This window comes from Ranitomeya variabilis, chromosome 4 (assembly GCF_051348905.1).
Source record: "Ranitomeya variabilis isolate aRanVar5 chromosome 4, aRanVar5.hap1, whole genome shotgun sequence".
NCBI classification, from domain to species: domain Eukaryota; kingdom Metazoa; phylum Chordata; class Amphibia; order Anura; family Dendrobatidae; genus Ranitomeya; species Ranitomeya variabilis.
In genome coordinates this window covers 49855827-49913317 of record NC_135235.1, presented here as the reverse complement: position 1 = coordinate 49913317, position 57491 = coordinate 49855827, and the positions used below count along the sequence as shown (strand labels likewise).

The 57491-nt window shown below is 44.6% G+C and overlaps 1 protein-coding gene across 1 annotated transcript; it reads left to right on the top strand.

Annotated features, from left to right (window-relative positions):
• The first annotated feature begins 34942 nt into the window (after positions 1-34942).
• LOC143769706 (murinoglobulin-2-like) lies at positions 34943-57250 on the top strand. The gene is made up of 6 exons (XM_077258492.1): positions 34943-35086; positions 35321-35411; positions 51484-51552; positions 51997-52099; positions 52825-52866; positions 56998-57250. The coding sequence occupies exons 2-6, from the start codon at positions 35349-35351 to the stop codon at positions 57018-57020; spliced, it is 300 nt and encodes a 99-aa protein (XP_077114607.1). The 5' UTR covers positions 34943-35086; positions 35321-35348; the 3' UTR covers positions 57021-57250.
• Positions 57251-57491: the final 241 nt, after the last annotated feature.

The window sequence follows — 57491 nt, the reverse complement described above, 5'->3', positions numbered from 1 at the left end:
TTTATAATGCAGAACCGTAAAAACAAAAAATCATATTTTTTCACAAAAATTATTTTTCGCCCCCAATTTTTTATTTTCCCAAGGGTAAGAGAAGAAATTGGACCCCAAAAGTTGTTGTACAATTTGTCCTGAGTACGCTGATACCCCATATGTGGGGATAAACCACTGTTTGGGCGCATTGGAGACCTCGGAAGGGAAGGAGCGCCGTTTGACTTTTCAATGCAAAATTGACAGGAATTGAGATGGGACGTCATGTTGCGTTTGGAGAGCCCTTGATGTGCGTAAACATTGAAACCCCCCACAAGTGACACCATTTTGGAAAGTAGACCCCCTAAGGAACTTATCTAGAGGTGTGGTGAGCACTTTGACCCACCAAGTGCTTCACAGAAGTTTATAATGCAGAACCGTAAAAATAAAAAATCATATTTTTTCACAAAAATTATCTTTTCACCCCCAATTTTATATTTTCCCAAGGGTAAGAGGAGAAATTGGACCCCAAAAGTTGTTGTACAATTTGTCCTGAGTACGCTGATACCCCATATGTGGGGGTAAACCACTGTTTGGGCGCATGGGAGAGCTCGGAAGGGAAGTAGCACCGATTGACTTTTCAATGCAAAATTGACAGGAATTGAGATGGGACGCCATGTTGCGTTTGGAGAGCCACTGATGTGCCTAAACATTGAAACCCCCCACAAGTGACACCATTTTGGAAAGTAGACCCCCTAAGGAACTTATCTAGATGTGTTTTGAGCGCTTTGACCCACCAAGGGCTTCACAGAAGTTAATAATGCAGAGCCGTAAAAATAAAACAAAAATTTTTTCCCACAAAAATTATTTTTTTAGCCCCCAGTTTTGTATTTTCCCGAGGGTAGCAGGAGAAATTGGACCCCAAAATTTGTTGTCCAATTTGTCCTGAGTGCGCTGATACCCCATATGTGGGGGGGAACCACCGTTTGGACGCATGGAAGGGCTCGGAAGTGAAGGAGCGCCATTTGGAATGCAGACTTAGATGAATGGTCTGCAGGCGTCACATTGCGTTTGCAGAGCCCCTAATGTACCTAAACAGTAGAAACCCCCCACAAGTGACACCATGTTGGAAAGTAGACCCCCTAAGGAACTTATCTAGATGTGTGGTGAGTGCTTTGACCCACCAAGGGCTTCACAGAAGTTTATAATGCAGAGCCGTAAAAATAAAACAAAAATTTTTCCCCACAAAAATTATTTTTCAGCCCCCAGTTTTGTATTTTCCCGAGGGTAACAGGAGAAATTGGACCCCAAAAGTTGTTGTCCAATTTGTCCTGAGTGCGCTGATACCCCATGTGTGGGGGGAACCACCGTTTGGAAGCATGGAAGGGCTCGGAAGTGAAGGAGCGCCATTTGAAATGCAGACTTAGATGGAATGGTCTGCAGGCGTCACATTGCGTTTGCAGAGCCCCTAATGTACCTAAACAGTAGAAGCCCCGCACAAGTGACCCCATTTTGAAAACTAGACCCCCCAAGGAACTTATCTAGATGTGTTGTAAGAACTTTGAACCCCCAAGTGTTTCACTACAGTTTATAACGCAGAGCCGTGAAAATAAAAAATCTTTTGTTTTCCCCACAAAAATTATTTTTTAGCCCCCAGTTTTGTATTTTCCCAGGGGTAACAGGAGAAATTGGACCCCAAAGGTTGTTGTCCTATTTGCCCTGAGTACGCTGATACCCCATATGTTGGGGTAAACCCCTGTTTGGGCATACGGGAGAGCTCGGAAGGGAAGGAGCACTGTTTTACTTTTTCAACGCAGAATTGGCTGGAATTGAGATCGGACGCCATGTCGCGTTTGGAGAGCCCCTGATGTGCCGAAACAGTGGAAAATTATAACTGAAACCCTAATTCAAACACACCCCTAACCCTAATCCCAACAGTAACCCTAACCACACCTCTAACCCTGACACACCCCTAACCCTAATCCCAACCCTATTCCCAACTGGAAATGTAATCTAAACCCTAACCGTAACTTTAGCCCCAACCCTAACCCTAACTTTAGCCCCAACCCTAACTGTAGCCTTAACCCTAGCCCCAACCCTAGCCCTAACCCTAACCCTAATGGGAAAATGGAAATAAATAAATTTTTTTTATTTTTCCCTAACTAAGGGGGTGATGAAGGGGGGTTTGATTTACTTTTATAGCGAGTTTTTTAGCGGATTTTTATGATCGGCAGCCGTCACACACTGAAAGACGCTTTTTATTGCAAAAAATATTTTTTGCATTACCACATTTTGAGAGCTATAAATTTTCCATATTTTGGTCTACAGAGTCATGTGAGGTCTTGTTTTTTGCGGGACGAGTTGATGTTTTTATTGGTAACTTTTTGGGCACGTCACATTTTTTGATCGCTTTTTATTCCGATTTTTGTGAGGCAGAATGACCAAAAACCAGCTATTCATGAATTTCTTTTGGGAGAGGCGTTTATACTGTTCCGCGTTTGGTAAAATTGATAAAGCAGTTTTATTCTTCGGGTCAGTACGATTACAGCGATACCTCATTTATATTATTTTTTTATGTTTTGGCGCTTTTATACGATAAAAACTATTTTATGGAAAAAATAATTATTTTTGCATCGCTTTATTCTCAGGACTATAACTTTTTTATTTTTTTGCTGATCATGCTGTATGGCGGCTCGTTATTTGCGGGACAAGATGACGCTTTCAGCGGTACCATGGTTATTTATATCTGTCTTTTTGATCGCGTGTTATTCCACTTTTTGTTCGGCGGTATGATAATAAAGCGTTGTTTTTTGCCTCGTTTTTTTTTTTTTTTTTCTTACGGTGTTTACTGAAGGGGTTAACTAGTGGGCCAGTTTTATAGGTCGGGTCGTTACGGACGCGGCGATACTAAATATGTGTACTCTTATTGTTTTTTTTTTTTTTATTTAGATAAAGAAATGTATTTATGGGAATAATATTTTTTTTTTTTTTCATTATTTTGGAATATTTTTTTTTATTTTTTTTTACACATTTGGAAAAAAATTTTTTTTACTTTTTTACTTTGCCCCAGGGGGGGACAATACAGATCGGTGATCTGCCAGTTTGCATAGCACTCTGACAGATCACCGATCTGAGAGAAGTGCAGGCTGCTTCACAGTGCCTGCTCTGAGCAGGCTTCTGTGAAGCCACCTCCCTCCCTGCAGGACCCGGATCCGCGGCCATCTTGGATCCGGGTCTGGAGCAGGCAGGGAGGGAGGTAAGACCCTCGCAGCAACGCGATCACATCGCGTTGCTGCGGGGGGCTCAGGGAAGCCCGCAGGGAGCCCCCTCCCTGCGCGATGCTTCCCTGCGCGATGCTTCCCTGCACCGCCAGCACATCGCGATCATGTTTGATCGCGGTGTGCTGGGGGTTAATGTGCCGGGAGCGGTCCGTGACCGCTCCTGGCACATAGTGCCGGATGTCAGCTGCGATAGGCAGCTGACACCCGGCCGCGATCGGCCGCGCTCCCCCCGTGAGCGCCGCCGATCGCGCTGGACATACTATCCCGTCGGTGGTCATACGGGCCCACCCCACCTCAACGGGATAGTACGTCCGATGTCAGAAAGGGGTTAAATGTTCCAAAATTCAAAAGACTGTGTGGTATAAACCAATGAGACAAGGCCAAAGAGATACATTAGATATAAAATACTTTCTTTCTGTTAGAGTTTATAATCTCTAAATTACACCTCTAGAAAGGTCATATAGAATTAGAAATATTGGTAGACTGGGTTTTAGGGTGCATTTGAAAATTTTGATAGCTCCCAGATGAGAAAGGAAGCAGGAGAGAAGTGTTATATACAGGTGCATCTGACAAAATTAGAATATCATCAAAATCATTTTTTCAAGCTGGTGTTATAAAGTATTCTAATTTTCTGAGATAATGACTTTTGGGTTTCAATTGGCTGTAAGCCATAATCATCAACATTAACAGAAATAAACACTTAAAATAGATCACTCTGTGTGTAATGACTCTATATAATATATGAACTTCACTATTTGTATTGAAGAACTGAAATAAATTAACTTTTTGATGATATTCTAAATTTGTCAGCTGCCCCTGTACATGATTGTGGGAAGGTGATTATAGGCATTCTGCTCTGCCGACATTACTACATAAAGATCCTCTTTATAAAGCAGAGTTTAATTTTCTTTATGTACAATAGACTTAGTGGCTACAGTTCATTGTACACCGCACATTAAGCTTGGCGGTTACTAAACATTCCTAATGGCATGGAGTATTTGAAATTCTCTAACACAACTTTAAAAGTTCTTTTATTTTGATACGTAGAGTCTTTTTCCGAATAAGCGAATGTTAACTTCACAATCACCCCAGGTCAATGTTGCCTTCACACAGACATACAGTACAGTGGGTACAGAAAGTGAAAAGTCTTAGAAGAAAAAAAGTGTAGCAGCACTGCCTCATGAGCGAGATCAAACGTGGAATTCAGAGGTCACCATAAGAGCCCAGTATTCTCAGGAGGTGCTCGCATCCAGAAAAAAGACGAGAGTATACAGCAAAAAATAGGAAAGAATGCGGCAACACTCACCGGACCTGTGATTCAGACTTGTCCTTTTATTGAAGAAACTGTGAACACATCTTCATGGCACGGGGGAGACAACAAACGAGTGAGGTGAGCGGGGAGAGGACGACGGCCGTTTCACGCCAACACCGGCGCTTCCACGGGTCCACACTGAGGGGAAGTGACAGCCGGGGAGGTAAGTGTGAAACATCGCCCCCCAATCATCACCAGTCCCAATCAGCGTGAGCAACATCAGGTGCAAATTAAAATACTAATTAAAAACATACAGATAAATATAAAACAGGGGTAGATGCATAAAACACAGTATATCTTCACCCCTGAAGTAGCGAAGTAGCGAAGTCCACGGGAATATAGATCTTGCAAACGAATAATAATTTCTATTGACACTGAGATTGTTCAATATACATATTTGTGACAAAAAATTTGTGGAAAACTACACAAAAGTAACTAGGCCCTATGGCTGGCATAGGTTACATACTGTGGGTACGGAAATGGACAGCATGTGACTTAAATATGAGTGTCTGAGCAAAGTGTCTGAATACTTATGACCATGTGATATTTCAGTTTATCTTTTTTAATAAATGTTGCCAAAATTTCTACATTTCTGTTTTTTTACAGTCTGTTAGGGGTCGAGTTCTGCCTCTGCCCAGGGGCAATCTCGAGCCATCTCTGCTGCGGTCTCCGATTCTTCTCCTGCCGCAGTGGAGGCTGCTCAGCGGAGGCGTCGGTCCCAGCGTCTTGCTCAGTCTGACACTGTGCAAAGGGTTACTGCTGCCTTTCCAGCTTCTGCCATTGTAGCCAGTACTGGTCAGAGGCGAGCAGATGTCTTTGGGACTAAAAGTAAATAAGGCAGCACACTGCAGTGCTGAAACATGAAAACTGAACTTCATTACTGCACTAGAAATATGAAAAATGAGAGCGTTTAGCGCATAAAAATGGCCAATTTTATGTGTACCTGGTAGCCACTTTAGGGCATCTCTCGTATACCAGGTCCTACGCTTTCCTTTACTCGCTGAGAATAAACGTCTCCATCTGAATGGGTGCCTGTGAAATGTCTTTGGGACTAAGTCCTACTTTTCCCCTTCTGAGCATGCTCGGGGTAAGATCTCTCATTGGAGATCAAGGGTCACATGCTCAGGTACTGCAGCAACTCCCACTGGTCCTCTAGGAAGGTCCTGAAGTTGCTCAAGTTCTGTGGCAGCCACCCATTGGTCCTTCTGGGAAGGTCCTGTAGTTGCTGCAGCTATAAAAGGTTTGCATGACCGCACGGCCATGCGCTAGTATCAATCTAAGTTATGTGCTTTGCGCCAGTGTGGTCATGTGTGATTGTATTCAGGGACCCGGCTGAAATAAGCCCCTAGAATACCGTCACCTCCGGTGAGGAGATTGTGTGTTTGCATGACCACAGTCTGCTATCAGCTCGGCAGTTAGCTTGTGCGCCTGTGAGTCTAACAGGGCGCAGTGCTTTACTTTCACGGTGACTCTGTAAAGTAACAGAGCAGCTTATACCGACAAATAGTGCCACCATTCACTAGCAGCAGGTTCCTCCTGCACGGTGGACCCCGGGCTGCGAATGCACCAATAATAAACATCTATATTTACTCGGTGCGTTCCTCTAGCCCTAACACAGTCACGTTAGGGTGCAGAATGTACATTAATGAGAATTTTTTTTTACTTTTTTGAATTTACCAAATGGCTGCAATGAAACAAAGAGTGAAACATTTAAAGGGGTCTGAATACTTTCTGTACCCAGCAAAAAATAGGAAAGAATGCGGCAACACTCACCGGACCTGTGATTCAGACTTGTCCTTTTATTGAAGAAACTGTGAACACATCTTCACGGCACGGGGGAGACAACAAACGAGTGAGGTGAGCGGGGAGAGGACGACGGCCGTTTCACGCCAACACCGGCGCTTCCACGGGTCCACACTGAGGGGAAGTGACGGCCGGGGAGGTAAGTGTGAAACACCGCCCCCCAATCATCACCAGTCCCAATCAGCGTGAGCAACATCAGGTGCAAATTAAAATACTAATTAAAAACATACAGATAAATATAAAACAGGGGTAGATGCATAAAACACAGTATATCTTCACCCCTGAAGTAGCGAAGTCCACGGGAATATAGATCTTGCAAACGAATAATCATTGCTATTGACACTGAGATTGTTCAATATACATATTTGTGACAAAAAAATATTTTTTCTAACGACATTTATAGATGTTCGGACAAATTTCAGTACGAAAATACCAAATAACTATGATTCAACACCATACATCTATCAATTTATCCATATCTACGGCCAGCTGACAAAAGAATATATATAATGGGGCCGGACTATTGTGTTATATATAGACTTGTTCTCCATTAATCACAGATCGCAATTATGATAATTGCTCTACCCATATATTTCACAAGAACACTGACATGTCAGTTTTCTCATTTAAACCAGCTGAACCTGTAGCTTTAGTCCTCATAATCCATTTGGCTTCCCGCTGTAGCAATAATTTTTGTAAGTCCCCTCCCTGTTTAGGCAGGAAGACTTTCTCAATACCTGCAAAAGTTAATATATTGGGATTACCTCCATGACATTCTTGGATATGTTGGATCAACCTAGGAACGCCTTTTCCAGAGTGAATGGACTTATAATGTTCCCTGAAACGAACATAGAGTTTTCTTATCGTTTTCCCAATGTAAAACCTCTTGCAGGGACAAAAAACCACATATACTACATAGTCTGTTTTGCATGTAATCAATTGTTTGACACTATGTCTACAGAGGCCAATATTCAAAACAACATCCTGAATATGGAAGTCACAAAACCGACATTGTCCACATCGATAGTTCCCTTTCGGAGTCATCCGTTCCAGCCAAGTGGTTTTATTGTCAACTATACGATTTCTGACAAGCACATCCCTTACTCTTTTACTCCGTCTGTTGGAAATAAGGGGTCCGCCGGCAGCTATATCGGCCAGATCCCTATCCCTTTCCAAGATATGCCAATGTTTCCTTATTACGGACCTGATTTCTCTGTCCATAGAGCTATATTGGAAACAAAAATTAAAACGTCGAGGCGGGCTATGACTGGCATATGTAGTATTAGAGTGAGTATTGACCTGTTCAACCGCATTCATTAGGATGTGCTCTGGATATCCTCTGTCACGAAATCGTTGACACAGTTCTTTTGACTGTTCATGAAAACCTTTTGAGGTGTTATTTACTCTCTTAGTTCTCAATAACTGACTGTAAGGCAATGACCTTTTCACATGGGGGGGATGGAAGCTGTCAAAGTGTAAAAGTGAATTGATAGCCGTTGGTTTCCGGAAAACGGACGTACATAACTTGTTATCCTGAATATTAATGGCTACATCCAAAAATTCTAGTTTTTCACCGCCAAAATTGGAGGTGAAAGACATACCCATAGTATTTTTTGTATTCAGAAAATCAACAAATTGGACAAATTCGGCCTCAGTTCCGTCCCAAATCAGGAACACATCGTCGACATATCTTAAATATATTCTGATGTTTTCAAGATAGGTATTAAGACTGGAATACACATAATCCTCCTCAAAGACTGCCATAAAAAGATTGGCGAAAGTACATGCAGCCGGGGTCCCCATGGCGGTCCCAGTGGTCTGTCTGTACCAGGTGTCAAGGAAACTGAAGACGTTGTGGGTGAGGACAAAACGGAGACCCTCACACACAAAGTCCACATATCCTGAGCTTTTATTAGTGGTGTTTAGAATACGTCTAATGGAACAAATGCCCAAATCTTGTGGAATGTTAGTGTACAGACTGACCACATCTATGGATGCCAAGGAGAACCCCGGCTGCCAATTAACATCCTGTATGTGTCTCAAGAAAGAATCTGTGTCTTTAATATATGAGGGGATATCTTTTAAGAGGGGACGTAAAAGCCAATCAATGTATTGAGACAGAGGCTCAGTTAGTGATCCGATCCCCGACACAATCGGTCTCCCAGGGGGGGATGTGACAGATTTGTGGATTTTCGGGAGATAGTACCAGTGAGGTTTTGTGGGGAATTGAGGAAGTAATTTTTCTGCTTTATTTTGTGTAATTATTTTGTTCTCAACTGCTTTTCTCAAAAACGAGCAGAGTTCCCCTTTATATTTTTGTGTACAATCTCCCTTTAATTGAACATAAATAGTAGTATCCGATAACTGTCAATGAGCTTCTGCTATATAGACCTCCCTGGGTATCAATACCACTTTACCTCCTTTATCGGCTGGGCGTATTATCACGTCTGTCCACCCAGCCATATCCCTTAAAACTTTTCTTTCGGCCACAGTCAAGTTGGGGGGTGACTTCTTATACATTAAAGCTTCCATGTCTTTTAATACCAGTGTTTCGAATAGGTCCACCATGTTGCCAGGAGAGGTGGGGGGCATGTATGTTGATGGAATTCCACCAAGGAAAGGACCATTGGTGACAGATATGGAATCCCCACTTTCATTTATATCGTCGGCAATACTCAAGAGGAGCATGGCATCCTCTCGTATATCAGCCAAAGCTCCCTCTTTATCTCCGGCCATGAAACCGAGGGCTCCCACATGACAAGGTTGTTCACCTTCTCGGACCACAGGATTAACAGTATTTGCGGAGGACTTATGTAAATGAATTTTCCTGGTAGCTTTAAACAAATCAGTCTGGAAAGTAGGAAAATCAAAAGTAACGGGTATACAAAAATTTAAGCCTTTTGAAAGTAATGATAAATGGACGGGATCTAATTCGCATTGAGTTAAATTTACAACGCAGTCATTAAGATCTGTATTAAGCGCTGCATCTATCTCCAAGAGACGAATTTCCTCTTGTTCCGTCCTCTTGGAGCGGTGTTTGCGTTGGCTCCTCCGGGTTTTCCAATATAGTTCTATGGACAGAGAAATCAGGTCCGTAATAAGGAAACATTGGCATATCTTGGAAAGGGATAGGGATCTGGCCGATATAGCTGCCGGCGGACCCCTTATTTCCAACAGACGGAGTAAAAGAGTAAGGGATGTGCTTGTCAGAAATCGTATAGTTGACAATAAAACCACTTGGCTGGAACGGATGACTCCGAAAGGGAACTATCGATGTGGACAATGTCGGTTTTGTGACTTCCATATTCAGGATGTTGTTTTGAATATTGTCCCCTGTAGACATAGTGTCAAACAATTGATTACATGCAAAACAGACTATGTAGTATATGTGGTTTTTTGTCCCTGCAAGAGGTTTTACATTGGGAAAACGATAAGAAAACTCTATGTTCGTTTCAGGGAACATTATAAGTCCATTCACTCTGGAAAAGGCGTTCCTAGGTTGATCCAACATATCCAAGAATGTCATGGAGGTAACCCCAATGTATTAACTTTTGCAGGTATTGAGAAAGTCTTCCTGCCTAAACAGTGAGGGGACTTACAAAAATTATTGCTACAGCGGGAAGCCAAATGGATTATGAGGACTAAAGCTACAGGTTCAGCTGGTTTAAATGAGAAAACTGACATGTCAGTGTTCTTGTGAAATATATGGGTAGAGCAATTATCATAATTGCGATCTGTGATTAATGGAGAACAAGTCTATATATAACACAATAGTCCGGCCCCATTATATATATTCTTTTGTCAGCTGGCCGTAGATATGGATAAATTGATAGATGTATGGTGTTGAATCATAGTTATTTGGTATTTTCATACTGAAATTTGTCCGGACATCTATAAATGTCGTTAGAAAAAATATTTTTTGTCACAAATATGTATATTGAACAATCTCAGTGTCAATAGAAATTATTATTCGTTTGCAAGATCTATATTCCCGTGGACTTCGCTACTTCAGGGGTGAAGATATACTGTGTTTTATGCATCTACCCCTGTTTTATATTTATCTGTATGTTTTTAATTAGTATTTTAATTTGCACCTGATGTTGCTCACGCTGATTGGGACTGGTGATGATTGGGGGGCGGTGTTTCACACTTACCTCCCCGGCCGTCACTTCCCCTCAGTGTGGACCCGTGGAAGCGCCGGTGTTGGCGTGAAACGGCCGTCGTCCTCTCCCCGCTCACCTCACTCGTTTGTTGTCTCCCCCGTGCCGTGAAGATGTGTTCACAGTTTCTTCAATAAAAGGACAAGTCTGAATCACAGGTCCGGTGAGTGTTGCCGCATTCTTTCCTATTTTTTGCTGGGTACCGAAAGTATTCAGACCCCTTTAAATGTTTCACTCTTTGTTTCATTGCAGCCATTTGGTAAATTCAAAAAAGTAAAAAAAAATTCTCATTAATGTACATTCTGCACCCTAACGTGACTGTGTTAGGGCTAGAGGAACGCACCGAGTAAATATAGATGTTTATTATTGGTGCATTCGCAGCCCGGGGTCCACCGTGCAGGAGGAACCTGCTGCTAGTGAATGGTGGCACTATTTGTCGGTATAAGCTGCTCTGTTACTTTACAGAGTCACCGTGAAAGTAAAGCACTGCGCCCTGTTAGACTCACAGGCGCACAAGCTAACTGCCGAGCTGATAGCAGTCTGTGCATGTGACCCTTGATCTCCAATGAGAGATCTTACCCCGAGCATGCTCAGAAGGGGAAAAGTAGGACTTAGTCCCAAAGACATTTCACAGGCACCCATTCAGATGGAGACGTTTATTCTCAGCGAGTAAAGGAAAGCGTAGGACCTGGTATACGAGAGATGCCCTAAAGTGGCTACCAGGTACACATAAAATTGGCCATTTTTATGCGCTAAACGCTCTCATTTTTCATATTTCTAGTGCAGTAATGAAGTTCAGTTTTCATGTTTGCATGTTTCAGCGCTGCAGTGTGCTGCCTTATTTACTTTTAGTCCCAAAGACGTCTGCTCGCCTCTGACCAGTACTGGCTACAATGGCAGAAGCTGGAAAGGCAGCAGTAACCCTTTGCACAGTGTCAGACTGAGCAAGACGCTGGGACCGACGCCTCCGCTGAGCAGCCTCCACTGCGGCAGGAGAAGAATCGGAGACCGCAGCAGAGATGGCTCGAGATTGCCCCTGGGCAGAGGCAGAACTTGACCCCTAACAGACTGTAAAAAAACAGAAATGTAGAAATTTTGGCAACATTTATTAAAAAAGATAAACTGAAATATCACATGGTCATAAGTATTCGGACACTTTGCTCAGACACTCATATTTAAGTCACATGCTGTCCATTTCCGTACCCACAGTATGTAACCTATGCCAGCCATAGGGCCTAGTTACTTTTGTGTAGTTTTCCCCAAATTACCAGCAATTCCAATACAATTAGGACAAGCGCCACTCCATACGATGTAAAAATAATTCATCTTATTCAGATAAAGCCATAATGGAAAAACAGGCAGGTGACCTCACTACTTTGTGACATTGCAACAAGTGTTCATTTTGTGAATATAATAAAAGCTTTCTTGTATAGTATAACTCCATGGAGTTTCACTATTGGGGGGACATGTCCCCCCTTTTAACTTATTTCCCAATAGGTAAACAGCAGATGCCAAACTTTATGATGTGGATGACTAAGAGACTTGAGACTTGTTTGTGTCATGTATCCACTGTTTATAAGTCGCCTTGCAGCTCCAAAATGGCTACCACAAACATACTTGACACAAGATACTTCATTTCCCAGAACCCAGTGGCTGCCAAAGCCTTCCCCCTTTAAGCCATGTACAGATATCTGGACTTACATAGGAGTCCCTGGGCTAGTCCCACAGAGTCAGCTTCTGTTCAATGGCACAAGCTGGCAAGGATTGTCAGGTAGCTGGGTCAGATCCAGAAGGTCACGTCAGGGACAGAATCATGAAACAAGTGTTTAGTTAAATGTCAAACCAAGGTCAAAGAACTTAAATAAACAGGAAAAAACACAGAAGTACAGCACAAACTTATATAGCAGAACTATTGGCTGGCAGTAGTCAGAGCTTCTGGGGTTTAAATAGCTGACTGCCTTGCCCAGCTCTCTCGTAAAGAACAGGTCGAAACCTAGACCAAAATTAACCCCATAGCTCCTAAGACACAGTGAGGGGTAAGGTGCTGGATGGGAGATATATTCCTTACAGAGAATGCCTTTCGCATTGGTGAACAGCAGGAAAGGAGGTCAAGCAACACTGGTGCTGTCACGAGTCACAAGCAACAAAGGTGTACTACTGCCCAGTGGCCAACGCAGAAACAGAGACTGCCCAGACCATAAGCACCACCTCCCCCGCTTTCCCCCGACACAAAGAAAGAAACATTCTATTATTTAACATATAACTATATTGGAGAATACATGGCAAAACAATTCTCATCTTTTATAACAAAAACCCTTTTTTGTTGGAGGGGTAAGGTCGCAGCTCTCTTTCAGATAACCACTGGTAGTTGTGGGGATATGCCGCCGGACTCCCGGCACATGTTACCCATCTTGTTCTTCCACCATCTCTGCGACTTTCATCAAACTTTACGACAAAATAAACAAAAGTCACAATCAATTAACCACTTTCAGTAAAATGAAAGCAAAAACAAGGGGAAGAAGGGTGGGCAACTCGATGACACCATGTTCAAAGAGGGAAAAAACGCCTCAGGCACTGCTTTATATACCCCGCCAAAGGGAAGTCATAAATCCCCAAACCGGAAGTGATGCTGCCCAAATGCTAACCTGCCTATTAGAAAAAGGAGAAAAATGCCAACATTAACCCCTTCCCTGTGCACCGGAAAAAAGCAGGGGGTGGGAATTTTAACATAACCAGGCCGGCCAGTCAGGGGGTCCACTTCAAATAAAGCTGTGCCCCGCAGGAGGCACAAATCGGCACAGATGTTACAGTTTGGCTAACACTCGGGTAAAAATATGGCCAAACATCAAAACTGATCCGTTTGCTTAGAAGAGAGCACTTTGGAATTAAAGATATGTCCTGTATTTGCACACATTATAGTGATATATTGTACCTAACATTATACTTTCCAAATCTCATAACACAAAATAGTCCAAAACTTTAAATATACATTCACGTTTCCATAAACCAGGTTTTCAAAAATTTCTTTTTCGCTCAGTAAGAAGAAATAAAACACAAATGTTGGTATAAAAAATGTAATCTCTTATTAGATGTATTTTAAAAAAATATATTAAAATCAGAAAGGTGCTTACACAAGAGGGACATGAACACCATTATTCAAATACATGCCTTACACGTTAAAGAATTATCATAGCAGGTTAAATAAATACCACTTTCAAAGTAGATCTTATCCAATTTACAGAATGTGAAAACTAAAAGTGACATGCACCATGAATATATTATACTAGATGGTAGCCCGATTCCAACGCATCGGGTATTCTAGAATATGTATGTAGTTTATTTATGAAGATTTTAGAATAATACATTGAATACACAGGATTCGGCCGGCCGGGACCAATTAGCGAAGCGTGGTTCAAATCCCGCACCAATTCGCGGCCGGACTGCGCCTGTCGCTGTTTGTTCGCGGCCGGCCATGTAGTATATAGCACAGCCACATAGTATATAATGGCCTACGTAGTAAATAGCACAGCCACGTAGTACATAGCACAGCCACGTAGTATATTGCACAGCAACGTAGTATATAGCACAGCCACGTAGTATATAGCACAGCCCACGGAGTATATAGCACAGCCCACGGATTACATAACACAGCCCACGGAGTATATAGCACAGCCAACGGAGTATATAGCACAGCCCACACAGTATATTTTACAGCCCACGTAGTACATTTTACAGCCCACGTAGTATATTGCACAGCCCACGCAGTATATAGCACAGCCCACACAGTATATTTTACAGCCCACGTAGTACATTTTACAGCCCACGTAGTATATTGCACAGCCCACGTAGTATATAGCAATGTGGGCATCATATCCCGGTTTAAAAAAATAATTAAAATAAAAAATGGTTATATACTCACCTTCTGTTGGACCCCAGATCCAAGCGAAGCGTTAACCGATGCTCCTCGCGCGCTCCGGTCCCAAGAGTGCATTGCGATCTCGCGAGATGATGACGTTGCGGTGACCGCTACGTCATTATCTCGCGAGATCGAAATGCATGGAGCAGTCACCGGAGCGTCGTGAGGAGCAGGAAAGGCCTGTTCTGGATCCGAGGGGCCGACAGACGGTGAGTATATAACTATTTTGATTTTTTTATTATTTTTAACATTAGATCTTTTTACTATTGATGCTGCATAGGCAGCATCAATAGCAAAAAGTTGGTCACACAGGATTAATAGCAACGTTAACTGAGTGTGTTACACCGCGGCATAACGCGGCCCGTTAATGCTGCCATTAACCCTGTGTGAGCGCTGACTGGAGGGGAGTATGGAGCGGGCACTGACTGCAGGGATGAAGGAGCGGCCATTTTGCTGCCGGACTGTGCCCGTCGTTGATTGGTCATGGCTGTTTTGCCGTGACCAATCAGTGACTTGGGATTTCCGTGACAGACAGAAAGACAGAAGTGACCCTTAGACAATTATATAATAGATTAAATACAGTTGTTTTAGACCATAATTCTATACATAGATAGTGCGATGAACTACTGACAGGTGGGCTCACGTTTGAAATAGAATATTGTGGAGCTGCACATATTTAGAAACACTCCTGTGAGATGTCACATAAATGGCATTTACTATAAGTCATAAACTGTGGGTATACAATGATTAAAGTGGCTTAGTGCTTCAGCCTACAAAATAACATTGCATGTATCACATGAAAAGCAATGTACATATTTATAATTTCATTATTCCTTACAAAGTATTTATTCCATGAATGACATGCACCGCAAATATGTCACAATGACTATCACCTGTTCTTGGCCACAACAAATATCATAGAAATTGTAGCATTGGCATTCCTGTACACTTCCCATTTTCCTCTGCCCTGGACAGGACACCGACTCACTCACCACCCCAGACCTCGTCCCATGCTTACTCTTCCTGCTTCTGTTTCCCAGGGTCTGCGCATGCCAGCAGATCCCCAAGCACTGTGCTCAGGGAGACAGTGAGCCAAGCTAAAGTGTCCCCAGCCAATGGCTGGGTGACACTTATTATTTAAGGCACTTCCACCTCTTGGGAGGTGCCTTAGCAAGGTGTTCACTTTGCTTGTTTGCATGCTTGCTACTTCTCAGGTCCGCTATTCTAGTATATCTTACAGTACCTGCTTGTATATCTACCTTGCCTGCCCATGTACCAACCATACCCATTTACACCTGCCATGCCTGCCTGTATACCAGCTGTACCTGCCTGCACCTGCCGTGCTTGCCAGTATACCAGCCATACTGCCTGCACCTGTCATGCCAGTCTGAATTGGAGCCACTCCTACCAGCACCTGCCATTCCAATATTCCTGCCATGTCTGCCAATACCAGCTGAGCTTTCCCATTACAGCTTCCTGCCCCATAGGGGGACTGCTACTGTGTGTCCGAGGTATGTCCTTGAATAGCACCTGGTGTCCATCTGGAGCTATATGTAACTTGTCTTGTCAGAGAGAAAGAGGACTTGAACTCTATATAGCACCAACTGTTGGAAGTAGCACCCACCATAAGCCCACCATAAGGAGCTCTAGGAAAAAGCCAGGTGTTTGCCTAGTCATGCCCCTCAAGACCCTTCATCGGGTGACGGCAGAGGAGCATCATGGGTTTATGGTTCATGGTGGTTGTCGAATGAAATGCTGCCTTTTAGAGGACAGTGTTGCCTTTCTGCTTATCTATGGCACATGCATCAGGGTGCCGTGCCTTCCGCCCTTTGGCAAACTAACCTCAAACCTTTGGTCATGTGATTACATTGTGTGTCCGATCCTTCCTGAGAAAGCGGAGGAGGCGTGGACTCACTCTGTCCTCTGTGTCTGAAATTAGGAAGCTCGTCGCCCACACATGCACACCAACCCTAGAGAGGCCGAAACAGGAAAGGGCAAGTTGAAGTAGAAGTGAAGGAAAATGGCAAATTCATGTATTTTTGTACATGTAAGAGATCTCTACATTCGGGATATCCATGGAGTGCATATATTAAGTGTGGAATGGATGACATGAAAATACTGCAACAGATCATGGTAACTAAGGAAAAGTGACTAATGTGACACAGAGTTGAATATATGTGAAAACATGATCTGAAAAAAGGTAGTTGAATTGGAGGTGAGTTGATTGAGTGATGGGGAGCGGAGGGTGTAGTGTCTGAAAGTAAGGGAACAATGAATGAGAGAAAGATAATATGAAACTATTGGAAGTTTAATTAGTTTGTTCACACTTAAAAGAGTGAACTAGAAGAGTGTTCGAAAGCTCTTTCTGAAAAACTGGGTGCTATACATAGGTCTAAATACAGATGATGGAAAACTCAACTCAACTATGTTGCAAACACTAAAGTATCCTTCCACAAAATAAAAATAAATAAATAAAAATAAATTAATTAAAAAAACAGGATATTAACCCCTTTACCCCCAAGGGTGGTTTGCACGTTAATGACCGGGCCAATTTTTACAATTCTGACCACTGTCCCTTTATGAGGTTATAACTCTGGAACGCTTCAACGGATCTTGGAGATTCTGACACTGTTTTCTCGTGACATATTGTACTTCATGATAGTGGTAAAATTTCCTTAATATAACTGTTTATTTGTGAAAAAAAACTGAAATTTGGCGAAAATTTTGAAACCCTGTCAGGTATGTATGCTGCGATTGTTCTCGTATGCTGATTCGGCATGAAAAAATAATCACAGATGTGATCTGCCCCATAGAGTAACACTGGTCCGAGTGCCATGCGATGCTTTCTCACATAGCGCTCGTCCGTATTCTACGCTAGTGTGACCCCGGCCTTAAACTTATGAAGTGACACAGACCACCTGCAGTTCAGCCACCATCAATATTTAAATTACAAGTTTTTCACCATCCAAAAAAATGCTAATTTTAACCTAGTTCCATAGGTTTCTTAAAGGGAACCTGTCACCAGGTTTTCCCCATATATAGTACCACCAGCACCTATATGCCCTTATACACACCCTTCTAGAGTGCTGTACCGTATATACTCGCGTATAAGCCGAAATTTTCAGCCCACTTTTTTGGGCAGAAAGAGACCCTCTCGGCTTATACTCGAGTCATTGTCGGCGGGGGAGCGTCGGCTGTCACATACTCACCTGCTCCTGGCACGGTCCCTGCATATCCGATGGTCTCCGGGCAGCTCTTCCTGTGTTCAGCGGTCACGTGGTTCCGCTCATTAATGAATATGGACGCATAATGGTTAAGGCTATGTGCGCACGTTGCAGATTTGCTTGAGGAAATGTCTGCATGGTTAGTACGTCTCTTAGCAGAAAACGCAGTGGAAATTCTGTACTTTTTTATGCGGATTTGATGCGTTTCTATAAATCGTGAGCGCTAAATAAAGATATATTAAAAAAATAAATAAATAAAGGAATTTGATGCATTTCCTTATTCAAACTCTTCACGAGATACCCTCATTAATATTAACTAAAGACACACACACGCCCATGTAGGAGCATTAACATAATTAACCAACATATGCTGTAAAAAAAAAACAACTAAGAAACCTGCGTGAAATGCAATATGTTTATTTTTCAAAAAATAAAAATAAAACCTGCATGGGCTCCCACATAATTCATAACCAGCAGTGGGAAAGCTGACAGCTGATGTTACTATTCTGGAAAGGAGCCAATAACCATAAAGGTTCCCAGGCTATTAATATCAGCTCACAGCTGTTTGCTTAGCCTTTACTGGCTATTTTACAGGGGGACACAAAATATTGACATAAAATCCAACCAGCAAAGGCTAGGCAGACAGCTGTAGGCTGATATTTATAGCCTGTGAAGAGGCCATGGATATTGGCAGCCCCACAGGCTAAAAACCATCAGCTCTCAGCCGTCGCAGAAATGGCGCATCTTATAGATGTGCCAATTCTGGCACTTAGCCTCGCTCTTCCCACTTGCCCTGTAGCAGTGGGGTTCATAATTGTGCGGTTGATGTCACCTTTTTATTGTCAAGTAACATCAAGCCCACAGGTTAGTAATGTAGAGGCATCTATCAGACATCTCTCCATTACTAAGCTGGCCTAATGTCACCTTACAATACAAAGGTGACATTAACCCCTTATTACCCCATATGCCACCGCTACAGGGCAGTGAGAAGACAGAGGCTGAGTGCCAGAATTGGCGCATCTTACAGATGCACCTTTTCTGGGGTGGCAATAACCATGGTCCCTCTCTAGGCTATAATATCTGTCCTCAGTCACTGGCTTTCCCTCTGTGGCACAGAAAATTGTGCGGGAGCCCACGCCAGTTTTTTCAGTGAAAACATTGTTATTAAATACATACAGGCCCCAAATTTTACACACACACACACACACACACACTACTAACCGTATTAGTCACTGACCTATATAAGTTTAACTGTTCTGCAATGGTTTACTGTATGTACAAATTAACTATCGGCTATTCTGCTGTCTGTGTGATATATATATATATATATATATATACACATACATACATACACACACACATACATACATATACACACACAGTACAGACCAAATGTTTAGACACACCTCATTTAAAGATTTTTCTGTATTTTCATGACTATGAAAATTGTACATTTACACTGAAGGCATCAAAACTATGTGGAATTATATACTTAATAAAAGTGTAAGACAACTGAAAATAGGTCTTATATTCTAGGTTTTTCAAAGTAGCCACCTTTTGTTTTGATGACTGCTTTGCACACTCTTGGCAGTTTCTTGATGAGCTTCAAGAGGTAGTCACTGGGAATGGTCTTCCAACAATCTTGAAGGAGTTCCCAGAGATGCTTAGCACTTGTTGGCCTTTTTTGCCTTCACTCTGCGGTCCAGCTCACCACAAACTATCTCGATTGGGTTCAGGTCTGGTGACTGTGGAGGCCAGGTCATCTGGCGTAGCACCCCATCACTCTCCTTCTTGGTCAAATAGCCCTTACACAGCCTGGAGGTGTGTTTGGGGTCATTGTCCTGTTGAAAAATAAATGATGGTCCAACTAAAAGCAAACCGGATGGTATAGCATGTCGCTGCAAGATGCTGTGGTAGCCATGCTGGTTCAGTATGCCTTCAATTTTGAATAAATCCCCAACAGTGTCACCAGCAAAGCACCCCCACACCACCACACCTCCTCCTCCATGCTTCACGGTGGAAACAAGGCATGTAGAGTCCATCCGTTCACCTTTTCTGCTTCGCACAAAGACACGGTGGTTGGAACCAAAGATCTCAAATTTGGACTCATCTGACCATAGCACAGGTTTCCACTGGTCTAATGTCCATTCCTTGCGTTATTTAGCCCAAACAAGTCTCTTCTGCTTGTTGCCTGTCCTTAGCAGTGGTTTCCTAGCAGCTATTTTACCATGAAGGCCTGCTGCACAAAGTCTCCTCTTAAGGGCTTGTTTCCATTTGCGAGAAACATGTCCGTATCTCGCATGTGGAAACCAAGCTGTGGCGCTGGCACTCCAGAGCGGAGCGTGCGGCCGCATAGGAACACATGGAGCTGCACGCTCCGCTCCAAAGTGCCGGCGGCACAGCTTGGTTTCCACATGCGAGATATGGATGTGTTTCTCGCAAATGGAAACAAGCCCTAACAGTTGTTGTAGAGATGCATCTGCTGCTAGAACTCTGTGTGGCATTGACCTGGTCTCTAATCTGAGCTGCTGTCAACCTGCGATTTCTGAGGCTGGTGACTCGGATAAACTTATCCTCAGAAGCAGAGGTGACTCTTGGTCTTCCTTTCCTGGGGCGGTCCTCATGTGAGCCAGTTTCTTAGTAGCGCTTGGTGGTTTTTGCCACTGCACTTGGGGACACTTTCAAAGTTTTCCCAATTTTTCGGACCAACTGACCTTCATTTCTTAAATTCTTTACTTAGAATTTGTATTATGGCAAGAAAAAAAGCAGCTAACAGTCTATTCAGTAGGACTATCAGCTGTGTATCCACCAGACTTCTGCACAACACAACTGATGGTCCCAACCCCATTTATAAGGCAAGAAATCCCACTTATTAAACCTGAAAGGGCACACCTGTGAAGTGAAAACCATTCCCAGTGACTACCTCTTGCAGCTCATCAAGAGAATGCCAAGAGTGTCGAAAGCAGTCAAAGCAAAAGGTGGCTACTTTGAAGAACCTAGAATCTAAGACATATTTTCAGTTGTTTCACACTTTTTTGGTAAGTATATAATTCCACATGTGTTAATTCATAGTTTTGATGCCTTCAGTGTGAATGTACAATTTTCATAGTCATTAAAATACAGAAAAATCTTTAAATGAGAAGGTGTGTCCAAACTTTTGGTCTGTAGTGTATCTCTTTAGATTTTATATACACCTATACTGTGTGTATATGTCTATTCTATTGTAACCTGTCAGTGTGATTTTACTGTACACTGCACCTGAATTGTCGGCCTTTCAAAGGACACCGTTGCGTATTTCTCGCAAGTCACACTGATGGCCCGTGTGGTGCGAGTTTTTCTTGCACAAATAGACTTTCATTGGCGAGTCTCGGCTGATATACGGTGCAAATCACAGCATACTGCAATTTCACTCGCACATATAATACAGCCGTGAAAAAAAACAAAAAGGATGGGAGATTAACATTGGTCTGAGTGCTATGCGATTTTTTTCTCGCATAGCACTCGTCCGTATTCCTCTCTAGTGTAACTCCGGCCTTAAAGGGAAAATCATTCAAAATTTATATTTTTTAAAATTTGTAAGATTTCTGATTTTTTACAAAATAAAGCAAAACATATCAACTCAAGTTTACCATTATCATAATGTCTAATATGACACGAAAAAAAAAAATAATAATCTCAAAATCAATGGGATGTTGAAGCATTCCAGAGTTATTACTATATAAAGTGACACTGGTAAGATTTTAAAAAATTGGCCCCGCCACAAAGGGGCTAAGAGCTTGTACAAGTGAACATTGTTTCAAAAGTGGTTTACCTGTCTCAGGCAGGTTTCACACCAGCGTTCGGCAGACTTCTTCCTCCGTTAAGCCCCACCCACTGCTGCGCCTCTTCCTTCAGCTCCGCCTAAGTTTGCATGCGTCCCCTATCTTTAACATTGGGTACGCAGGCATGCCTCATTTTGAAGATGCGCTGAACTGCGTCGAACGCAACATGTTGCATTTAATTGCGGTCGGCACAGCGTTAAAACAACGCATGCGGAGACATCCGCTTGGCCTGCGTACCCAATATTAAAGATAGGGTATGCAGGACGCATGCAGACGTAGGCGGAACTGAATGAAGAGTTCTGGCAGTGAGCGGGGCTTAGGCTACTTTCACACTAGTCCGTCGGTACGGGCCGTCGCAAACCGTCGGCCCGACGGACAGTGTGTTTTATGTAGAACAACGTGGGCAGCAGAGGCAGTTTTACAACGCATCCGTGGCCCATTGTGAGTTCTGGGGAGGAGGGGAGTTTCGGCCGCGCATGCGCGGTCGAAAATGGCTGACTGCACGCACAAAACAACGCTACATGGAACTTTTTTTTGTGCCGACGGTCCGCCAAAACACGACGCATCTGTCGCATGACGGATGCGACGTGTGGCAATCCGTCCCAATGCGTTGCTAATGAAAGTCTATGGAGAAAAAACGCATCATGCAGGCAACTTTGCAGGATGCGTTTTTTCTCCAAAACGACGCATTGAGACGTACAGCAAGCGACGTTAGTGTGAAAGTATCCTTAACGGAGGAGGAAGGCTGCCATCCGCAGCCCTGCTGAACGCTGGTGTGAAACCAGCCTAAGGCTGTTATTATAGCACCTTACATGTGTTACACAGATACATCATGGGCTTGTCCTGCCCTACGCATGAAATGAAAGGCGAAAATACAATGTGGAGACTTAATCAGAGCAATGTTTTATTTACATTCAGAACTGGTTTAAGAGGAACAAATGACCATTTCCCACAGAAATCTCAGACGTTTACTTATAGAAATACTGGATAAATATCATTTTAACATTAGGTATAGAAACACTTCTAATTTTATAAAACTGCATTTTTTTTGCATTGAATAACTGTATGCCTTTGCTTGTTTCATTTTATGCATTTCTAAAGTATTGTAAAACTGTAATATGCTGTTGGTGCCTGCGGGCTGGACTGTCGGTTTGGTATGTGGCTCTCCCCCCCCCCCCCCCAGGCCTGCCTCCGGTGTCTGAGGTTTCGGTGTCCCAGACCAGAGATCATAATACCGGTCTTGAATAGTGAAGGACACGGCAGCCAACCCTGAGAAACATCCAAGGTGGGAAAGCCCCATCATGTCGAAGAGCGTCTGCTAGATCCAGGCCTAGCAGACCACTGATGGTGGGTTCATGGATGCCAGGAGGGGGACGGCCTAAAGGAAGGTCTCGTCTTTTCCTGGCGGGTCGGAGAGTTGTCCCGTCGGTTTTTTAGACAGAACATTTCCAAAACAACCAAAATTGAACAGCAGATCTCTTGGGAGGCAGACTTTAGTCCTCTGTTGCAGAAGTGAAGTACTCTTAAACTGATAGGTGCAGAGTAGGACACACTAGAAAGTTGGCGTGCATGATTGTTCAGGGCACTGGCGGTGTGGACCGGCCACCAGAGAAGGCCTAGACCGAAGCCTGGATATTTTAAGAGCAGGGTCACAGGAGCCTCTGGAAAACATGGAGGCTGCATGAATAGGAAGGTTTCCCCAGGAGACGTCCATATTGCTCAGGAGCAAACTAGGACATATTTGTCCTGTCCTTTCCATTATTTTTTTTTTTTTTTAAAGTAGCCCCCTCACTGCCTGGTAGGATATACCTGTCCTGAAGATCACACATCATTCTTCACAGACCGATGATGAAGATGGGCATGGAATAACCTGGACGCAGACCTTTCGGCGGCTGGCACATAACGGATTCGTCTTCCCTCCCTACTCTATCTGGCTCTGTGGGGGCGAGAGGGTAGGGGGATTCGTGGCATGGACCGTCCTCTAGGGAACCACAAACACTCTTGATGTGTTAGGGCCTTGCCTCCTAGACCACAGATGATACGGTAGTGACAATTCTAGGTGGGAGATTAGAGTGACAAATCCACTGTCGCCCTCAAAAGCCGTATCTGAAAAAAAAAAAAAATTAAAAAAAGAAAAAAGGAAAGTCGTTAATAACAAAACCCCCAAAACCTAAGTCAGAAACTGGGCTGGGTGATCCAGACCCATGTCTGCCTCCTACTGACATTAAGCTAAAAAGGATTAGCTTCGTGCCAGATGGTGGTGTAGCCTCCTCTACAGGGAAATACCTAATTTTTTTTTTTGCATAGCATAAGCAGCATATACTCATATTTTTTTTTGTGTACCCCAATGAAGCATTAGCCCCCCCCCCCCACATTAACCAGCGGGTCACACAGCATAACCTCGCTCCCCCAGTCAGAAACATCCACCTCACATAAACCAGCGGACCCCACAGGATAAATCCAAAGCCCACCAGACATTCCCTCCCCTCAAGCGTAAATCCAAATATGACGCCCCCTGCCCCAACCATAAATCCCATCAGACCGGACATCCAACCCCCCACCGGACGTCCAACCCCCCAGATGCAGACTCCCCACAAACCTCCATCAGACGTGGACCCCCCCACCCAGCACACACCCCCTTCGATGTCCACCCCCCCACCCAGCTTAAACCCTCTTCAGCCCCCCCAAACCCAACCCATAAGCAGGTCATCCCCCAATAAAAGGGATCCCCCAGTAAGCAGCAGGTCACCCCCCAATAAAAGAGTTCCATCTGTAAGCAGCAGGTCGTCCCGAAATCCCACCACAGGATCCCCCCCAATAGCCAGCAGCAGGTCGCCTCCCCACATTCAACGACAAGCAGGTCGCACCCCACAAGCAGGTCGCCCTCAAATCTCACCACAGGGGTCCCCCAAATAGCCTGCAGCAGGTCACCCCTCACATGCAGGTCGCCTCCCCACATCCCACCACAAGCAGGTCACCCCCACATCCCACCACAGGGGTCCCCCAAATAGCTTGCAGCAGGTCTCCCTCCACATCCACCACAAGGGTCCCCCCCAATAGACAGCAGGTCACGCTCTCCCAAAACCCAACCACAAGCATGTCGCCCTCAAACCCCACCACCAGGGTCTCCCCAATAGCCAGCAGCAGGTCACCTCCACTAAAAGGGGTCCACCCCGTAAGCAGCACGTCACCTCCAAACCCCACCACAGGGGTCCCCCTCAATAGCCATCAGCAGGTCACCCCTCCACAAGCAGGTCGCCCCCATTAAAAGAGGTCCCACAACAAGCAGGTCGCCTCCCCAAACCCAACCATAAGCAGGTCACCCTCACTAAAAGGGGTCCCCCGCATGCAGGCCGCCGCCAAATCACACCACAGGGGTCAACCCAATAGCCAGCAGCAGGTCTGCAGGTCTCCCAGCCCAAACAGGTCACCCCATAAGCAGGTCACCCCTAAATCCCACCACAGGGGTCCCCCCAATTGCCAGCAGCAGGTCACCACCCCCAATAGCATGCAGCAGGTCTTCCCCCCACAAGCAGGTCAGGGGTCCCCCAATAGCCTGCAGCCCCCCTCACACAAGCAGGTCGCCTACCACAGAAGTCCACCACAACAGCCAGCAGCAATCCCCCCCCCCCACAAAATCCCACAATAGCCAGCAGCAGCAGGTCCCCCCAAAATCCCACCGCAGGGGTCCCCCACAATAGCCAGCAGCAGCGGAGCCCCCCCAAATCACACCACAAGGGTCCCGCTCAATAGCCAGCAACAGCGGAGCCCCCCAAAATCCCACCACAGGGGTCCCCCACAATAGCCAGCAGCAGGACCCCCAAAATCCCACCGCAGGGGTCCCCCACAACAGCCAGCAGGTCCCCCAAATCACAGCACAAGGGTCCCTCACAATAGCCAGCAGCAGCAGAGCCCCCCAAAATCCCATCGCAGGGGTCCCCCACAATAGCCAGCAGCAGCGGAGCCCCCCCCCGAAATCCCACCACATGGGTCTCCCACAAAAGCCAGCAGCAGGCCCCCCAAAATCCCACCGCAGGGGTCCCCCACAATAGCCAGCAGCAGCGGAGCCCCCCAAATCCCACCGCAGGGGTCCCCCACAACAGCCAGCAGCAGGTCCCCCAAATCACACCACAAGGGTCCCCCACAATAGCCAGCAGCACATATATATAATCAGATTTCTGGAGTCAAAAGAACTGTTTGTAACTAAAAAGTATAATATTTATTAACATAAACAATTTAGACAAAGTCACAAGAAGTTTTTTAAATGTAATTATACAAAGGGTTCACTTTCTATGCAAAGGATCCATGTAAGGACTCCCAACGGCCACACTAATAGAGTTTGTCCGACCAGAGGTTCAAGTTCACCTACGTATATATACTAGTATACAGCAAAATAGTCACATAAGTTCAGCCAATATATGCAAGCATAAAGAAAGTTACAAGATTGAACCTCACCCATGGTGGTCGTAGTGTGGATGTGGGAGAACCAGCCCCTACGCGCGTTTCGCGTAGGCTTCTTCGGGGGGCGGTATAAAGTGTGTCGCTATGGAGTCTTTAAATAGGATAATCACACCTGATCAGAATCGGACCTGTGTACCGGCGCATGTACATGCGACGCCGGAAGTTGCATCACCGCCCGGCTTCCCGAGTGACGCGCACAAACAGAGAGCCATAACCATGGCAACTCTGTCCAGCGCGCCTCACCCAATGGGCGCCAGCAGCGATACTCCGGGATGCCGACGTCACGGACATGCGCACCAGTCCGTGATCGGCAGACTGAGCGCGGGGATAGTGAAGAAGGTGACTAGCAATGCTGATTACGTATATAAAGTGCAGAGTGCTGTGCAGAAGACAGAAGTGACCAGTACAAATATTGTTCATCTAATAGAACCAATATCACAGTGTGTGTATATTGTATAAATAGTGGCCAGCATTACGCCTACTAAAAATCATATATAAATAGATACATGTATAAAAGATTAGATACAACAGCAACTAAGTACATAATATAGTGCAATAGGATATTATATAATAAAAATCACGTGACGAATCTTGATATTGAAGATAAAGTGATCGATCAAATTCCCGCATCCACATGCTCTTTAGATGGAGTAGGTGTGAATAGTGAGTACATTCCCTTTCTATAAAATTAGAAAAATAAGAAATAAAACATTAAAAACATAAAAAGACACACAAACTTTAAAAACTAAATCCAGAAATATAGATGATAACTATAGGAAAGAAGCAAAACTTAGTTGTTCATTTAGTCCATGGGGTACTAGTGTGTTAAGAACAGTGATCCATCTACATTCCCGCTGGAAGAGTAGGCGTTTCAAATTCCCGCCTCTGATTCCGGCGTGAATCCTGTCAATACCATGTACCTTTAGATCATTCGGATCACAGTTGTGTTTTAACTTAAAGTGTTTTGGGATGGTTTTTAAATTCCCAATCTCGGTTTCATCCCTTGCCACCATGATCTCCCTCACGTGTCCTCACACGTATTTCACGTGAGGTGAGTCCTATGTATACAAGATCACACGTGCATTTCGCATAGTATACCACAAAGGTACTTTTGCAAGTTATGAATTCTCTAATTCTGAACTCCTGCACCCCATCTGAGGACAGAAACGAAAAAGCTCTCTGGTGGTTCTTGCATGCAAGGCACTCAGAACAGGGAAAAAAAACCACTCTTGGTTTCCCCAAACCATATATTCCCGGGAGGGGATTTTTTGCCACATAGTGGCTTTTGACAAGAATGTCACGGAGGTTTTGGCTTCGTCTCGCCGTCATCAGCGGGTAATCAGATAGATGTTTCCGTATTGGGTCGGTTTTTAGAACCGGCCAATGTTTGGCCAAGATGGAACGTAACTCGTCCCAGTTAGAGTTGGAAGTGGTAATGAATCTTGTTGCCACTTGATGTGTCTTATCTCCACCCATTTTGTTGGGCCTCTGTCTGTATTGATCTTGGGAGAGCAAGGAGGTCCTAGAGGTTTGTTTGGCTCTTTTGTAGCCCTTTTTAATACACCTCCTGCTATAACCACGCTCACTGAATCTCTCCCCAAGGTCCACTGCTTGACGCTCAAAAGCCTCCTCCGAGGTACAAATTCTCCTCATCCTGAGGAACTGCCCTACAGGTACAGCACTGATGGTTGACCCCAGATGTGCTGATGAGGCGTGTAAAAGTGCATTCACTGCTGTGTCTTTCCTATACACATCAGTGCCAAGTAAACCATCAGGCTGTACCTGTATCCGAAGGTCCAAAAAATAAATCTCTCTAGGATGGTATGTATATGTAAGTCTGATGTTGAAGTTGTTGCAGTTCAGCCCGGAGACAAATGAATCCAAATCACTGACCGATCCCTGCCAAATAAAAAGGATATCATCGATGAAGCGGTACCAACTAAGGATCTGGGGGGCGGCGTGTGCGTCATCGGGGAAGATCTCCCTCTCCCAAAGTCCCAAAAATAAATTAGCGTACGAAGGCGCACACACCGCCCCCATCGCGGTCCCTCGCTTCTGCAGGAAAAAACGGTCTTTAAAAGTAAAAAAGTTATGTTCCAGGATGAACCGCAGCAAGTCCAACACCAGCTCGCGGACGTCTGGATCAAGATTGCTTGTCTCGAGAAAAAAGCTTGCTGCCCTGATGCCATCCTCGTGATCTATGCACATATACAACGTTTCTACGTCCGCCGTCACGAGGAGCATGTCAGGCTCGAGATGCAATCCGTCCAGACGTCTCAGGACGTCCGTAGTATCCCTGACATAGGAGGGCAAAGTCTCCACCTGTGATCTAAGGTAGTGATCAATATATTTACAGATTGGTTCATTTAGCCCTCCTATGCCAGAGACAATCGGACGTCCTGGAGGGTTTTGAGCATCTTTGTGGACCTTGGGGAGAAGATAGAACGTGGGTACTCGTGGACAATCCACGGTTAAGCCATCACGCAGTTTTTTCGTGATCACTCCCCTTTCAAATGCCATCTCCAAAATATTGCAAAGTTTAGTTTGGAATTTTTTCAATGGGTTTTCTGTAAGCATGGTATAGGTGTCCCTGTCCCTCAGTTGTTTAAACACTTCCCTTTCGTATTTCTCAACCGGCCAGACCACCACATTTCCCCCCTTGTCAGCTGGTTTGATCACCACATCTGTCCTGGACTGTAATTGTAGAAGAGCTTGTTTCTGATTATAGGTAAGATTGTCTCTCCTCTTTTGTCTACACATTTTTCTTACATCCTCCGCCACAAGTCTAGTGAAGATATCAACCTGTGGTACCAGTGACAAGGGAGGAAATGTGGTCGATCTGGGGGCCAATTGCGGAGGAGAAATACCTGAATGGTCCGGAGAAGATTCCAATTCCAATTCCTCCAAGATATTAATCATCTCTTGTTCTGATAAAGGGGTCATGTCTGTGGGGGACCCATGTTTGGAGTGTAGACGTTTCAGGACCAACTTTCGTGAAAACAAATTTAAATCCTTTATGACTGTAAATAAATCAAAAGAGTTAGTAGGAACGAAGGACAGCCCTAGTTGTAGTACCTCAGTTTGATCTCTCGTTAATGGTTGTGTCGATAAATGTATTACCTCCAAATTATTTGTTGTTTTGGCTTTTTTCTCTCTTTGTGGAGAAGTGTTTACAAACTTACGTTTGTTGTAAGTCTTTCCACTTCTTAGCCAATTCTCTTTGGAGGGATCCCTTCTCTCCACTGAGGGTCTATGTATGTCAGCATTAGAGCTTCTATCCTCGTTGGATGATACTGAGGAGAAAGAGACCGATCTACCCCGTACATGTGGATTCATAGTCGGAGTGTTCCTTTTCCACTTGTATATCCTATTGTTTTTCAAGTCTGTTAGATCCCGCTGATATTTTTTTGTTTTTCTGGAAACAATATCACTTTCCCATCTTTCCAAATCCATATCCATTTCCCCACTGAACTTCGTAACCAATTCGGCCGAAGCCTGCTTGGTAATTTCACTCTGTAAGGCTAGGTTCACATTGCGTTAGGGCAATCCGTTTAGCGCTAGCGGATTGCGCTAACGCAATGTTTATTTAGGGGCCGCGTTCAGGGGTCGCGTTAACGTCCCCGCTCTCGCAGATCCCCGATCTGCGAGAGCGGGGAACGGACCTCGGGCGCGCCGCGGACGCTGCAAGCAGCGTCCGAGGCGCGTCACAGAAGAACGGCACATCACTAGCGCGAGCCGAAAAAGGCACGCGCTAGTGATGCGCTGCAGGCGAATTTAACATTGCTGTCAATGGGTGCGCTAACGGACCCGTTGCACGGCGTTAATTGCGACATTTTCGCCGTGCAACGCTGTCCGTTAGTGACCACCCACTAACGCAATGTGAACCTAGCCTAAGGAGTTTAGTTCTATATCTAGTTCAGTTAGTTTTGTCTCATTAGAGTTGATAAGCAGCTCCATGAAGCTTTTAGAGCACCGTGAGGCGACCTCCTCCCACTTAATCTTGAATGTATCCTCCTCAACCAAAAAAGAGGGGAACAACTGTATTCTTAGTCCCCTAGGTATAAGGCCACATGCTATATACCTCTCAAGAAATGCTTTATTCCACCATATTCTTGTTCGCTTATTTAATAGTTCCTTAAATTTATTTCTCAATTCAAAAATGTCTCTGGACTTAGGATCTAAAACATTACCGGATCCTTCACAAAATACTTTGTCAAGTTGACTTAACCATGATTTTTCACGTGCACGGTAATCCATGTGCTCGGAACAAGAGGCTGTGAGAACACAGAAATCAGCATATAATTATAGTGATTAGAGCTAAATATATATTAGTGGAGAACAACTCCCAACAGCAAATATATATAATCAGATTTCTGGAGTCAAAAGAACTGTTTGTAACTAAAAAGTATAATATTTATTAACATAAACAATTTAGACAAAGTCACAAGAAGTTTTTTAAATGTAATTATACAAAGGGTTCACTTTCTATGCAAAGGATCCATGTAAGGACTCCCAACGGCCACACTAATAGAGTTTGTCCGACCAGAGGTTCAAGTTCACCTACGTATATATACTAGTATACAGCAAAATAGTCACATAAGTTCAGCCAATATATGCAAGCATAAAGAAAGTTACAAGATTGAACCTCACCCATGGTGGTCGTAGTATGGATGTGGGAGAACCAGCCCCTACGCGCGTTTCGCGTAGGCTTCTTCGGGGGGCGGTATAAAGTGTGTCGCTATGGAGTCTTTAAAATAGGATAATCACACCTGATCAGAATCGGACCTGTGTACCGGCGCATGTACACGCGACGCCGGCGCCGGAAGTTGCATCACCGCCCGGCTTCCCGAGTGACGCGCACAAACAGAGAGCCATAACCATGGCAACTCTATCCAGCGCGCCTCACCCAATGGGCGCCGGCAGCGATACTCCGGGATGCCGACGTCACGGACATGCGCACCAGTCCGTGATCAGCAGACTGAGCGCGGGGATAGTGAAGAAGAAGGTGACTAGCAATGCTGATTACGTATATAAAGTGCAGAGTGCTGTGCAGAAGACAGAAGTGACCAGTACAAATATTGTTCATCTAATAGAACCAATACCACAGTGTGTGCAGCACACTGCTCAGGCCCCCAGCACAGCCGCCCGCACTCAGCAGAGCCGCCCGCACTTAGCAGAGCCGCGCAGAGCCGCCCGCGCTCAGCAGAGCCGCGCACAGCCGCCCGCGTTCAGCAGAGCCCCGCGCACAGCCGCCCGCACTCAGCAGAGCCGCCCGCACTCAGCAGAGCCGCCCGCACTCAGCAGAGCCGCCCGCACTCAGCAGAGCCGCCCGCACTCAGCAGAGCCGCCCGCACTCAGCAGAGCCACCCGCACTCAGCACAGCCACGCGCAGCCGCCCGCACTCAGCACAGCCACGCGCAGCCGCCCGCACTCAGCACAGCCACGCGCAGCCGCCCGCACTCAGCACAGCCACGCGCAGCCGCCCGCACTCAGCACAGCCACGCACAGCCGCCCGCACTCAGCACAGCCGCCCGCACTCAGCACAGCCGCCCGCACTCAGCACAGCCGCCCGCACTCAGCACAGCCGCCCGCACTCAGCACAGCCGCCCGCACTCAGCACAGCCGCCCGCACTCAGCACAGCCGCCCGCACTCAGCAGAGCCACGCGCAGCCGCCCGCACTCAGCACAGCCACACTCAGCACAGCCACGCGCAGCCGCCCGCACTCAGCACAGCCACGCGCAGAGCCGCCCGCGTTCAGCAGAGCCCCGCGCAGAGCCGCCCGCACTTAGCAGAGCCGCCCGCGCTCAGCAGAGCCGCGCACAGCCGCCCGCACTCAGCAGAGCCGCCCGCACTCAGCAGAGCCGCCCGCACTCAGCAGAGCCGCCCGCACTCAGCAGAGCCGCCCGCACTCAGCAGAGCCGCCCGCACTCAGCAGAGCCGCCCGCACTCAGCACAGCCACGCGCAGCCGCCCGCACTCAGCACAGCCGCCCGCACTCAGCACAGCCGCCCGCACTCAGCACAGCCGCCCGCACTCAGCACAGCCGCCCGCACTCAGCACAGCCACACTCAGCACAGCCACGCGCAGCCGCCCGCACTCAGCACAGCCACGCGCAGAGCCGCCCGCGTTCAGCAGGTCCCCGCGCAGAGCCGCCCGCACTTAGCAGAGCCGCCCGCGCTCAGCAGAGCCGCGCACAGCCGCCCGCACTCAGCAGAGCCGCCCGCACTCAGCAGAGCCGCCCGCACTCAGCAGAGCCGCCCGCACTCAGCAGAGCCGCCCGCACTCAGCAGAGCCGCCCGCACTCAGCACAGCCACGCGCAGCCGCCCGCACTCAGCACAGCCACGCGCAGCCGCCCGCACTCAGCACAGCCACGCGCAGCCGCCCGCACTCAGCACAGCCACGCGCAGCCGCCCGCACTCAGCACAGCCACGCACAGCCGCCCGCACTCAGCACAGCCGCCCGCACTCAGCACAGCCGCCCGCACTCAGCACAGCCGCCCGCACTCAGCACAGCCGCCCGCACTCAGCACAGCCGCCCGCACTCAGCACAGCCGCCCGCACTCAGCACAGCCGCCCGCACTCAGCAGAGCCACGCGCAGCCGCCCGCACTCAGCACAGCCACACTCAGCACAGCCACGCGCAGCCGCCCGCACTCAGCACAGCCACGCGCAGAGCCGCCCGCGTTCAGCAGAGCCCCGCGCAGAGCCGCCCGCACTTAGCAGAGCCGCCCGCGCTCAGCAGAGCCGCGCACAGCCGCCCGCACTCAGCAGAGCCGCCCGCACTCAGCAGAGCCGCCCGCACTCAGCAGAGCCGCCCGCACTCAGCAGAGCCGCCCGCACTCAGCAGAGCCGCCCGCACTCAGCAGAGCCGCCTGCACTCAGCAGAGCCGCCCGCACTCAGCAGAGCCGCCCGCACTCAGCAGAGCCGCCCGCACTCAGCACAGCCACGCGCAGCCGCCCGCACTCAGCACAGCCACGCGCAGCCGCCCGCACTCAGCACAGCCACGCGCAGCCGCCCGCACTCAGCACAGCCACGCGCAGCCGCCCGCACTCAGCACAGCCACGCGCAGCCGCCCGCACTCAGCACAGCCGCCCGCACTCAGCACAGCCGCCCGCACTCAGCACAGCCGCCCGCACTCAGCACAGCCGCACTCGGGCAGTAGAGCCGGAGAGAGAAAGATGGGAGCAACATATGGCAGAATGGCAACAGGAACAGGCAGAATGGGGGCGCGGGATGGGAGCAGCACATGACAGAATGATTGCGCACGATGGGAGCAGCACATGACAGAATGATTGCGCACGATGGGAGCAGCACATGACAGGATGGGGGTGCAGGATGGGAGCACATGACAGGATGGGGCGCAGGATGGGAGCACATGCCAGGATGGGAGCAGCACATGACAGAATGGGGGCACACACGACAGGATGGGGGTGTAGGATGGGGGCACAGGATGGGGACGAAGGATTGAGCAGCACATGACAGGATGGGGGTGCAGGATGGAGGAGCACATGACAGGATGGGGGTGCAGGATGGAGGAGCACATGACAGGATGGGGGCACAGGATGGAGCAGCACGACAGGATTGGGCCGCAGGATGGAGCAGAACATGACAGGATGGGGACGCAGGATGGAGCAGCACATGACAGAATGGGGGCACACACATGACAGGATGGGGGTGTAGGATGGGGGCGCAGGATGGGAGCACATGACAGGATGGGGACGAAGGATTGAGCAGCACATGACAGGATGGGGGTGCAGGATGGAGGAGCACATGACAGGATGGGGGTGCAGGATGGAGGAGCACATGACAGGATGGGGACGCAGGATGGAGCAGCACATGACAGGATGGGGACGCAGGATGGAGCAGCACATGACAGGATGGGGACGCAGGATGGAGCAGCACATGACAGGATGGTGACCATATACCAATATAAATGCTCGCCACCCGGGCGTAGAACGGGTTCAATAGCTAGTGAACATATATTCCAAAGAAAGATAAAAGTTTATCATACTGTATATTACAAAAACATAACTGAGGATTGCCTGCTCATACTTTTTATGTCACTTATGTTCTGGAATATTACAATCTGTCATATAAAAGCATAAAGTCTCATGTAACATTATATAAAACATGTTTATGGAAATTTGTATTGTATACTTTTTATTTTATTTACTATATTCAACTTTTTACCATCACTTTTACAATAAAATAAAATTAAAGATTCAGGATTCCCTATGACTATATAAACTCATTTTTAGATTCAGAGCCAAGAACCACACTAGTCATATCTATCATTTCCATCCACAATGTAGCTTCATCTATCATCTTTGCAATTCCTAAGAGGTCAGCAATTAAATCCTTCAACTAAGTATGATGTTTCAAGGACTGACAGTATGGCGCCTATTCACAAAAATGGCATAAAAGCTTTGAAAAATCACACAATTTTTGCACAATGCGTAGTTATACAACTATTTTGCAACTTTTGGATTTTACATGCCATTTTGCAATCAGCTAGACCAAAATAGGAGGAGCCGGGGCAGAGATTGTATAGCCCAGCTTGCCTATCCAATTCATCAAAAGTGCCGGAGTTTTCTAAGCTAGAAATGTATTTTTGGTGCTGCAGATGGAAACACACAGAACGAACCACAAATTTCTTAAGTGCCATGTGCCGTTAATACATTTGGCACCCCGTGCTGCAACATGACCGGGGTAACGCAAGTATGCGCCACGTCAGTCTTGATGACTTGGCCCCTATGTGTTTTATTCATTGGGATGGATATACCATTAGTGCTACCGGTGCAGCTGCACTTGTGGCTCCTGGGGTAGAATGACGAGTTATTGGACTGCAAAGGGTCCATTTACATTTCTTGCACAGGCAGCTGTTTCTGTTCGTGTCTGCTCCTGTTGCAGTGTAATATTGAGCCCTGTGTGTTGCCTGGTAAAATATTGCATCTGTTCTAAATCCCATTGACTGATTTAATATTTGATGTGATATTACTTCTTTAAATCACAGGCGGTCTTAAGGCACAATGTTCCTCCTCCAAAAGGTCCAGCCGCCTTCTCATTAAGTGTAAAATCATCTTCACAAGGAGAATGTCTCCAAGATCCTGTGACTAAATTTGAACTTCTCATCACTGCCGCGTGAGTTATTTTTCCTCTTTAATTTCGTTATTCTTGTTCTTTTTCATATCATGCTTGGAAATTTCTAATACTGACCAATGAGCTTACTAAGCAAATTCTTTAAAAAAGAGTATGTCAGACTGAATACTAGCACTCTCAAAGCTGTCAATATTTCTCTTATTTTGGCCAATATGGAATGCAACCAATAACAACTTTATAGATGTGTACATCATGTCCTTGTTTTCATTCACACAGATATACTGGTACCAGAGAGAAATCCAACATGGCCGTCCTTGAAGTCAAGATGTTGTCTGGATACATTCCAGTAAAAAACACAATACAAAAAGTAAGTTACTGGAATCACAGCCTCTGCAGTAGAAACAAAATTGTAGAACTGTAGTATAGAGGTGACTTGAATCTATTCTTTGTGAGCATTTATGGTCATGCACTAAAATCAGGGTATTCAAAAACTATGACTGAGAGAACCAGAGGAGTAACTATATTGAGAGCTAAAGTTGGAGCCATAACCCTAACACAAAGAGACCTTAGCATCCTGAGAAACCAGAATTATAAATGACACATAGTACGTGGGTGACCGTGTTACAGCTTTAATGCTGGGACCTCAAGAGCTTCTAATTTCACTCTTCTGGTCAGAGCTCTGAGCTTTAACAGTATACAACAAAGAAAATTATTTTTTAAGTGAGGAGAAATGATTTTGTGATTTTTTTTTTTTTTTTTTTAAACTCGTTTATTAAACATAAACAACAAAAAAAAACCACAACAAGGTGCACAAGATATTGTAACCGAACTGGTAAACAAGTATGATTCCAGTCATCGTAATACACAAAAAGTTACATAGCTTCGTTCACAGAAATGTTAAAGCATTACAGTACACCCAAGGAATCTACAATAAAACTTTGAACTCTTTTTTTTTTCTTAAAACTCAATCATCTTGCTGCCAAAAGGAAAGGTAGAAACTAAAGTCCACTGTAACAAACATATATTTTAAACATCGAAAAGAGGCGGTGACCAATGGAAATTTTGTCATTTAATGTAGGAAAGCTAGGCTATCCATCACGTGACGACATGGTGTGGTACGATGAGTTCCATATATCCCAGATCTTATCAAATTTTCCCATACAACCTCTGTTCTGGTATAGCGTGCGTTCAAAAGGTATTACCGAGTTCACCAGATCGACCCATGCTCTGAGTGACGGATTACTGTTCCCCATCCATCTTAAAGCTATTATTTTCCTTGCTAAAAAAAAGTGTTTCTCTCAGAAGAATTTGTACATGGTGCCCCCATATTTCTTCATCAAGTACTCCGAATAAACATGTTAACGGATCTAAAGGGACAGAAGTATGCACTAGAGAGGACAGTAAGGATGTCACCTCCTTCCAAAAGGATTGAATGATTGGACAGCCCCAGATCATGTGTAGAAAATCCGCTTCCTCTGTATGGCATCTCAAACATTCCGAAGAACCACTCCTACCCATCTTAAATAGCCGCGACGGGGTTAGATAAGCTTGATGTATTATATATAGTTGGATCATTTTATTATTAGCCGAGGGAGATACCTTGGATGGGGACTCTAAAATCAATTCCCAGTCCTCATCCTGAAGATCTGGAATTAAAAGCTTCCATTTCCCTTTAACCGGCAATACCTCAGAATCCGCACCCACGGACAACAGATGTGTGTATAGAGTGGATATGAGACCTCGGGGCCCCTGTGATTTGAGGATCCCTATTAACGGAAGGGATGATATTATTGACATAGACCCCATTCTGCGTATATATGATTGTAACGCAGATCTAAGTTGCAAATAACGAAAAAATTGGGATCTTGGAATATCACATTTAACTCGTAGCTGTTCAAAAGACATCAACACACCCTGTTCATATAAATTATTAATGGAAGCAATCCCATGTGAGATCCAAAATAGGGTAGATGGGTGATCTAACAGCTCCCGGAGACACTCGTTGTTCCACAATGGCATTTCGGCTATAATATTTTCAAAGTGAACGACCTTTTTCCCCTGACGCCAAACCGACCTCGCTAGGCGAAGGAGAGGTAACAATTTAGGGGTATTGGGTTTGTCTATTTCCAAAAAACCCAGTAAACACTCTGTTTTTGCGGCATGGGCCAGATGACTTTCCGAATTTGGAAGATGACCCCCAGGCATCCACGCACTCAGTGCCCTTAATTGTCCGGCTAAGTAATACAGAAAAAAATTAGGTAACGCTACACCCCCCATCTGTTTGGATCTGTGCAGAGTAGACAGTTTAAGTTTAGGTCTAGATTTCCCCCACACAAAAGATGATATTAAGGAATTCAGGTTTGAAAAAAAGGATCTGGGGACAGAAACTGCACTGTGCTGAAGGGAATAGTTGAGTTTCGGAAGTAGTATCATTTTAATCAAATTTATACGGCCAGAGACAGACAATGGCAATTTTTCCCATACCGTAAATTTATATTTGACTAGATCTAATAATGGCAGAACATTAAGCTGTAAATCCAGTTTGCTACATCTAGGTATATTTATTCCCAAATATTTAAAGTGGGACACTACTGGTAATGGTGATAGCTTCTCAAGGTGATCAGCCGAAGCATGGGAGAGAGACATCAAGGAGGACTTATCCCAATTTATATATAATCCGGAGTACCCACTAAATTTATTTATGATGGAAATCACCTGTGGCAGTGTCTCTTCCACATCATCCATAAAAACTACCATGTCATCTGCATACAGGCCAACAGTCTCTACACGGTTAGCTATTTTAATACCTTTAATAGACGGGGCAGATCTCATACGTGTCGCTAGTGCTTCGATAGCAAGGGCAAAAAGGGCCGGCGAAAGGGGGCAACCCTGCCGGGTCCCTCTCATTAGGGGGAAAGCATCTGACCTGGAATTATTGATTATTATCCGGGCTTTAGGTTTCATATATATTGCGCTAATCCATTTTTGAAATTTGGGGCCGAAATTATATTTCTGCAGACATGCATTTAAAAAGGACCATTCAAGGGAATCAAACGCCTTGGCCGCGTCTAGCGAGGCCAAAGCCCATCTGTTTTCCAATTTTAATGAGCTATATTGTGTTACCGACTGGACCCTCCTAATATTAATAGATGTATTTTTGCCAGGCATAAATCCAGTCTGGTCTGGGTGTATTATATCTAATATTACTGCATTCAATCTAGTGGCTAGTATTTTAGTGAAAATTTTATAGTCAACATTTACCAGTGATATAGGGCGGTATGATCCACATTCCAGGGGGTCCTTACCTTCCTTTTTTAAAACTATAATATTTGCATCATAAAAAGAGTCTGGCAAAGAACCTCCTCCCTTCCAAATTCCCTGGAACACCTTCAAAAGACTCGGTACCAGGTGGTCACGATATTGCCTATATAATTCTATGGGGAACCCGTCGGGGCCTGGTGCCTTCCCAGAGGCCATGTCCGCTATAGCAGTGTTAATTTCCTCCAAGGTAAAATCTGCATCTAAATAAGCTTGTTGTGTAGAGCTCAACACAGGAAATTCAATATCTGACAAGTAACCCAGACAGTCCAACGTATTAAGGTCCCCTTGAGAACGGTATAGCTTTTTATAATATTCCTGAAAGCATTGAAGTATGTCACTCGTGGAGGTCACTATTATACCATCTGGGTTCCGAATTTTAAGTATAGTATTTGATGTATTGTGTTGTCGTACCATGAAGGCTAATAGTTTGCTTGATTGATTCCCCAGTTCAAAGTAAGTTTGTCGAGTGAAAAAAGTTTACGTTTGGATTTAGTATCAACATATTGTGCATGTAACCTGTGAGATAACAACCACTCTGCCCTGTTCACACTGGTCTGATTAGCGATATAGGCCTTTTCTGAGTCCCTCAGTCATTTTTCCATCTCATCATCTTCACGAGAGGTTTTCCGTTTAATGTAGGAGATTGTAGACGTCAGGCAACCTCTCATGAACGCTTTAAGAGCGTCCCAAAACATATTTATATTTTGCGGCTCTGGATCGGATGTTATGAAACAGTCTAGTTGTTCTAGAGTTCTATCATTGGGACCAATCAGTTTTAACCAGAATGGATTTAGTTTCCAAACCCTCTCCTGCCTCCTCTGACCAAAGTTAAGTTTAAGGATTACTGGGCTGTGGTCTGAAATACCTCTATTCCCATGTTGTACCTCCTCCACCCAAATTGCCAGATTGCTGGAGCCAAAGATATAATCCAGGCGAGATAAAGTGCGCCGGACCGACGAATGACAGGTGTATTCTTTTTTATCTGGGTATTGTGCCCTCCATAAATCCAACCAGCCACTGCCCTCCATGAATGTGGATAAACGAGATCGGCCGAGAGTCACCCCTGGAGCCCCATCTTCAAGTCTAAGTCTGTCAAGGCCCTCATCCATAACCAGATTAAAATCGCCCATGCACACAATATATGCATCCGGGTAGTTTAAAGTAAATCCCAGTGCCTTTTTTATGATGGACAAACTAGCAGGGGGGGGATTATATATACAAATAATAACATATTCCTTCAAATCAATCCATGCATGTACAAAAATAAAACGTCCTTCAGTGTCCCTCCGTACCTCTCCAACCTCCCATCTAATATCCTTATGGATTAACAACGAGACCCCTCTAGAGTAGCTCGTGTGGACAGACCACTGTACCCATGGTTTCTGGACATAACGGGCCGAATCTCTTGTCAAGTGTGTTTCAACCAGAGTGACTATATGCGGGTGATAGCGCTTTATCTGGGAAAATACTTTAACTCTTTTTCGTGGTGATCCCAGGCCTCTCACATTCCAGGTCAACCATGTAAGACTAGATGCCATACCTTCTTAGTTGCATATTATAAGCATTGTTACACCAACATATTCCTGATATACAGTGGAAAAACACATCTCCTTGGCAGCAATTTTTTGTAGAACAAGTTTGAACAAAACTATATGATAAAAACAGTGTATAAAAAAACCAAACAGTGTAGGAGTGAAGTCCCATACTCCTATTGACAAGAAAAAACGGGGATATCCTCACTGAAATCAGCGTCCAATATTGTTGATAAATTCGACGCCTTCCTTGGAAGCTCCATTTTGTAATTAATGGCACAAATATTTTAGAATTATTTTGCATTGGCCGCACCATGGGTTCGCAGCCATTCAACCGCCTCTCCTGGGTCAGTAAAAAACACAGAGGTACCCTCATAGACCACTCGCAACCTAGCAGGGTATATCATGGAATATATGACATTGCGATCTCTGAGTTGTTTCTTTATATCGATAAAACGTGCCCTTTGTTTCTGAAGCTCCACCGAAAAATCCGGGAAGATTGAAATGGTAGTATTGTGAAATTTAATAGGGCTTTTCTGCCTTGCTAGACGCAGGATAGCGTCTCTATCTTTACCGTTGAGAAGGCGCGCCAAGAGAGGCCTCGGGGGGGCTCCGGGGGGATTGGGTCTCGTAGGAACTCTGTGGGCTCTCTCCACAGAGAAAGTTGAGGAGAATTCACCCCCCAAGGAGGATTTTAGCCAGTCTTCCAAAAATTCTTCAGGGTGTTGGCCCTCAGAACGCTCTGGTAGACCAACAATCCGGATGTTATTTCGGCGTAGTCTATTTTCCAGATCATCTGCCTTCTGTTTCCAAGCATTAATGGAGCCAGCCACCTTTGTCAATTTGGCCTCCATAGGGGGAATTACATCCTCCATCTGGGAGACTCTTGTTTCCACCTCCGTAATGCGACCACCCATTTTTTGCATATCATGTCTTAGGCGCCCCACCTCAGTGTGCACGTCCTCTATCTTTTCTGTAAGAGCAGATCTGGTCAAGGAGATAGCTTGCATTAATTGTTCAGAGGCGCGCTTAAGGGTTAATTCATCCTGTACCCCCTCCTCATTACTATCTGATGGACGGCCCTTACGTGGCGTTGATGAGGAGCTGTTTCTAAGGTTCCGACCACCCTCAGGGGGCTCTTCTCTGGCATATTTTTTCAATTTTTCGGCAGTTGCCGAACCCTTTGAGTGCTGCATGACTCTTTGAGGTGGAAGGTAAAATGGTGGTTGCGAGGAGTCACAAGACAGGCAGGATACCCCAGATCACAGTGGGTCAGATTATATGCAGCAATGTCTAATCAGTTGAAGTAAGTAAACTCAGTGCACCAGGGAGGAGGAGAAGGGTCACAGCCCCACGGATACAGCAGCAAGGAGGGGTGCCAAGCCCTCCAAATCTTTAGCGCCGACAGAGGGAGATGTATTCAAACTGGGGGGAAGACCGGGGCCAGTATTTCAGGGCACACACCGATAGTCCCCACTATATAATGAATGCTAGTAACAGTCACCTCTCCTGACGCGCTGTCCGGATAAAACTTTAGTGCAGCAGCTCCTCCTGTCTGAGTGCGCACCTGCAGAGTGTCTGCCGCCTCTCTCCGGTACCGCCGATCCCCTCCTCAGATCCCCGGTGCCGCCGGATTATGCTGCAGAGCCGCCCAGGTACGTTGAAGTCCCAGCGGTGCTGTTAAGAGTTGCGCCGCTCTGTAATCTTCTGGGCGCGCGCCCACAAAGATGGCCGCCGCCTCGTGTGTCCCGCTGCACTCACAGGTTCCCTCGGGTCCCAAGCCGTCTTCCAGCCTCAGGGCACCACCCGCTGCAGCCGCTCGCCTCCCGGTGCCTCAGGAGAACCGTAGGTAGTAATTGTTCCCCTTTTAAGGGGGTTAATGTGCCCGGATAATAGCAGGATGTTAGGAGCTCCAGCTAAGTGCGTCTGCCCGCTCCAGCTACATAGCCACGCCCCCCTGATTTTGTGATTTTAATCATAGTATATCCATAAAACGTAAATGGAACATGTCGCCTGGTGTCACGTAGTGACTAGGGACCGTGCGTGCCTACTTGATCACTAGAACTAGGGAGCACCCTAGTCTACCCCTGTCACCCAGATTACCCCGGAAGATGAAGATGCCGGTATCACATACCTCGCTATGCTCCCATATTAAAATATTAAAACTTATCTGTTCCCTCTCCCACTCAGGGAGATGTGAGGCTGAAGGGTGTAGGATTACACTAACCAGACAGACAAGGCAAGATAGACAGGGATGAAAGGAAACTACAATCATACAAAAATCTCACAAAACAACAGAGTGGAACACAAGGGAGGAAAAGGTAGGATAAACCAAATAGGAGAGGATGAGGATAAGCTTGCAAACTAACTCCAAACAGAAATCTCCTGTACACTTTCCAACAGCCAACTCCAAACACTTACTTACTACTCCAACACTTAACCAGGATATAGAACTTTCACTGGCAATTCCCAAGAGCCAGTGGTGAGCAGAGGGGAGTGGCCAACACAGGACAGCTGAGGTAATTCAGGATGGAGAGCTCTAGGAGATCAGCTAAACTGATTAACCTTTGCAATAACAGCACGGAAAAAACTGCACTGCTTATTAGGAAGGTGAAGCAAATCTAATCAGTGCAGGAAATCATGTGACCAGACACTGCAATCTTCTGGCCCCTTTCTGTCGCTGTATCTTCTTGACACCAGGTTTTTCTTTCTAAGATCATAGCTTCCTGCATACCAAAAAGAATTACATTTTTATTTGTCCCACACCATATGCTAATCAGCACCCATGTCATGGGTTTACCACGACAGAGAGGAGCCAGAATACTGAAGGATCTGATTTCTCCTATTCCTGGACAGATTAGAAGCACTTCACTGTCATATTAAATTACGTAAATTTCTTTTAGCAGTGCATGGGTTCATCTGCTCAGTTAAGAGCTCCTGGAAGCTTTCCATCATTAAGGCTCTCAGCTGTGCACTGTTATCCACAGCCATCTCCTATATAAACTGGGTCCTGGATAGCACTCATTGTCAGAAATAGCTTATGCTGCATGCCTGGAGGTTGTTGGTGGTTGTTATTGGAGAAGGCATTTGGTGGATTTATCTGTGACCGTTGCTAGGTTTTGAGTGTGTGATAATTCCCATTCTTCTCCTACTTTGGTTTAACCCCATCCTGCACTCTCCGGTGTTTACCTTTGTTGTTTATGTGTGTATATTTGTATGATTGGTACGGTGTTTACCTTTGTTGTTTATGTGTGTATATTTGTATGATTGGTATTTTCCTTTATCCCTCTTCATATTACGGTACACTGCTACTCCTGTCTTCTCTGGGGGGGAAGGGTACAGACAAAGGGCGGATCCAGGAGCTAAGGCAAGGTACAAAGCCCCGGCTTCTTCACCATCAGTAGTAATCCAGGAACAGGGTGATCTAGGGTGCCCCTAGCTTTGGGAACTGTGAAGGAGCCCCTGGTCCTGTGACACCCAACAACAGAGTCATGACAATACAGCAGTTTGATGGATGTATTCAGACTGTTTATTTTTTAATGGCTTTCGGCTTGATCTCAAGTTATAGCAACTTGATGGATGAACGATCTGTGGGAAGATCGATCTTGATAGGCCAACCACGGTCTTTTCCACCCATTATCGTGATACGTCTAACCAGAAAAATGGAGTACAGATCCAAAATGGTGAAAAGATAAATATAAATTTATTACAAGATTACATCAGACAATGAACCCCTTCTCGACCTTTGATGCATACGCTGCGTCATGAAAGTCGGTGCCAATCCGACCTGTGACGCAGCGTATGCGTCATGGAGGGATCGTGCTCCTGCAGATCGGGTGAAAGGGTTAACTCCAATTTCACCCGATCTGCAGGAACAGGGGGAGTGGTGCTTCAGCCCAGGGGGGGTGGCTTCACCCCCTCGTGGCTACGATCGCTCTGATTGGCAGTTTCACTTTCAACAGCCAATCAGAGCGATTTGTAATATTTCACCCCAAAAAACAGTGAAATATTACAATCCAGCCATGGCCGATGCTGCAATATCATCGGCCATGGCTGGAAAACCTAATCTGTCCCCCCCCACACCCACCGATCTCCCCCCCCCCAGTGCTCCGTTACGTGGTCCGCCCCCCTAAGTCGTCCTGTCCGCTCCTCCGTCCTCCTGTCCGCTCCCCCCGTGCTCCGGTCCCCCCCCCCCACCGTGATCCGATCACCCCCCTTCATACTTACCGGGCCTCCCGGTGTCCGTCCGGCTTCTCCATGGGCACCGCCATCTTCCAAAATGGCGGGCGCATGCGCACTGCGCCCGCCGAATCTGCCGGCTGGCAGATTAGTTTCAGATGTATTTTGATCACTGCGATATAGCCTATCACAGTGATCAAAATAAAAAAAAGTAAATGACCCCCCTTTATCACCCCCATAGGTAGGGACAATAATAAAAATAAATAAAATATTTTTTTTTTCTTTTTCTACTAAGGTTAGGGTTAGAATTAGGGGTAGGGGTAGGGCATGTGCACACAGTGCGGATTTGGCTGCGAATCCGCAGCGGATTGGCCGCGGATCCGCAGCGGATTGGCCGCGGATCCGCAGCGGATTGGCCGCTGCGAATTCGTAGCAGTTTTCCATTAGGTTTACAGTACCATGTACACCTATGGAAAACCAAATCCGCTGTGCCCATGGTGCGGAAAATTCCGTGCGGAAACGCTGTGTTGTATTTTCCGCAGCATGTCAATTTTGTGCGGATTCCGCAGCGTTTTACACCTGTTCCTCAATAGGAATCCGCAGGTGAAATCCGCACAAAAAAACACTGGAAATCCGCTGTAAATCCGCAGGTAAAACGCAGTGCCTTTTACCTGCGGATTTTTCAAAAATGGTGCGGAAAAATCTCACACGAATCCGCAAAGTGGGCACATAGCCTTAGGGTTGGAATTAGAGTTAGGGTACCGTCTCACAGTGGCACTTATGTCGCTACGACGGTACGATCCGTGACGTTCCAGCGATATCCATACGATATCGCTGTGTCTGACACGCAGCAGCGATCAGGGACCCTGCTGAGAATCGTACGTCGTAGCAGATCGTTTGGAACTTTCTTTCGTCGCTGGATCTCCCGCTGTCATCGCTGGATCGTTGTGTGTGACAGCGATCCAGCGATGCGTTCGCTTGTAACCAGGGTAAACATCGGGTTACTAAGCGCAGGGCCGCGCTTAGTAACCCGATGTTTACCGTGGTTACCAGCGTAAAAGTGAAAACAAAAAAAAAAAACGTACATACTCACATTTCGGTGTCCTTCAGGTCCCTTGCCGTCTGCTTCCCGCTCTGACTGTCTGCCGGCCGGAAAGTGAGAGCACAGCACAGCAGTGACGTCACCGCTGCGCTCTGCTCTCACTGTACGGCGGCACTCAGTCAGAGCGGGAAGCAGACGGCAAGGGACCTGAAGGACACCGAAATGTGAGTATGTACGGTTTGTTTGTTTTTTACTTTTACACTGGTAACCACGGTAAACATCGGGTTACTAAGCACGGCCCTGCGCTTAGTAACCCGATGTTTACCCTGGTTACCCGGGACCTTGGCATCGTTGGTCGCTGGAGAGCGGTCTGTGTGACAGCTCCCCAGCGACCACACAACGACTTTCCAACGATCACGGCCAGGTCGTATCGCTGGTCGTGATCGTTGGTAAATCGTTATGTGAGACGGTACCCTTAGGGTTGGAATTAGGGCTAGGGTTGGAAATGGGGTTAAGATTAGGCTTGTGGTTAGGGTTAAGGATAGGGTTAGGGTTTTGTTGGGGTTACAGTTGTGGGTAGGGTTGGGATTAGGGTTAGGATTAGGGTTAGGGTTGGAATTAGGGTTACGGGTGTGTTGGGGTTAGGGTTGTGGTTAGGGGTGTGTTGGGGTTAGGGTTGTGATTAGGGTTATGGCTACAGTTGGGATTAGGGTTAGGGGTGTGTTGGGGTTAGTGTTGAAGTTAGAATTGAGGGGTTTCCACTGTTTAGGCACATCAGGGGTCTCCAAACGCAACATGGCGCCACCATTGATTCCAGCCAATCTTGCGTTCAAAAAGTCAAATGGTGCGCCCTCCCTTCCAAGCCCCGACGTGCGCCCAAACATTGGTTTACCCCCACATATGGGATACCAGCGTACTCAGGACAAACTGGGCAACAACTATTAGGGTCCATTTTCTCCTGTTACCCTTGCAAAAATAAAAAATTACTTGCTAAAACATAATTTTTGAGGAAAGAACAATTATTTTTTATTTTCACGGCTCTACGTTATAAACTTATGTGAAGCACTTGGGGGTTGAAAGTGCTCACCACACATCTAGATAAGATCCTTTTGGGGTCTAGTTTCCAAAATGGGGTCACTTGTGGGGAGTTCCTACTGTTTAGGCACATCAGGGGCTCTGCAAATGCAATGTGACGCCCGCAGACCATTCCATCAAAGTCTGCATTTCAAATGTCACTACTTCCCTTCCAAGCCCTGACGTGCGCCCAAACAGTGGTTTACCCCCACATATGGGGTACCAGCGTATTCACAACAAACTGGGCAACAAATATTGGGGTCCAATTTCTCCTGTTACCCTTGTGAAAATAAACAATTGCTTGCTAAAACATCTTTTTTGAGGAAAGAAAAATGATTTTTTATTTTCACGGATCTGCGTTGTAAACTTCTGTGAAGCATTTGGGGGTTGAACGTGCTCACCACACATCTAGATAAGTTCCTTGGGGGGTCTAGTTTCCAAAATGGGGTCACTTTCTACTGTTTAGGCACATCAGGGGCTCTGCAAACGTAACATGATTCCCGCAGACCATTCCATCAAAGTCTGCATTCCAAATCGTCACTACTTCCCTTCCGAGCCCCGGCATGTGCCCAAACAGTGGTTTACCCCCACATATGGGGTATCAGCGTACTCAGGAGAAACTGGACAACAACTTTTGGGGTCAAATTTTTCCTGTTACCCTTGGGAAAATAAAAAATTGTGGGCTAAAAAATCATTTTTGAGGAAAGAAAAATAATTTTTTATTTTCATGGCTCTGCGTTATAAACTTCTGTGAAGCACTTGGGGGTTCAAAGTGCTCACCACACATCTAGATTAGTTCCTTGGGAGGTCTAGTTTGCAAAATGGGGTCACTTGTGGGGGAGCTCCAATGTTTAGGCACACAGGGGCTCTCCAAACGCGACATGGTGTCCGCTAAAGATTGGAGCCAATTTTTCATTCAAAAAGTCAAATGGCGCTCCTTCCCTTCCGAGCCCTGCCGTGCGCCCAAACAGTGGTTTACCCCCACATATGAGGTATCAGCGTACTCAGGACAAATTGGACAACAACATTCGTGGTCCAGTTTCTCCTTTTACCCTTGGGAAAATAAAAAAATTGTTGCGAAAAGATCATTTTTGTGACTAAAAAGTTAAATGTTAATTTTTTCCCTCCATGTTGCTTCTGCTGCTGTGAAACACCTGAAGGGTTAATAAACTTGAATGTGGTTTTGAGCACCTTGAGGGGTGCAGTTTTTAGAATGGTGTCACTTTTGGGTATTTTCAGCCATATAGAACCCTCAAAATGACTTCAAATGTGAGGTGGTCCCTAAAAAAAAAATGGTTTTGTAAATTTTGTTGTAAAAATGAGAAATCACTGGTCAAATTTTAACCCTTATAACTTCCTAGCAAAAAAAAAATTTGTTTCCAAAATTGTGCTGATGTAAAGTAGACATGTGGGAAATGTTATTTATTAACTATTTTGTGTCACATAACTCTCTGGTTTAACAGAATAAAAATTCAAAATGTGAAAATTGCGAAATTTTCAAAATTTTCGCCAAATTTCCGTTTTTTTTCACAAATAAACTCAGAAATTATCGACCTAAATTTACCACTAACATGAAGCCCAATATGTCACGAAAAAACAATCTCAGAACCGCAAGGATCCGTTGAAGCGTTCCTGAGTTATTACCTCATAAAGGGACACTGGTCAGAATTGCAAAAAATGGCAAGGTCATTAAGGCCAAAATAGGCTGGGTCATGAAGGGGTTAAGATTACATAGAGAATTCATCAAGAACACATATCATGCTCAGTGAGGAAAAACAAGATGGACACAAACCATGTGGCCGCCTAACACTGCAAAATATATGAAGTAAAGTGCCAAGTGCTATATAAGTAAATAGGATAAGGGAACACTATAAGGCAGCTTGATTAGTGTACCACACGTAAAGATCCATGACACAAATCACATCCATAAATATTTCATCAGCCTAAGTACAAGCTCAATCATAAAGGTCCCTTACCCATATTGCAGTGACAGGAGATCCACACGGTGCAGCCCCAATGCGCATTTTGTGTCGGCTTCGTCATTATCTTGATAGTATAAAGTCATCTGGTTGCTCGTCTTCCTCTTCACATTGTTCCTTCTTTTCTTCTGACCATGATGTCGTTCTCCAGTGATAGCTTTCTTTGTATGATGTGTCCATAGTTGCCAAGTTGTAGTTTGGTAGTTCTTGCTTCGAGTGACAGGCCTGGCTTGGGTTGGCATAATAGGCACCCCCTTTGCCCTCTTTCAATTGACATCTATCCCGCTTTGATTGACATAACTAATGTCATCCAACAAGCCTATTGCACATGTTACATAGTTATTAAGGTTGAAGGAAGACTGTAAGTCCATCTAGTTCAACCCATAGCCTAACCTAACATGCCCTAACATGTTGATCCAGGGGAAGGCAAAAAAAACCCATGTGGCAAAGAGTAACTCCACCATGGGGGAAAAAAATTCCTTCCCGACCCCACATGCGGCAATCAGACTAGTTCCCTGGATAAACGCCTCATCAAGGAATCTAATATATATACCCTGTAATATTTATACTTTTCCAGGAAGGTATCCAGTCCCCTCTTAAATTTAATTAATGAATCACTCATTACAACATCATACGGCAGAGAGTTCCACAGTCTCACTGCTCTTACAGTAAAGAATCCGCGTCTGTTATTATGCTTAAACCTTCTTTCCTCCAGGCGTAGAGGATGCCCCCTTGTCCCTGTCTCAGGTCTATGATTAAAAAGATCATCAGAAAGGTCTTTGTACTGTCCCCTCATATATTTATACATTAACATAAGATCACCCCTTAGTCTTCGTTTTTCCAAACTAAATAGCCCCAAGTGTAATAACCTATCTTGGTATTGCAGACCCCCCAGTCCTCTAATAACCTTGGTCGCTCTTCTCTGCACCCGCTCTAGTTCAGCTATGTCTTTCTTATACACCGGAGACCAGAACTGTGCACAGTATTCTAAGTGTGGTCGAACTAGTGACTTGTATAGAGGTAAAATTATGTTCTCCTCATGAGCATCTATGCCTCTTTTAATACATCCCATTATTTTATTTGCCTTTGTAGCAGCTGCCTGACACTGGCCACTGAATATGAGTTTGTCATCCACCCATACACCCAGGTCTTTTTCATTGACGGTTTTGCCCAGAGTTTTAGAATTAAGCACATAGTTATACATCTTATTACTTCTACCCAAGTGCATGACCTTACATTTATCCCCATTAAAGCTCATTTGCCATTTATCAGCCCAAGCTTCTAGTTTACATAAATCATCCTGTAATATAAAATTGTCCTCCCCTGTATTGATTACCCTGCAGAGTTTAGTGTCATCTGCAAATATTGAAATTCTACTCTGAATGCCCCCTACAAGGTCATTAATAAATATGTTAAAAAGAAGAGGGCCCAATATTGACCCCTGTAGTACCCCACTGCTAACCGCGACCCAGTCAGAGTGTGCTCCATTAATAACCACCCTTTGTTTCCTATCCCTGAGCCAGCTCTCAACCCACTTACACATATTTTCCCCTATCCCCATTACTCTCATTTTATGTAACAACCTTTTGTGTGGCACCGTATCAAAAGCTTTGGAAAAGTCCATATATACTACATCCACTGGGCTCCCTTGGTCCAGTCCGGAACTTACCTCTTCATAGAAGCTGATCAAATTAGTCTGACATGAGCGGTCCCTAGTAAACCCGTGCTGATACTGGGTCATGAGGTTATTCCTCTTCAGATACTCCAGCATAGCATCCCTTAGAATGCCCTCCAGGATTTTACACACAGTAGAGGTTAAGCTTACTGGCCTATAATTTCCGAGTTCAGTTTTTGTCCCCTTTTTGAATATTGGCACCACATTTGCTATACGCCAGTCCTGTGGTACAGACCCTGTTATTATGGAGTCTTTAAAGATTAAAAATAATGGTCTATCAATGACTGTACTTAGTTCCTGCAGTACTCGGGGGTGTATCCCATCCGGGCCCGGAGATTTGTCAATTTTAGTTATTTTTAGACGCCGCCGTACTTCCTGCTGGGTTAAGCAGGTGACATTTAATGGGGAATTTTTATCACTAGTCATATTGGCTGCCATGGGATTTTCTTTTGTAAATACTGATGAAAAAGTCATTTAGCATATTGGCTTTTTCCTCATCCTCATCCACCATTTCACCCAGACCTTTTTTAAGGGGGCCAACACTGTCATTTTTTAGTTTCTTACTATTTATATAGTTAAAGAATATTTTGGGATTATTTTTACTCTCTCTGTCTCAATCTTTGCTGCCTTGATTTGCTTTTTACAGAATTTATTTAATTTTCTGTATTTATTTAATGCCTCCTCACTACCTACTTCCTTTAATTCTCTAAATGCTTTCTTTTTGTCCCTTATTGCGCCCCTTACAGCTCTATTTAGCCATATAGGTTTCCTCCTATTTCTAGTATGTTTATTCCCATACGGTATATACTGTGCACAGGTCCTATCCAGGATGCTAATAAACGTCTCCCATTTTCTTTGTGTATTTTTGTGTCTCAGGATATCGTCCCAGTTAATTGCACCAAGATCCTCTCTCATCCGTTGGAAATTTGCCCTCCTGAAGTTTAGTGTGCAGCTCTTGTTCCCTGCTATGCAAGCATCTGCTCTGTAGATGAAGTAGGAGACATGTGTCATGTCAATCAAGGCTGTAGAGATGGAAGTATAAAGTGGGCAGAAGCTCACAGATTTATAGTGTGGTCCACATTATAGGAATTGTGTTAGTGTCAATGAGGCAGGAGGAAAGATGACTTGGAGTGTGTCATGCCATTCTATATCTGGCTGGAAATTAGGTTCTTGTTTGATAGCAAAGGACTACAAAGACTCTGATATGTGTCATGGGTTTGCATCTCCCAATGGGAAATTTCCTACAGTCTAGAGATTCCGTTGTATTTATTGATGAATAAAGGGAATTTTTTTCTGATTTGAAGTGTAGTTTCATTATACAGTGGGCAGCAGCTAGTAAGGCTTTGAGGATGATGATGTAGTGGCTCGGAATATTGGAAGGAAATAAAAAGAGGAGACCAATTTCAGACAGACAAGGGAGCGAATGGTTACAGGTGAAATTAAGAATTTTGAAAACCGGATACCAAAATGTATGTAGTGGGTTGCATTTCCACAAGATATGTATGAAGATGCCCTTGACAGAGTTAAATCGCCAGGAGAAGATTTTCTCATTTCTAAATATAATAGTATGTTATTTTACGTTTGGAATTTACTTGTTTTATTGCAGTTCCAGTTCTAATGCCCATTTCTCTCAACAGCTGGTGAAGGATAAGTTAATACAAAAAAGTGAGATCCAGACTGACTTGGTGACTTTTCACCTGGACCAGGTCTGTATCAGTCATAGTTATATATTTCATCTTATTCTCTCTCTTCTATGAACATACAAAACCTAAAGTAGAAGAAACATTAAAATATACCTAGCTGTAAGTAACTAAAAAAGCAATAGTGCATATATGTAACATAGGGTACTTAGTAAACCCTATTTTGATTTAAAAAAAAAAAAAATGCATAAAGCCATTCCACCAGCGCCAAGGTGTACCTAATTGGGACAGTCCTAACCTCTATTATTAAAAGCTTACCATGTTTCAAAAATGACCTCAATGTGAAAAAAAGCCAAGCACGACCATGCCCCAACTATGGACAACTTCTATGAACATCTCAGATTCCTCCATGATAAATACTAATCTTTAGCAGTTTTCTTGTAAAGTGGATATCTTTGGATTATTTTCATGAATTTCAGATTCACTGAGGTTTTTATTGTCTTCTTATAGATTGATCACAGTCCAGTCAATCTCTCCTTCATGGTGGAACAGGACATTGAGGTGAAGGACCTAAAACCAGCTACAGCTAAAATCTACGATTACTATGAAACTGGTAAAAAAAAATTTCAAAGATGCTAAATTAGAGCTATTTCTATACTTAATTTCTATATTCTTTTATTATATCCCTGAGCTTATGCTGTATTTGCGTGCTTGGATAGACATTTTGCTTTCTTTTAGTCAATCTTGGATGGACCTGTGTCTGTTTAACCTTAGTATCTGATTGTTATTGGAAAGCTTAAAGAAGCACTCCCTTCAAAGTTTTTATCCTCTTAACAAAATGCAATCATCATATTATACAGTACTGTGTACTTACAATTGCTCATTTTACCCTTCTACCCAATTTATTATTCTCTTTTCCATTAGATCTATGACATTACATAATTAAAAACTGACTAGCTGAATCCTTCTAAGCTCTATGTAGAAAGAGGAGGTCTCTTTCATGTCTCTGCATCTATCATCCCTCTCTTCAACTCCTGATCCAGCTTTTACACTGCTCAATCCCCCTTCCATCCCTGCCAGGGACCTTTGCAGTGATGACTCATGCAGAGAAAATAGACTTCCTGTTTTTAGGTAGAGGTTAGAAGGATTCAGCTGGTCAGTTTTTTATCACATGATGTCATAGACCTAATGGAAAAGAGAACAATTATTTGGGTAGAAGAGCAAAATTAGCAATTTTAATTACACAGGGCTGTATAATATGATGACTGCAACATATTGAGAGAATAAAAAATTTGATACTTTAATACTACCTTATAATGCTGCTACTTTGTCTTTCAGATGAGCAGGCCACTGTAGACTACAACCACCCTTGCAGTAATGGTAAGTGATTACATACTTTTAAATGCTCTATTCTATAGGATCTCTACAGTATGTGTACACAAAATTATTCTTTTCTTGCCTGCTAATTTACTTTTCTTCCTTCTTATGTCTCAGACCATAAAGAGTCTTGGCTAAATGCACTGTATACATTTGTGGCCAAAAGTATTGACACCCCTGCAATTCTGTCAGATAATACTCAGTCTCTTCCTGAAAATGATTGCAAACACAAATTCTTTGTTATTATTATCTTCATTTAATTTGTCTTAAATGAAAAAACACAAAAAGAATTGTCCTAAAGCCAAATGGGATATAATTCCACACCAAACATAAAAAACGGGGTGGACAAAAGTATTGGCACTGTTCGAAAAACATGTGATGCTTCTCTAATTTGTGTAATTAACAGCACCTGTAACTTACCTGTGGCACCTAACAGGTGTTGGCAATAACTAAATCACACTTGCAGCCAGTTGACATGGATTAAAGTTGACTCAACCTGTGTCCTTGTGTGTACCACATTGAGCATGGAGAAAAGAAAGAAGACCAAAGAGCTGTCTGAGGACTTGAGAAACCAAATTGTGAGGAAGCATGAGCAATCTCAAGGCTACAAGTCCATCTCCAAAGACCTGAATGTTCCTGTGTCTACCGTGTGCAGTGTCATCAAGAAGTTTAAAGCCCATGGCACTGTGGCTAACCTCCCTAGATGTGGACAGAAAAGAAAAATTGACAAGAGATTTCAACGCAAGATTGTGCGGATGTTGGATAAAGAACCTCGACTAACATCCAAACAAGTTCAAGCTGCCCTGCAGTCCGAGGGTACAACAGTGTCAACTATCCGTCGGCGTCTGAATGAAAAGGGACTGTATGGTAGGAGACCCAGGAAGACCCCACTTCTTACGCCGAGACATACAAAAGCCAGGCTGGAGTTTGCCAAAACTTACCTGAAAAAGCCTAAAACTTTTGGAAGAATGTTCTCTGGTTAGATGAGACAAAAGTAGAGCTTTTTGGACAAAGGCATCAACATAGAGTTTACAGGAGAAAAAAAGAGGCATTCAAAGAAAAGAACACAGTTCCTATAATCAAACATGGCGGAAGTTCCCTGATGTTTTGGGGTTGCTTTGCTGCCTCTGGCACTGGACTGCTTGACTGTGTGCATGGCATTATGAAGTCTGAAGACTACCAACAAATTTTGCAGCATAATGTAGGGCCCAGTGTGAGAAAGCTGGGTCTCCCTCAGAGGTCATGGGTCTTCCAGCAGGACAATGACCCAAAACACACTTCAAAAAGCACTAGAAAATGGTTTGAGAGAAAGCACTGGAGACTTCTAAGGTGGCCAGCAATGAATCCAGACCTGAATCCCATAGAACACCTGTGGAGAGATCTAAAAATGGCAGTTTGGAGAAGGCACCCTTCAAATATCAGGGACCTGGAGCAGTTTGCCAAAGAAGAATGGTCTAAAATTCCAGCAGAGCAATGTAAGAAACTCATTGATGGCTACCGGAAGCGGTTGGTCGCAGTTATTTTGGCTAAAGGTTGTGCAACCAAGTATTAAGCTGAGGGTGCCAATACTTTTGTCTGGCCCATTTTTTGGAGTTTTGTGTGAAATGATCAATGTTTTGCTTCATTCTCTTTTGTGTTTTTTCATTTAAGACAAATTAAATGAAGATAATAATACCAAAGAATTTGTGATTGCAATCATATTCAGGAAGAAACTGAGTATTATCTGACAGAATTGCAGGGGTGTGAATACTTTTGGCCACAACTGTAAATGTAATAGATAGGGTTTAGCCAATCTTCCAAAATTAATTTTGGCAAGATTCATTTGATTCAGTCTGAAAAAATCGGTCTGAATCAAAAGTAAATTATTGCCATGAAAAGATATTTGTTATGCTTTGACAAAAAAAACACATTATAGTCACCTGTCCTAGAGACTCATCTGTCCTTACACCTCCACTGCTTCTGCAGATCTTTAGTTGTTCCATATCTGAAGTCAATGATTGGTCTCAAGTGGTCATATGGGGGGTATGGAAGTCTTTGACATTAGTGATGTACATCACCCCCTTGTATCTATGTGGGACCAATGACGGATCTCAGTGCCAGAGGAACCAAAGACTAATGTGAAGAACAGGGAAGCTGCAGCAGAATCCAAAATTTTGGGGAAAATTATAACAACATTTGGGTTTAGATAGATTCAGTTACAGATTTCCACAATTTTTGGTTGGATCAGCAAATAATGAGATGTATATAAAGCTGGACATAAGTCCTCATTAGCAAATATTGGATACAGGTTCACTAAATTGTAATCAAATATTGGGCACATTCTAACCAACATTGGCGTTAAGAAGGATGAGACAGACGTGTTTGGGTTTCAACATTTTCAGTCCGTTGTTCTTGTGAGACATAAATGGTATCAGACGTGTCTGACAGCTATATGTCTCCCTAATCCTACTTAGGGGGAACCTTTCACTTGGTTTTCCCAATATAAAGTATGGCCAGCAGCTGTAAGTCTTCCTTATGTGACAGCATTCTCGTATGCTGTATGCATGTCCCCAATGACCTCTGGAAGGCACCAAAAAATTGCTTTCCTTTTGCTCACTAATGGTGTGATCCAGTCTAATTGGTACCTTGATGTGGAGCCTCCTGTCTTACAATCGCCGTCCTCCTTCCTTGCTTCATGTGAATGACGCGTCCTGTGTCATCCTCAGTGTCCTCCATTGCGCTCCTGCGCAGGGGCACTTTTCTCTGCCCTGCCAAGGCTGAAAAATGTAATTTTTTGATTTGTCAGTTACACAAAAGTTCATAGGTGAAACTGGACCACACAGTTTATTGCACAAATTGTCCCAAACGCGGTGCTGCCCCATATGTTGCCAGAAACTACTGTTTGGCCACACGTCAGAGCTGAGAAGGAAGACACGCTATTTGCCTTTTGGAATATTTTGCGGGTGTCATTTTCAAAAATCAGAACAGCAAAAAAAAAAAAAAACCCAAAGTGAACTAACTGTAGGCATTGAACCTCTCAATAAATTCATGTATGATTGCAGCGACTTTTTTATAACATCCAAGCCTGGCTTTTTTTTCTGGACAACTGCAAATATACCAGTTTTGTGCCCATACATTGTGCCCCCCATACAGTGTAGAGCCCCCATATATTGTAGCGACCCCTATGCATTGTACCTGGCTTGTGCTTCTGGAGACATGCACCCCAAAATTGGCATTATTCTAGTGGGAAGAGCTCAATTAACAAACACTGTAGTTTAGGCAAAGTGGGGCTCAGAAAGAGGGGGGCATTCGGATTTATAAGCGCAGATTTCACTGAATTTTATTTGAGGGTTTGGAAGCCGTGTCGATTTTCCATATTCTTTGCTCTACCAGTAACGTAGTAAAAACAATTGTGAAATTGCACTTTTTTACATTTCTGCAATTCTAATGCAATTGGAATATTTTCCTTGCTTTCCTGTGCATTACATGATAAATGTAATAGTGTCACTCAAAAGTACAACTCATCCCGCAAAAAAGAAGTGCTCATACGGCTATATGGATTAAAAAATAAAAATGTTATGGCTCTTAGATAAAAGGAGAAAAAAATGGAAATTGGCCATGGCCTTATGGAGTTTAAAACACATCTCAGCTTTACAGATGAAATCCACAGTTCTACCAAAAATCTAGGCTAAACAGAGCTGGGAAATATACCGTAGTCATCTTGGGAGTTTTGTTTTGTTGATAAGAAACTTCAAAATGTATAAGACAAGAACCTAGGTGAAGTATACACTCCTTCAGTTTTCCCTGGAAAAAAAAACTTGCAGCATTCTCTCAATTTGTATCCGATATTCGGATCCTACTAGACCACGCAAGTTATGGAGTCCATGGGAAAAATAGGACTGCACTTGGATGACATTTCGGTGCAGTTTGACTTTTATGGACCGGTAGAATGGAGGAGATGGGAAAAATCTGAGAAAATCGAATCACAATCTGATCAAAGGGTGATTAGCATAATCATCCCGATTGCCTTTGATGAGTGAAAATACCGTTGTGTGACCCTAGCCTAACAATAAAACAAGTTGGGATGATGTTATTATATTGTGTTACTACGCTAAATACTGTATAATCCTTCTTCTGTTATTTCTTTGACTACAGATAAATCAGGAAATTCAAGATGAGACCAGGCTGCTCGATTAACGGCATCAGTACCTACAACCAAGCACTGGAAACCAACAGTCTGATCATACTAATAATAATAAAACTGTAATAATAACAATAAAAACAACAAACATAATTACAAACATGTCCCAGATCTTGTAGTAATTTGCTTACTCTATGTGGCAACTAGTCAACCGGCTTGGAGAATTCTAGGGAAAAAAAAAGAATAAAAATGTAGTTCGTATAAAAACAGCGTACAGAGCTTTTGTCCACTGGTTGTGCCTTGCATTGCAATGCAGTCCCATTCCAGTAAATATAATTTATTCGTATTTTTATACTTTACACATTTAAATATTAAATGTTCCAAAATTCAAAAGACTGTGTGGTATAAACCAATGAGACAAGGCCAAAGAGATACATTAGATATAAAATACTTTCTTACTCTGTCGCCTCATTGGGGGACACAGGACCATGGGTGTTATGCTGCTGTC

Coding starts and splice junctions, on each gene's coding strand:
- LOC143769706 (XM_077258492.1), top strand. CDS start 35,349: ATGGCCGTCCTTGAAGTCAAGATGTTGTCTGGATACATTCCAGTAAAA. Junction 52,100..52,824: donor CTACGATTACTATGAAACTG/GTAAAAAAAAAT, acceptor TTTGTCTTTCAG/ATGAGCAGGCCACTGTAGAC. Junction 52,867..56,997: donor CAACCACCCTTGCAGTAATG/GTAAGTGATTAC, acceptor CTTTGACTACAG/ATAAATCAGGAAATTCAAGA.